Raw genomic sequence first — 71,600 nt, 5'->3', positions numbered from 1 at the left:
TATTGTTACTATGCTTATTTAACCTGGTTGTTTTCTCTCTGTCCTCACAAGATAAGCCCTATGAGGGCAGAGCCAGACCTGTTCTCCTAGGCACAGCTTTGAGTTCAGAGAAGTGCTCAGTAAATCCTTGTTAAATGCTTAAGTTTAACAGATTGGAAACTCAAGGCTTTGAGGGGACAGGACTTACATGGTCAAGGGAACACAGCATATCCAGGATGGAATCACCTAGAATTCATGGCTCTAGTCTCCTGGGCCAATATTATAACTTGACCAATGATACTCAAATTGCTCTCCCTATCTCTTTCTCTCCATCACTCTTTCCCCTATTTTCTCCTTCCTTTTCTCTTTCCTTCCTTCAAGTAGCAGAATGCTTTGCTTTCAAACAATTTTTTTTTTCACTTGGATATGGAAACAGAGGGCTTCCCAGGTGGCGCTTGTGGTGAAGAACCCACCTGGCAGTGTAGGAGACATAAGAGACATGGATTCAATCCCTAGGTTGGGAAGATCCCCTGGAGGAGGGCATGGCAACCCACTCCAGTATTCTTGCCTGGAGAATCCCATGAACAGAGGAGTCTGGCAGGCTACAGTCCATGGGGTCACAAAGAGTTGAACATGACTAAAGCAACTTAGCACACACATAGAAGCAAAAACTGCAGTTATAAATATATTATAAATATTTTATAAATTCAATGTTACAGGATTTATTATATCAGTCACTGACAATGATGACAGTTGTTGTGATGGACATAGAAATTAAGCATCAACTGTCTAGATGATAGTGGCTGTCATATGACAGGCCTGCCATCCAATTTATTAAAGAATTTTGTTTTGAATGCCCAGTATTGAGAAAATCCAGATGAATCCTAAGAAGTGTATTAGCTAAAAATAGTAACAGGTGTTAAATAGCGTGCCAGCAATCTTAGGATGCTTAAACTCAACTGATTCTGAAACATAAAAGAGGATTAGGAAAGGAAGTCTTTATTTTAAATTTGAATCACTAACAACATTTGTTAACTTCCATGCCATGTTGTTAATACAAAAATCTGACAAGAAGCCTTTAGCCTGCTGCAATCCTTTATACTATGATAATACTTTCATAATGCAACATTTTATGTGTACGTTTGTCATTGCAAACTGACTATTAAGCAGAAAGTGAGAACAAGCAATGATGATATGACTGTCTTGTCTTGCATTTCTTTGGGCCCAATACATGTGTTCCATGATCCTCCTCTTATTTGTACAATTTTGTGTGAGTGAACCCACACAGGCTTGAAATAAAATGATGAGTGGAGACCTATAACTTCTCTAATCAGTGATATATGTCCATAAAGCTCAAACCCATAATAGAGGTGATAGGAAGAGTTATATTCTGAGATCTGCCCTCAAAACTGTTCTATACTACATATGGAAATATATCTATGGCTTTTAGTGTTCTCAAACATGGTACATTTGAGTGAGCTTATTATGTTTACTATAGGAAATTCCATGGACAGAGGAGCCTGGTGGGCTACAGTCCATGGGGTCGCAGAAGAGTCAGACCCAGCATAGGTTAACAAAGAATTTAGGTGTGGTTTTCTAAAATTAAATTTAATCCAAAATATTTGTACCCTTGAAGCACTTCAAAGTAGTCCAAGGGTTCTATAAAACTAAACCAGGCCCTATAGCACTATGCTTCCCCCTAAGCTACCTCCAATGTAGGTGGGATGACTTTGTGGTGGGGTAGGCAGCTATGGCCTGGCCAGCCTTGGCAATGAGGTATTGTAGGAATTTTCCTCCAGTGTTCCAGACATGGATGTGCATTTGCCAACCATCTCATGCACAGCCCCTGGGAAAAAAGCAATAGTCTTTTGCTTTCCAGTTTAAATGCATTGCTCTGTTCATCAAAATTTAGTTGGAGAACTGAGGGAATATTTGAATTTTTATAGTGTTGTTAATATTCTTTGCCTTTCTAGTTAGCCTATCATCAATCTATAAGGAGAGATTCTGGAATGTCGATTTGAAGGCTATGTGATTAAAGTAGGTCATTTGGTTTCATTAACTTAATAACTGAATAAATAATTTCTCAGAAATATCTGTCACCAATGCTTATTTGTCTTTATATCAATATTTTTCAATGAAATCGAGTGTTTTTTATGCTCATGTAAACGTACCCTTGTAAAAAGTTTACAAGAAAAGGACATTATCCTTCCCCTATTTTGTGGGGGAGGATAAATGTGTGAGAGAGACAGATGAGGGAGTTGGACTCTGATTAGGTGGTTTGCCTTTTCCAGCCTTAACAGATCTGAGGTAGAAGATTCCTCTTAGTCATGACAGTTCACAGTGCAGTAATTCTCAAAGTCAGTGTGGGAATGGAGCCATATCAAATTCTTAAGGGCCTTGTGTATAGCTTGAACATCTGGGAACATTAATATAAGTGCTTTCTCATAGCTTCTCAGCCTACTTAAATCCTACTGAGCTTTTGGGCGTGCCTCCATAATATATCTCAGACCTTTCTTACTTCTTATTCATCAACCATTCATCCTTTCTCTGAACTTCTACAGAAGTTATAGGGCCCATACTACTTAACCTAGCCTAATAAATAGACCAAAAGGTATGACTCAGAAAAATGTACTTCATCAGAAGTTCAAAGACATAGATTTTGGTTTGTGCCCATGTGCCCCATTGGGCAAGTAACTCACTTATTTTGATTCCTGTCTATTAAAGGGGTATAGTAGTAATAATTCTACCTTCCTCGTAGGGCTGTTTTGAGGGTCAAATAAGATGATTCTTGTTCAGTTGCTAAGTTGTATCTGACTCTTCGTGATCCCCACAGGACTGTAGCCTGGCAGGCTCCTCTTCCACAGGATTTCCAGGGCAAGAATACAGGAGTGGGTTGCCATTTCCTTCTCCAGGGGATCTTCCTGACCCAGGGACTGAACCCATGTCTCTTGCATTGGCAGGCAGATTCTTTACTACTGAGCCACGTGGGAAGCCCAAATAAGATGTGCCAGGGTCCAGCCTCGGCTGATCCAGGGAGTTCGAAGCGGGGACGGCGTCGGCGAGGATCAGGATACAATAGCTTCAATTAGATATTAATTAAAGATGTAAAGAGTAATAGAATGAGGATAGCTCAGTAGGAAAATTCAGTGGAGAAAAGAGGCTGAGTAGCTTGGTTTACGCGGGAGACCAATAAAACTTGAAGACAAGAAGCTTGCACCACTTACGTAGGCCACAGGTGTCCTTCCATTCTCCCGAAGGAGAGGAGACACTGAGACCTCCCCGGTCGGATCTTAGAAGCCCAGGCAAAATTAGTAAGCTTGGTGGGTTCCGCGCTCCAGATGGAGACTCAGCCAGAGTGAGAGAGAGAGCGACATGGGGAGACCAGTATTTTGAGAAACTGATCCCAAGTCTTTATTTTCCATAGTCTACTTTTATACACTGAGATGTTATGCAAAAAGTCACGCAGGGTCAGCAGTCCTGACTTTTATCAAAGTCAGGTGCTTCATACAAATGTATACAGAGGTCTTAGGGGTGTTACATCATCTTCTGGCCAGGGGGCCTGCTGACAATTTATGACCCTCTCCTTGTGACAGCGGTCAGTCAACCAGGACACTTATTTCTCCAGGGGTGATTATTCTTAAAACAGACGCCATCCAAATAAAGTTACATTCCTATAGGGTGAGGGTGTAGTGGGTTTTAGTTAAGGAAAGAATTTACTTAGCCTAAGGTCTAACGTGATTAATATCAAAGGTTAATACTTATTTCTTCTATATATTCATTAACGTGTGTAAGGGCAGGGGATGTGGAGACTTAGCAACAAACATTGGCTCAACAAATGAAAAACCCTTCACCAATACAATTTCTAATCAGCCCATTATACTTATACTAATAGTTTTCTAACTTTTCTAAGGAACCTGTTTTTAGAAGGTTTAAAGCATCTCGTGCCTCTCATGGTTGGGAGGCTGTGAGCAATCACATGTGGCCGGACAAGCCTGTCAGGCAGGCTAGAGAACCTTCAGAGGAGTTTGTAGGTTAAAACACTCTTGTCACGCCCAGGAGTTTTTATTAACTGGAGCTCTAGGTTAACTCCTTCTCTGAAAGAGGTGGTGGGGGACAGCCCCCCATAAAGTCAGAGGTGTAGGTGGGGGCACAAAGTAGTAAAGCAGGCAGGCTCTGGTTATGGGGCTAGATGCTCGAGGATTTCCAGGGGGACTCCTGAGGCCCGATCCTGCCTTTGCGTATGTCAAGCCTCCTTCCTCATGACTTTTGCCACGGGCAGAGTGCCTCACTCTGGCCCCCAACAAAGATGATTCTTAACAAATGTTTTTTTTGAAACTCAAAGTGTTGAACAACTACATGCTCGTATTGAAGTTTAGTTGTTTCATTGACATTATCAGTTTTGTCTCCCTCATATGGTCATAAGCACCTTGAGGATACAGATCAAATTTGAAGTTTTTTTATTTCCTTAGAGTGCTGCATATATAATAAATATTTAGAGCAGTTATTGTTTTTGTAATTATCATTTACAGTTACATAGTGTTTCGTTGTGGCTAAAGCATTTTCACATACATTATATCCATTTTTATATGCCAGCAGACTGAGATTCTGGGAGACACAGTGACTTTTCCAAGGCCACCAGTTAGTGTATTACACAAGTCTGCATGCTTGCAGTCTGTGGCTTTTTTCACTCTGTGATTAGATCTTTTGCAGTCTGGGCACTATAAAAAAGGTACTTTGGTCTATCAGTTCATGCAGTTCTGGTTATTGAAGAGATTTGACTTTGTAAACCACAGAAGTCTTCTGGGAGTGACATTATTGATTCTCTACAGCTGACTGCACCTGTGCCTTTGACTGCTTTATTTTCTCAGTATACCAGCGAGTGTAGTTAGAGTATGGCATGTACCCAGAGTGATGCCTGGTTTGGGATGTCTCCATTTCAATGAAGCCAGTTCTTAATTTTTGAGATGGTGAATTTTCCAGGGTCTCTGTTGGGCTGGTCTTTTCCCTATCTGCTAAGGCCCACTTTTTGTACATGTCACTGTGAGCTAGAATTCTGATCAGAAGGTTAGCAAGCAAGGAGAAGTGAAGGTGACCAATTTCAGTCCTAAAATGTGATCCTTTTTCACCACTCTGCACAAAATGTTTTAGAGAAGAGGTTGAAGTTATTGGATAATCACTCATTTAAAAATTATCTGGGTATTTTCCCCCTCCTGGTCCTAATTTAGTATTGATCGGTCCTAATTTAGTACTGACTGTGTCATCCAAATTAATCCCAAACAAATGTGAACAGTCAATGAAAAAACATTGTATGCTGATTATTATAATTAAAACCTGAATTTAAGTCAAAATGTGCTGTTTAAATGACCCTAGAGTTTGACTAGGAATGATGATAATGGGGATTCAGTGGGCTACTGACAAGACCTTCACAAAATTCTCATCAATTTCTATAATGTTTTTGACATTTCATCAAAGCTCAGGAGGAAGTGGAGCAATTATTTATTTGACTTTAAAAATCACAGGGTGTCAGAATGCACTCAAGTGACTTCAAATAAAATGCTTTGAAAAAGAAGAACTGCAGTGGCTGCATCACAACTGAAATTAGAGCAAGTGTCAATATGTCAGCTGCAAAGTGACAGGTCTTGCACAAGGCACTTAAGGTTAATGAGAGATGTTTAATTTGGCCAGAGTTACCAGAAAACTTCCAAGATGTGACCTCATCTTAGAAAAGGGCAACTTATGGCAGGGATCTAGAGGAAGGAGATGTAGCTTTTAAGCAGCAAATTTCTATCATAACAGTACTATTGTATTAGTGTAAGTGTTAGTAATAATAATAATACAGCTGCCATTTGTTTGATGTGTACTATGTGCCAGGCCCTGCACACTAAAGCATGGACCCATGTGACCTGATTTGTCCTCACTCAACCTTATGTTGCTCCATTTACTTCTGAGCAAGCAAAGGCTTAGGGAGTGAAAAGCTGGGATTTGAACCTGTGTCTGTCACAGTGTGGAGCCCAGTTTTCTAATCCTTTATCTATGACATGGGTCTTGTGTCAGATCTAACATTTACTGTACTGTTGTGTGACCTTAGAGAAGGTACTTTCCCTCTCTGGAAATATCTCCATCTGTAAAATGAGGGAACTTAACTGTGGGTTTTCCTATCTCTAGTCTTTTAAGAATGAATGGGTACGTGACCTTTGGATAGGGTGAAGTGTTGTGGAGGAGTAGCAGGCAGGAACTGGTATGGAAAAGGTATGCAGGTGAAACAGGAACTGAGAGCTTGGATGGGCACTCTTGCTCTGTGATATGAGCCCCCACTCAGCTGCAGGCTAATTTGTACTTTTATCAACAGCCTTTGTTATTCTGGGCTTCAGACAGGCCTAGAGGGAGGGAGAAGAGTAACTGGACATGTGGAAAGAAGGTTCTTGTTTGGTGTTTCCTCTTATTATCACACTAGTCTTTGGAGGTGAGCACATCCCAATGGTCTGAGTCTGAACACATGGAAACAAAATGAAAGCCCTACACTGAAAGTCAAGAAAGTGGCAGTTGCAAAATGCTGATGGGGAGGCAAAAAAAGTTTTTTTTGTTTCTTTTTTTCCAGCCATTAACAACTTCTTAATATAAGTAATTCAAATGTAATATATAATGTTTTTAATATTTAATTTTGTAGAAAATTAGATATATGTATACATAAAAAATGAAATTTAAAAGTATCCACAATCCTACTGCTTAGAGAACAGCTCTTGATATTTTCATCTATATTGTGACAGACTCCAGATTAAAAAAAACAAAACAACTAGGCTATTACCAGAGTGTTTCATAATCTGCTTTCCATATGTGTTCCACTCCATCCAAAAGTTTCCATACTTTTATAATCATCTTTATAACTGTTTTCTAGGGCCTTGAGTACCATAAAAATACATACTACTACTATACCTTATGTTCTTAGTATTACAGTCTGTAATACTTGTTACCTACACAAATATCTTTTACTACAGGATATTTTTGTATGGTGGATTCCAAAGAAATGTACATGACATGTTCTAAGGCATTTTCCTTTCTCATTCAAATATTTCCAGAAAGTTTCTCTATTTCTCATCACCTTTGGGCAGGAGTGGGATGGGGTGGGGGAACCAATCCTGTTATTTAGATTGCTTTTTTTTTTTTTTAAAGGTGATTATTTGATATTAGTAACCTAGACTGAGAATGGAAAAGATAATATGGGTAATTCTGTACTATCATTCCCTGACTCATGACTGGTAGCACATTGTTTAGTCACCAATTGTCTTTGCTGATAATACTTTTAATCAGTTACTGGCTGATTATGTAGTTTTATTTTTCACTATATTTGTAAAAAGAAAAATTTTCAAGAACCAACTCCAAATTATACTATTTTTTCCCTTTATCTCAATTTGCCTTTTATCCTGAGAGATTTTTAGAAGAGTAATTTGGTGTTATTTTGTGTAACCATTTGTTCTCTGAGGTGGATCTCTTTAATTTTTAAGGATGATTTTGGTCTTCTCAAGGTCAGGCCAATTTTAAAATAGAATTTTCCTGAATATTATATTTTAGTGTTCTGAGAGAGGCAGTTTTCACACTCCTGAGGGACAAAGATTTCTGAAAACCTTTTTGATGGAAACTATGGTTCATAATGATCAAAGTCTCCTCCCAACCTGTTACTTTCTTTGAAAAGCTTAAAAGTACGTTGTTCCTCCCCTGAGTATATCCCCTAGCGAAATTCTTGCACATCTGCACAGAAGACATGTACCAGAATACTCGTTATGAGTCATAGCAAAAATTGTATCTTAACTGTTCTATCAATGGGAGAACAGATAAATATTATAGATTTTTATATGCTACCTGCATTAGCATGAGTGAATTTCAAAATACCCCAATATAAAATGTTTTTGGTGTTAAAAAATAAAATTAAAAAAATTGTCAAGGAAAACTCTGCTGTATGATAAATATGGCAAAATATAATTTATACAAAGTTTAAAACTATGTAAAACATTTCTGTTTAGACAAGCTAAATTATACTACTTTAACAAACACTCTGAAATCTCAGTGACTTAGATCCATGATACGTCCAGCTCCGATTATCTGGGGCCTCTGTTTATGAGTAATTCAGAGTCTCAGGCTGATATAAACTTCATTTTGTCACATGCTTCACTGATCACTTTACCAGTGGGAAGCAGATAAAGTGACTTGCATGGTAGTTCTTAAAGCTTCTCCCTGAAAGAGGAACATTTCTTTTTCACTTATATTTCATTGTCTAAAGAAAGTTACATAGTCACACTGAACTTTAAAGGACTAGGAAGTATAATCTTACTATGTGAGTGTAAGATCACCCCAAGTATTTGGTTGTTGTTGTTTAATTGTTAAGTCGTGTCTGACTCTTTGCAACACCATGAATTGCAGCACACCAGGCTTCCCTGTCCTTCACTATCTCCCAGAGTTTGCTAAATTCATGTCTATTGAGTTGGTGATGCCCTCCATCCATCTCATCCTCTGTCACCCCTTCTCTTCCTGCCCTCAATCTTTCCCAGTATCAGAGTCTTTTCTAATGAGTCAGCTGTTCGTATCAACTGGCCAAAGTATTGGAATTTCAGCTTCAGTATCAGTCATTCCAGAGAATATTCAGTGTTGATTTCCTTTAGGATTGTGTTTGGTGGATAACTCTAGCAACTACCAGACTAAACAGTACTCTGTAGTGCAGATGGACATATGCAAGTATGGTAAAAGTACACAGTTCTGAATGGAAATACTGAACACTAAATTCAGATTAGTGATACCACTGTGGATGAGAGGAAGAAGAGAGTGGGATGGGATGAGAAAGCTGAATAACTGATATCTGCCTCTTCAGTTAACTCTGTTCTCCACTCTGCTCTCTGCCAGGGGAGGCTGACCTGTATCAACTGCATAAACTGGTTCTCCATGTTCTGTGGCTTCAGGAAGGATTTGGACAATGGGGAAGCCAGTAGGAATTCAGAAAGAGGGTAGAGAGTATTCTTCTGTCTCCTTCTCTGTGAAGTCCCCTCAGACTGCCTATGTTTGACCAGAGGTCTCTGCTACACTCAAAGAGGCCAATTCTACATGATATTCTTTGGATTCCAGGCATATCTCTTTTTCTTATCCCTTTGGGCCTAAGGATGGTAACAGCTTTTTTGCTAATACTCCCAAATTTCTGCACTGTTTTTTGTAGCTCTCTCATACCCACACCTTGGTAAATAGTCATTTTTCTATCAAAATCTCTTGGAATGATCTCATATTGAGTGTGTCACTATGTTTCTTGTTGGGACCCAGATGGATACATAGACAAGAGGTTTTATTTATATCTCTAATGTTTATTTCATATGCTGAGTTGTTGGCACATAGGTGTTCATTATAATAGTCTCTATGCTTTTGGGTTAAAGACCTAAATGTAAGACTGGATACTATAAAGCTCCTAGAGAAAAACATAGAACACCCTTTGACATAAATTGTGGCAATATTTTTTGGAACTATCTCCTATGCTATGCTATGCTAAGTCACTTCAGTCGTGTCCGACTCTGTGTGACCCCATAGATGACAGCTACCAGGCTCCCCCGTCCCTGGGATTCTCCAGGCAACAACACTGGAGTGGGTTGCCATTTCCTTCTCCAATGCATGAAAGTGAAAAGTGAAAGGGAAGTCGCTCTGTCGTGTCCAACTCTTAGCGACCCCATGGACTGCAGCCTACCAGGCTCCTCGGTCCATGGGATTTTCCAGGCAAGAGTACTGGAGTGGGGTGCCATTGCCTTCTCTGAACTGTCTCCTAGAGTAATGGAAATAAAAACAAAAATAAACAAATGGGGCCTAATTAAACTCAAAAGCTTTTGCACAGCAAAGGAAACTATAAACAAAATGAAAAGATAATCTACAGAATAGAAGGAAATATTTGCAAATGGTGCAAGTGACAAGGAATTACTTTCAAAAATATGCAAACAGCTCAATATAAAAAATAAGGAGACAACCCAATCAAAAACTGGGCAGAGGATCTAAATAGAAATTTATCCAAAGAAGACATGCAGATGGCCAGCAGGCACATGAAAAGATGCTCAACATTGCTAATTATTAGAAAAATACAAATCAAAACTACAATGAGGTTATTACCTCATTCCTGTCAAAATAGCCATCATCAAGAAGTCTATATAAAATATTTCATAATTAAAGAACAAACTGCAAAATTTCTGTCAAAGCACACCACAAACATCACACACAATACCCACCCCCTCAAAAACCTTTAAAATTCTATTCTTTAAACCTATTCTATTGACAGTTTCTAAACATAGAATGGTGATTAAAGTTGTTCTTTGTTCCTTTTCCCTTTGTGATTTTGTTTCATAAAAATAAAGCAAAATAAATAAACAATAAACAATAGAAGTTCTGTTAGCTGACCTCTGAGTGGTTTCTGGATCCTCTATAATACATGTAATACTTGTAGCACATGTAAAGCTCATGGCTAGTAGGCATCTCCTTGTGTGCTTATGTGGTCCTTTTCCTACTGGTTGAGGAGTATGTTTATCAAGAATCATTTGCATATTTGCAAATGTTTTATATGCTAATTAAACTTGGTATAATAACAATTCAATTAAATGTCAAAGAAACCAATGTGATATAACTATAAAAATAAAGCTTTTTTTTCATGCAGGAATGCTCAGATAAAAGCCTTGGGAAAACACAATAAAGGTGAACTCTAAAATAAATCTGTATTAATCTGGAGTGAGCAAGAAAATAAAAAATTTGTAAAAATATTATAAAAATTAGAAGACCTCTCTCAGATTGTTTGTTGCTTTTTAAGTTATTGCTCCAATGCAAATAAAATGTAACTGGAAATAATAATAACAGAAATGTAACTAGAAATAAAATGTAACTAGTATTCACTGTTAGTATGCATTTCATAAGGATGAGGAACAGGACTCTGGATACATCACAAGAGAAGACCTTGGCTTCACCTTACAGGACTAGTTAAGGAATATACACTTTCATGTTTTATGTTAAAAATATGGAAAAGAACTACAAAACTCTAATAAAAGTAATCAAAGCTCTAAGTAAATGGAGATGTTCCATATGCATGGATAGGAAGAATCAGTATTGTCAAGATGTCACTTCTTTCCAATTTATTTTTTATATTCAATTTAGTCCCAATTAAAATCCCAGGAAAGCCCTTTTGGCTCTGAGTGGCACCATGGCGGTCGGCAAGAACAAGCATCTTATGAAAGCAGGCAAAAAGGGAGCCAAGAAGAAAGTGGTTGACCCATTTTCTAAAAAGGATTGGTATGATGTGAAAGCGTCAGCTATGTTCAATATAAGGAATATTGGGAAAACATTGGTCATGAGAACTCAAGAAACCAAAATCGCATCTGATGGCCTCAAAGGTCATGTTTTTGAAGTGAGTCTTGCTGATCTGCAGAATGATGAAGTAGCATTTAGAAAATTCAAGCTAATTACTGAGGATGTTCAGGACAAAAACTGCCTGACTAATCTTCATGGTATGGATCTTACCCGTGACAAAATGTGCTCCATGGTCAAAAAGTGGCAGATCATGATTGAAACTCACGTTGGTATCAAGACTACCAATGGTTACTCTGTGTGGGTTTTAATAAAGAAAAAAAAAATGCAACAATCAGATTCGGAAGACCTCTTATGCCCAGCACCAGCAGGTGCGCCACATCCACGAGAAGATGATGGAAATCATGACCTGAGAGGTGCAGACAAATGACTTGAAGGAGGTGGTCAATAAATTGATTCCAGATAGCATTGGAAAAGACATAAAAAAGGCTTGCCAATTTATTTATCCACTCCATGATGTCTTTGTTAGTAAAAATGCTGAAGAAGCCCAAATTTGAATTGGGAAAACTCATGGAGCTACATGGTGAAGTTAGTAGCTCTGGAAAAGCTACTGGGGACAAGACAGGTGCTAAAGTTGAATGAGCTGATGGATATGAGCCACCAGTCCAAGAATCTGTTTAAAATGTAGACTTTTAATGGTGACAAATAAAAGATCTTATTTGTGGTAAAAAAAAATCCCTGGAAATTATTTTGTGGACATTGACAAACTGATTCTACAGTTTTTAAGTAAAAGCAATAACCATGGATAGCTAACATAACACAATCCTGAAGGAGAAGACAAAGTTGGATTGACACTACCCAAGACTTACAATAAAGCCACAGTAATTAAGAAAGTATGGTTTTAGTGAAAGAATAGAAAAATTATCAATGGAATAGAATAGAGAGCACAGAAATAGACCCAATTAACAAAGGAACAAAGACAATACAATGAAGAGAAAATAGTCTTTTCAATGAAAAGTGATAAAATGACTGGACATTGACATCCAAAAAAAAAAAAGAATCTAGACACAGATCGTTCTCAAAAATTAACTCAAAATAGATCACCTACCTAAGCAAAACATGCAGGATTACAAAATTAATAGAATATAACATAGAAAATGTAGATGACCTTGGGTATAACAATGACTTTTTAGATACTGTTCCAAAGGCATGATCTATGATAGAAATAATTGATAACTTAAACTTCATTAAAATTATAAACTTCTGTTCTGCAAAAGATACTGTCAAGAGAATGAGAAGACAAAGCACAGACTGGCAGAAGATATTTGCAAAAGACATCTGACAAAGGACTGTAGCTCAAAATATATAAAGAGCTCTTGAAACTTAACAGTAAGAAAACAACCCAATTAAAAAATGGACAAGAGACCCGAAGAGGACCTCATGAAAGAAGATATATACATGATGAATGAACATATGAAAAGATGCTCAACAACATATATCATTAGGGAATTGCAAATTAAAACCACAATGAGATATTGCTACACAAGTATTGTTGTTGTTGTTCAGTTGCTAAGTCATTTCCAACTCTTTGCCACCCTGTGGACTGCAGCACAACAGGCTCTCTGTCCTCTACTATCTCTCAAAGTTTGCTCAAAATCATGCCTGTTGAGTCAGGGATGCTGTTTAACCATCTCATCCTCTGCTTCTCCCTTCTCCTTTTGCCTTCAATCTTTCCCAGTATCAGGGTCTTTTCCAATGAGTCAGCTGTTTGCATCAGGTGGCCAAAGTATTGGAGCTTCAGCTTCAGCATCAATCCTTCTAATGAATATTCAGGGTTGATTTCCTTTCAGATTGACTGGTTTCATCTCCTTGCAGTCCAAGGGACTCTGAAGAGTCTTCTCCAGCTCCTCAGTTTGAAGATAACAATTCTTCAGTGCTCAGCCTATTTTATTGTCCAACTCTCACATCCATACATGACCACTGGAAAAACATAGCTTTGGCTATATGGACCTTTGTTGGCAAAGTAATGTATCTGCTTTTCAATATGCTGTCTAGGTTGGTCATAGCTTTTCTTCCAAGGAGCAAGCGTCTTTTAATTTCATGGCTGCAGTCACCATCTGCAGTGATTTTGAATCCCAAGAAAATAAAATCTGTCACTGCTTCCACATTTCCCCCTTCTATTTGCCATAAAGTGATAGAGATAAATGCCATGATCTTGGTTTTTTGGTTTTTTTTTAACTGTGGAAGGCAAATTTTTATTATCTGTTGTTATTTAAAGTGTGCATATACTTTGATGCAGTGATTACATTTTTAAGAATTCTTTCTTATTAATAGACCAAAAAAGATGTATATACTAGGACAATTGCAACGTTCTTTATAATAGAAATAATATGTGTTCAACAAATGAAGACTTTGAATAAATAACAGTACATCATACAATAGAATACTTTGCAGACATTATTAGTGTGTAATACTAAATTTAGTTCAGTTCAGTCACACAGTCCTGTCCGACTCTTTTCGACCCCGTGGACTGCAGCACACCAGACTTCCCTGTTCTTCACCAACTCCCGGAGCTCTCTCAAATTCATGCCCATTGAGTCGGTGATGCCATCCAACCATCTCATCCTCTGTTGTCCCCTTCTCCTCCTGCCTTCAATCTTTCCCAGCATCAGGGTCTTTTCCAAGGAGTCAGTCTTCCCATCAGGTGGCCAAAGTATTGGAGTTTCAGCTTCAACATCAGTCCTTCCAATGAGTATTCAGGACTGATTTCCTTTAGGATTGACTGGTTGGATCTCCTTGCAGTCCGAGGGACTCTCAAGAGTCTTCTCCAGCACCACAGTTCAAAAGCATCAATTCTTCGGTGCTCAGCTTTGTTTATGGTCCAAGTTTCACATCCACACATGACCACTGGAAAAACCATAGCCTTGACTAGACAGACCTTTGTTGGCAAAGTAATGTCTCTACTTTTTAATATGCTGTCTAGGTTGGTCATAACTTTTCTTCCAAGGAGCAAGCGTCTTTCAATTTCATGGCCACAGTAACCACCTGCAGTGATTTTGGAGCCCAAGAAAATAAAGTCTATCATTGTTTCCGTTATTTCCCCATCTATATGCCATGAAGTGATGGGACCAGATGCCATGATCTTAGTTTTTTGAATGTTGAGTTTTAAGCCAACTTTTTCACTCTTTTAACTTTTTCACTCTTTCATTTTCATCAAGAGGCTCTTTACTTCTTCTTTGCTTTCTGCCATAAGGGTGGTGTCATCTGCATGTCTGAGGTTATTGATATTTCTCCCAGCAATCTTGATTCCAGCTTGTGCTTCATCCAGTCCAGCATTTCACATGATGTACTCTGTATAGAAGTTAAATAAGCAGGGTGACAATATACGGGCTTGACATACTCCTTTCCCAATTTGGAACCAGTCTGTTGTTCCATGTCTGGTTCTAACTGTTTCTTCTTGACCTGTATACAGATTTCTCAGGAGGCAGGTAAGGTGGTCTGGTATTCCTATCTCTTGAAGAATTTTCCACAGTTTATTGTATTATCAAAAAAGCAAGAGAGTTCCAGAAAAGAATCTACTGTTGCTTTATTGACTATGCCAAAGTCTTTGACTGCGTGGATCACAATAAACTGATCTTGGTTTTTTGAATGTTGAGTTGCAAGCCAGCTTTTTCACTCTTCTCTTTCATCCTCATCCGGAAGCTCTAGGTCTGCTTCACTTTCTGCCATTAGAGTGGTATCATTTGCATATCTGAGGTTGTTGGTATTTCTCCTGGCAATCTTGATTCTAGCTTGTGCTTCATACAGCCTGGCATTTTGCACGATGCACTCTGCATATAAGTTAAATGAGCAGGGTGACAGTATACAGCCTTGTGATACTCCTTTCCCAATTTTGAACCAGTTTGTTGTTCCATTTCCAGTTCTAATTTGCTTCTTGACTTGCATACAGGTCTTAGCGGAGAGATAAGGTGGTCTGGAATTCCCATCTTCTTAAGAATTTTCCAGTTTGTTGTTATCCACACAGTCAAGGTTTAAATGTATTCAATCAAACAGAAGTAGATGTTTTTCTGGAATTCCCTTGCTTTCTCCATGATCCAACAGGTATTGGCAATTTGATCTCTGGCTCCTCTGCCTTTTCTAAACCCAGCTTGTACATCTGGAAGTTCCAGGTTCATGTACTGTTGAAGCCTAGCTTGAAGGATTTTGAGCATTACCTGTTGGCTTGTGAAATGAGTACAATTGTCTGGTAGTTTGAACATTCTTTGGTACTGCCCTTCTTTGGGATTTAAATGAAAAGTGACATTTTCCAGTCCTGTGGCCTCTGCTGAGTTTTCCAAGTTGGCTGGCATATTGAGTGCAACACTTTAACAGCATCATCTTTTAGGATTTTAAATTACTCAGCTGGAGTTCCATCACCTCCACTAGCTTTGTTCATAGTTATGCTTTCTAAGGCCTACTTGATTTCACACTCCAGGATGTCTGGCTCTAGGTGAGTGATCACACCATCATGGTTATCTGGGTCATTAAGACCTTTTTTGTATAGTTCTTCTGTGTATTCTTGCCACCTCTTCTTAATCTCTTCTGCTTCTGTTAGGTCCTTACAATTTCTGTCCTTTATTGTGCCCATCCTTGCATGAAATGTTCCTTTGATATCTCTAATTTTCTTGAAGAGACCTATAGTCTTTCCCATTCTATTGTTTTCCTCAATTCCTTTGCTCTGTTCCCTTAAGAAGGATCTCTTATCTCCTTGCTAGTCTCTGGAACTCTGTGTTCAGGGCATATCTTTCCCTTTCTCCCTTGCCTTTTGCTTCTCTTCTTTCCTCAGCTATTTGTAAAGCCTCCCCAGACAACCCCTTTGCCTTCTTGCATTTCTTTTTCTTTGGGATGGTTTTGGTCACTGCCTCCTATACAGTGTTATGAACCTCCGTCCATAGTTCTCCAGGCACTCTGTCCACCAGATCAAATCCCTTGAGTCTATTTGTCACCTTCACTGTATAATTACAAGGGATTTGATTTAGGTCATACTTGAGTGGTCTAGTGCTTTCCCCTACTTTCTTCAATTTAAGTCTGAATTTTGCATTAAGGAACTGATGATCTGAGCCACAGTCAGCTCAGGTCTTGTTTTTGCTGACCGTTTAGAGCTTCTCCTTCTTTGATTATGCAAAGAACATAATCAATCTGATTATGTTTTGGTGTTAACCATTTGGTGATGTCCATGTGTAGAGTCATCTTTTGTGTTGTTGGAAAATGGTGTTTGCTATGGCCAGCATGTTCTTTTGAAAAAACTCTGTTAGCCTTTGCCCTACTTCATTTTGTATTCCAGGGTCAAGTTTGCCTGTTTCTTCTGGTATCTTTTTTTAAAAATTTATTTATTTTTTAATTGAAGCATGATTGGTTTACAGAATTTTGTTGTTTTCTGTCAAAACCTCAACATGAATCAGCCATAGGTATATATATATCCCCTCCCTCTTGAACCTCCCTCCCATCTTCCTCCCCATCCCACCCCTCTAGGTTGATACAGAGCCCCAATTTGAGTTTCCTGAGCCATACAGCAAATTCCTGTTGGCTATCTGTTTTACTTATGATAATGCAAGATTCCATGTTACTCTTTCCATACATCTCACCCTCTTCTCCCCTCTCCCCATGTCTGTAAGTCTGTTCTCTGTGTCTATTTCTCCACTGTTGGCCTGCAAATAAATTCTTCAGTACCATCTTTCTTGATTCCATATATATGCATTAGTATACAATATTTATCTTTCTCTTTTGGAGTTACTTCACTCTGTAATAGGCTCTAGGCTCATCCACCTCATTAGAACTGACCCAAATGTGTTCCTTTTTATGGCTTAGTAATATTCCATTGTGTATATGTACCACAGCTTCTTTATCCATGCATCTGTCAATGGAAATGTAGGTTTCTTCCATGCTCTAGCTACTGTAAATAGTGCTGCAATGAACACTGGGGTACATGTGTCTTTTTTAATTTTGGTTTCTTTTGGGTATATGCCTAGGAGTGGGATTTCTGGGTCATATGGTGATTTTATTCCTAGTTTTTTAAGCAATCTCCAGACCTTCTTCCATAGTGGCTGTATCAGTTTACATTCCCACCAAAGGTGCAAGAGTGTCCCTTTACTCCACATCCTCTTCAGCATTTATTGTTTGTAGAATTTTTGATGATGGCCATTCTGACTGGTGTGAGGTGATATCTCACTGTAGTTTTGATTTGCATTTCCCTAATAATGAGCAACTGCAGCCATGAAATTAAAAGACGCTTACTCCTTGGAAGGAAAGTTATGACCAACTTAGATAGCATATTAAAAAGCAGAAACATTACTTTGTCAACAAAGGTCCGTCTAGTCAAGGTTATGGTTTTTCCAGTGATCATGTATGGATGTGAGAATTGGACTGTGAAGAAAGCTGAGTGCCGAAGAATTGATGCTTTTGAACTGTGGTGTTGGAGAAGACTCTTGAGAGTCCCTTGGACTGCAAGGAGATCCAACCAGTCCATTCTGAAGGAGATCAGCCCTGAGATTTCTTTGGAAGGAATGATGCTAAAGCTGAAACTTCAATCCTTTGGCCACCTGATGTGAAGAGTTGACTCATTGGAAAAGACCCTGATGCTGGGAGGGATTGGGGGCAGGAGGAGAAGGGGATGACAGAGGATGAGATGGCTGGATGGCATCACCGACTCAATAGATGCAAGTTTGAGTAGACTCCGGGAGTTGGTGATGGGCAGGGAGGCCTGGCATGCTGCAATTCATGGGGTCACAAAGAGTCGGACATGACTGAGTGACTGAACAGAACTGAATAATGAGCAATATTGAACATCTTCTCATGTGTTTGTTAGCCATCTGTATGTATTCTTTGAAAAAATGTTTGTTTAGGTCTTTTCCCCACTTTCTGATTGGGTTGTTTGTTTTTCTGGTATTGAGTTGTATGAGCTGCTTATATATTTGGGAGATTAATATTTCCTCAGTTGTTTCATTTGCTATTATTTTCTCCCATTCTGAGGGTTGTCTTTTCACTTCACTTATAGTTTTCTTTGCTGTGCATAAGCTTTTAAGTTTAACTAGGTCCCACTTGTTTACTTTTGTTTTTATTTCCGTTACTCTAGGAGGTGGTTCATAGCGGATCTTGCTTCGATTTATGTCATCAAGTATTCTGCCTATGTTTTCCTTGAAGAGTTTTATAGTTTCTGGTCTTACATCTAGGTCTTTAATCCATTTTGAGTTTATCTTGGTGTATGGTGTTAAGAAGTGTTCTAATTTCATTCTTTTACATGTAGCTGTCCAGTTTTCCCAGCACCACTTATCAATGTGGGAGACCTGGGTTCGATCCCTTTGCTGGGAAGATCCCCTGGAGAAGGGAACAGCTACCCACTCCAATATTCTGGCCTGGAGAATTCCATGGACTGTATAGTCCATGGGGTGACAAAGAGTCAGACACGACTGGCAACTTTCACTTCCACTTTCTCCTACAATGATGAGGACACTTTTCGGGGGTGTTAGTTCTAGAAGGTGTTTTAGGTCTTCATGGAACTGGTCAACTTCAGCTTCTTTGGCATCAATGGTTGGGGCATAGACTTGGATTACTATGATGTTGAATGGTTTGCCTTGGAAACAAGTTGAGATCATTCTGTCATTTTTGAGATTGCACCAAAGTACTGCATTTCAGACTCTTTTGTTGACTCTGAGGACTATTCCATTTCTTCTAAGGAATTCTTGCCCACAGTAGTAGATATAGTAATCTTCTGAATTAAATTTACCCATTCCTGTATATTCCTAAGATGTCGATGTTCAATCATGCTATATCCTTCTTGACCACATCGATTTACCTTGATTCATGGACCTAATAGTTCAGGATCCTATGCAGTATGGTTCTTTACAGTGTTGGAATTTACCTTCACCACCAGACACATCCACAAGTGAGCATCATTTCTGCTTTGTCCCAGCTGCTTCATTCTCTCTGGAGCTATTTGTAACTGCTCTCTGCTCTTCCGCAGTAACATATTGAACACCTACTGACCTGGGGCGGGGGTGGGGTGGGGAGCTCATTTTCCACTGTCATATCTTTTTGCCTTTTTGTACTGTTCATGGGATTCTTGAGGCAAATCATGGAGTGGTTTGCCATTTCCTCCTCCAGTGGACCACATTTTGTCAGAACTGTTCACTATGTCCTGTCCATCTTGGGTGGCCCTGCGTGGAATTAGCTCGTGGCTTCATTGAGTTATGCAAGCCCCTTTGCCACGACAAGGCTGTGATCCATGAAGGGAACACAAGTATTAGAATAGTCAAAATTCAGAGCCCTGAGAATGCCAAATGCTGATGAGGATGTGGAGTAATAGGAACTGTCATTCACTGCTGGTGGGAAAACTACATGGTACAGCTATTTTGTAAGACTGGCAGTTTCTTACAAAAGTAAACATTCTCTAATATTATCCAGTAATCATATTCCTTAGTATTTTCCAAAAGAATTGTAAACTGATGTCCATGCAAACGGAGAAGGCAGTGGCACCCCACTCCAGTACTCTTGCCTGGAGAATCCCATGGACAGAGGAGCCTGGTAGGCTGTAGTCCATGGGGTCGCTAGGAGTCGGACACGACTGAGCGACTTCACTTTTGCTTTTCACTTTCATGCACTGGAGAAGGAAATGGCAACCCACTCCAGTGTTCTTGCCTGGAGAATCCCCGGGACGGGGGAGCCTGGTGGGCTGCCGTCTATGGGGTCACACAGAGTTGGACACGACTGAAGCGACTTAGCAGCAGCAGCAGCAGTCCATGCAAGAACCTGTACCTGGGTATGTATAGTGGCTCAATTCATAATTGCCCAAACCTGCAGTCAAATGATGTCCTTCAGTAAGTGATTGAATAAACAAACTGTGGTACTTTCAGACAGTAGAATATTATTCAGAGCTAAAAAGAAATGACCTATCCAGCCATGAAAAGAGATGGTGGAATCTTACTGGAAGTGCACATTACTAAGTGAGAGAAGCCAATTTGAAAAGACTCTGTATGCTCTAAAGAGTAATCTATTAAAAATATTTAGCATAATTTTTAATTCTTATTTCAACTGACTTTTTAGACTGCTTACAATAAATAAGAAGTCTTCTATATTTGCATTAAAAAAGACAGAATAAATACAGATGCCCCTTGAACAACATGAGTATTAGTGGGACTGACCCCACACGCAGTTGAAATTCTGCTTTTAACTGTATAGTTCACCCTCCATACCTGTATGTGCACATCTGTAGATTCAACCAACTGTGGATTATTTGTTCTATACACATTTGTTGAAAAAAAAATCCACATATAAATTACCCATGCAGTTCAACTCATTTTCAAGGTTTCAACTGTATGTCAATATTTTAAAATCCCTCATCCCTGGGTGGTATATCACAGATGGATTTTTAAATTTTTTCTTTACATTTTTTTCATTTTTCATATTCTTTTATAATAAATGTTTACAATTTAAAGGTTATCTTTAAAATATCAAAGATAATGTGGAAAAGTAAAAATAGCCTGGACTGTAGGGTAATTCTTTAGTATTTACCTCAAGAATCCTTCTAGTATTCTGACAGTTGTAACATTTAAAAACTATATTTGAAACTAATGTCCTATCCTGGTGTGACTACTTTGATATTGCAGCATGTTTTTTGTTTGTTGCTTTGTCCTTTTGCCATGAGCAGTTAAATGTCTGAAGTTCCTTTCTGTTGCCCATATGATGTGTTATGGATTCTAGAAAATTTTATGTCTTCTTGGCAGTATGGCAAAAATTGCCTGTTTGTTGTAAATATCAGTTTGTTGGGAGATATTCATAATGTTGGGTTTATGCACTGTCTGTAAATCCACTCCTTCCTCTTTTGCCCAAAGATATACTTGGAAATAGAGTGTTTCATCACTTAAGTAATTTTCCACAAAATATCAGAAATAAATTAGAGGAGAAAGGAGTACACTCAAGTGAAATATATTGAATATAATTATGTATATGTACTACAGAAACTGAACTTGAGAGAGAAAAGAGCATATTTTTCACAAGATGCTCCAAGGGGAAAAGAAAATGCCATACTTTAGTAGAGAGAGAAATTTAGGAATGAAGTGTTCAAAAGCTGAAACAACCAGTGGATATAACTTTCAAGAACCAACTTGTTTCTAATAAAATACCAGTCAGTGACAGAGCCAGTGTATGGTCATCCTCAAGTTGTCTTGTTCTCAGTTGGCCTGCCATAGTCAGTCACCTTTGGCTACCAGTGTGCGGTCCAGGCTTCTAGTATTATGATTCCAATGGGTAGGAGGGGCATGGGTATTCTTATGCTGAAGGCAATCTTTGATGCCACCGTATCAGTTTATTTCTACTCCTGAGTACTTATCATGTGTCAATATGTGCACTTAATTCTGGAATGTACAGTCTAGAAGGGAAGACTCTTCTGCATAAAACCTGTCAAGCCCAGGCAAATGGTAGTTGTCAGTAGAAAGGCAAAGTACTGCCAGTATGTGTGGGTAAAGAGGGAAAACAGTTTGGCGAATGGAGAGGAAGGTAGTGGCTTCTCAGCTGATACTTGCAGGACCAAATGCACTCAGGGTCCAGTGGGAAGCTTGCTTTGTTTGACATTTGGAATGCAAAAGTAGGAAGTCAAGAAACACCTGGAGTAACAGGCAAATTTGGCCTTGGATTACAGAATGAAGCAGGGCAAAGGCTAATAAGAGTTCTGCCAGGAGAACGCACTGGTCATAACAAACACCCTCTTCCAACAAGACAAGAGAAGACTCTTCACACGGACATCACCAGATGGTAGACACTGAAATCAGATTGATTATATTATTTGCAGCCAAAGATGGAGAAGCTCTATACAGTCAGCAAAAACAAGACCGGGAGCAAACTGGCTCAGAACGTGAACTCCTTATTGCCAAATTCAGACTGAAATTGAAGAAAGTGGAGAAAACCACTAGACTATTCAGGTATGACCTAAATCAAATCCCTTATGACTATACAGTTGCTGCTAAGTCACTTCAGTCCTGTCCGACTCTGTGCGACCTCGTAGATGGCAGCCTACCAGGCTCCTCCATTCTTGGGATTCTCCAGGCAAGAATGTTGGAGTGGATTGCCATTTCCTTCTTCAATGCATGAAAGTGAAAAGTGAAAGTGAAGTCGCTCAGTTGTATCTGACTCTTCACGAACCCATGGACTGCAGCCTACCAGGCTCCTCCATCCATGGGAGTTTCCAGGCAAGAGTACTGGAGTGGGTTGCCATTGCCTTCTCCGATGACTATACAGTGGAAGTGAAAAATAGATTTAAAGGACTAGATCTGATAGACAGAGTGCTTGATAAACTATGGATGGAGGTTTGTGACATTGTACAGGAGACAGGAATCAAGATCATCTCCAAGAAAAAGAAATGCAAAAAAGCAAAATGGCTGTCTGAAGAGGCCTTACAAATGTCTGTGAAAAGAAGGGAAGCGAGAAAACAAAGGAGAAAAGGAAAGATATATCCATCTGAATGCAGAGTTCCAAAGAATAGCAAGGAGAGATAAGAAAGCCTTCCTCAGCAATCTATGCAAAGAAACAGAGGAAAACAATAGAATGGGAAAGACTAGAGATCTCTTCAAGAAAATTAGAGATACCAAGGGAATATTTCATGCAAAGATGGGCTCAATAAAGAACAGAAATGGTATGGACCTAACAGGAGCAGAAGATATTAAGAAGAGGTGGCAAGAATACACAGAAGAACTGTACAAAAAAGATCTTCACCACCCAGATAATCACGATGGTGTGATCACTCACCTACAGCCAGACATCCTGGAATGTGAAGTCAAATGGGCCTTAGGAAGCATCACTATGAACAAAGCTAGTGGAGGTGATGGAATTCCTGTTGAGCTATTTCAAATCCTGAGAGAGGATGCTGTGAAAGTGCTGCACTCAATATGCCAGCAAATTTGGACAACTCAGCAGTGGCCACAGGACTGGAAAAGGTCAGTTTTCCTTCCAATCCCAAAGAAAGACAATGCCAAAGAATGCTCAAACTACTGCACAATTGCACTCATCTCACACGCTAATAAAGTAATGCTCAAAATTCTCCAAGCCAGGCTTCAGCAATACGTGAACCATGAACTTCCTGATGTTCAAGCTGGTTTTAGAAAAGGCAGAGGAACCGGAGATAAAATTGCCAACATCTGCTGTATCATGGAAAAATCAAAAGAGTTCCAGAAAAACATCTATTTCTGCTTTATTGACTATGCTAAAGCCTTTGACTGTGTGGATCACAATAAACTGTGGAAAATTCTGAATGAGATGGGAATAGCAGACCACCTGACCTGCCTTTTGAGAAACCTGTATGCAGGTCAGGAGGCAACAGTTAGAACCGGACATGGAACAACAGACTGGTTCCAAATAGGAAAAGGAGTACGTCAAGGCTGTATATTGTCACCCTGCTTATTTAACTTATATGCAGAGTACATCATGAGAAACGCTGGGCTGGAGGAAGCACAAGCTGGAATCAAGATTGCTGGGAGAAATATCAATAACCTCAGATATGCAGATGATACCACCCTTATGGCAGAAAGTGAAGAAGAACTAAACAGCTTGTTGATGAAAGCGAAAGAGGAGAGTGAAAAAGTTGGCTTAAAGCTCAACATTCAGAAAACTAAGGTCATGGCATCCAGTCCCATCATTTCATGGCAGATAGATGGGGAAACAGTGAAAACAGTGGCTGACTTTATTTCTCTGGGCTCCAAAATCACTGCAGATGGTGATTACAGCTATGAAATTAAAAGATGCTTGCTCCTTGGAAGAAAAGCTATGACCAACCTAGACAGCATATTGAATAGCAGAGACATTACATTGTCAACAAAGGTCCATCTAGTCAAGGCTATGGTTTTTCCTGTGGTCATGTATGGATGTGAGAGTTGGGCTAGAAAGAAAGCTGAGCGCCAAAGAATTGATGCTTTTGAACTGTGGTGTTGGAGAAGACTCTTGAAAGTCCCTTGGACTGCAAGGATATCCAACCGGTCCATCCTAAAGGAGATCAGACCTGGGTGTTCATTGGAAGGACTGATGTTGAAGCTGAAACTCCAATACTTTGGCCACCTGACGTGAAGAGATGACTCATTTGAAAAGACTCTGATGCTGGGAAAGATTGAGGGCAGGAGGAGAAGGGGATGACAGAGGATGAGATGGTTCGATGGCATCACCGACTCAATGGACATGGGTTTGGGTGGACTCTGGGAGTTGGTGATGGACAGGGAGGTCTGGCGTGCTGGGGTTCTTTGGGTTGCAGAGTCAGACACGACTGAGTGACTGAACTGAACCTATGTCTTCCTGAGGCCTATCACACCAGACCAAGAAGATTGATTTTTGAATTAAGAGTAACTGATAAGAACCAGTTTAAAAAGAGTGCTCTGCTCTTAAGAGTAGGGTGCACTGGGGAAAGGGCTCAACTCGAGAAATCACCTTTTCCTGTTAACCCTCCAACCCTATCATACCCTGCATCCTATTATGCCGCCATTGGCTTACTCTCCAAAGGAATAGAAAAGTTATAGCACTTAACTCTTTTCTATTTAACATCCAATCTTTGATAAGAGGCTCACACTAGGACGTTCTTCAGATTCTCACTTATCTGGATCTTCCTATTGATACAAGAAGAAAAATACAACCATGTCGTGTTAAAAAAAAATTAAGAATATCAAAGTTTCTTGTTCTAGCCTTATGTATAAATATATTAAGAAGGTATAAAGAATTATTGAAAGTGTAATACGGATACATGGGTTTTCTGAGTATGGAGTTTCCAGAGCTTTTTTGCTTGTATTTGGATATATTTTTGGCATCTGTAATTAGCTCTTTATTATTTGATCTAATGGAGGTGAACAAAGGTCGGACAACCCAAAGAGACAGATAATTACACACCTCTGTTATTCTGAGTTCAAGTATCTTTCTTGACACATCCCTTCCTCATATCAGAAGAATGACCCGAGGATAGGAAAAGCCAAGATAAAAATTTGCCTTCTTCCACTTAGGAGAAATAAGGTACTGCCCTCTGTAGCCTCCATTTACATTTATAAAATGTTAGGAAAATCTGTCATTTTTGTGGAGACTATGTCTCTGAAGTTTACATTGTCTGGTTTATTGTCTTAGTGTCTCTTCCCTCGGGAGCATCTCTATCTTCTTGGAAGGAAATTGCTTCTTCCTCTCAATCAAACGAAGTCGTTCTGGTAGAGTATCCAGGTGTCCTTGGTTACAAAGATAGGCATACTGTAGAGAATGGAAACAGCAGAGTGGGTAGCCAGGTGGTAGTTGTCTCAGTTCCAACTGTTTTGAGGACAGACTCACCCTTTGGTTTGGTTATATGAAACATTAACATTACATTTTTGTATAACATTAGAGTTGTTTCTATTACTTAATGGAAGAGTCTCAAAGAAAACACTCTTTCTGTTCACTCTTTTCCATTCCTACCACAACTACTCTAGTTAATATTCTTACGACCTCTTACATCAACTGTTAAAATAGCTTCCTGGCAAGCCTCCCTTTGTTCATGGAGGAAGTGAATATTTAATCGTATTTCATTTTATTGCAGGTGCCAGGTACCACAGGTCCCTAACAGGAAGGTGATGCTGGAATCTTGGCCCAGATTGGGGGCAGTGATGGTGACAGCTAAGGCAGTAATAGTGATGGCATCATCTGTGGATCAGAGGGAGAGGTCGTACTTCACATGGAGGAAGTGCTGGGACCCAAGGTGGGACCTTGTCTTTCTCATCTGTCCCCAGAACCTGTTCCTGTAGTGTTTGTACAAACATTACCTCTTTGGCCTGAATGCCAGGACAAGTGCAGCCTATGCTCAAGCAGTAAATTGGTTAGTAAATTATTATAAAAATAAAAACATATTCTCAGACATTGTACTAACCATTTCAGGGAGTTATTAGAATTCTTCACGGAGTTTAGAATTTCTGATTTTGAAAACTGCTGCAGCATTGCAAAGCAAATATCCATAGGCTTAGAAAGAAAAGTCAGAGTTATAGATTATTACATTGCACAGAAAAGAACATTATTTTCAGATGAAGTCTTGGATCTTAGTGTTTCTGCTTTTCTAATTGAACGTGAGTAATATAATGTTCTATAAGGAGAGTCCAAGAAGTGTACTGCTTCTAGAAGGAGATACCAGATAATGAACGATTAAAAAAAAACAAACCGAGCCTAACTTATAATTCACCATTTATATACCTTTTTTAATCTACAAAAAAGAGAGGTATAGACCAGCACTGAACAATAACAGTACTTTTGTGATAATGATGATGGAAATGCTCTCTATCAGTGTTTTCCAGTTCAATAGCTACCAGCTACGTGTTGTTGTTCAGTTGTTAAATCATGTCCAACTCTTTGTGATAGCATGGACCATAGCACACCAGTCTTCCCTGTCCTTCTCCCATCTCCTGGGGTTTGCTCAACTCATGTCCTTTGAGTTGGTGATGCCATCCAACCATCTCAACCTCTGCCACCCTGAATATCTGAAGCATGGCTATTATGACTAAAGATGCAAATATTTAATTTTAGTTAATTTACCTCTAACTGCAACTGTTTAGTAGACAGCGAAGTTTAGTGTTTAGTAGACACTGTGATATATGGGAATCTCCTGAAAGAAATAAGTATATTATTTTGGACTGGTAAGACTTCAGCCTCCCAGGTGGCGCTAATGGTAAAGAACCTACCTGCCAATGCAGGAGACGTAGATACTGGGTTCAATACCTAAGTTGGGAAGATTCCCTGGAGGAGGGCATGGCAACCCATTCCAGGATTTTTGCCTGGAGAATCCCATGGACAGAGGAGCCTGGTGGGCTCCAGTTCATAGGGTCACACAGAGTCAGACACAACTGAAGTGTCTTAGCATGTATAAGACTTGAGCAGAACATGTTGGCTATTTCAAACATCTGAAGGATTGCCATATGGTTATTTAGAAACGTTTATTGTGATTCCACAAAGCAGAATCAGAACTAATGAATAATCAGTTACACAGGGACCAATTATGGACTTTATGTAAGGAACTTTGTAACAAGTAGTATGTCTAAAACTTTAATGGGTGACTAGACTAAATGTCCTTCAAGGTCCTTTTTCTGTACTGTGAATCTGTGATTGTATGATTTAAATGTTGGTAATGGTATACTACAGAGAGAATTTCTTTCCAGCTAAATAGCCATGTAATACAAAAGTCATTTAAGACACCCAGGCAAGGTGGCTTTGTCTATTTTTTGATTAAATCCTGGATGAAGTATATTCTGTCAATCTCTGAGATTAATTGTTCTGTTTTCTACTCAATATTTTTGAGAAAATTCTGTTACTAATCTGTGGAAAAGAGAAAACTAACTTTTCAAGACCTTTTTCTTGAGGTTATCAACATATAAGTTTCATGATTCTTTCATTTTCCAGCTTTTATAGATTTCTAAGATTATATCTCTAAAATATTGACAGGTAAACTTTGAGAATGATGCAGTTCCTAGGTTAGATAATGGTTGATGCTAATTACTTCAGGTAAGAGTGTAATCTGACTAGATGGAAGCTGTTACCTTAATTTCTGTGTTTACATTTGTGCAATCATGTCTTTTGTGTGATACTCAACCTAGGAAAAATTATAAAGTTAAAATAATTATGTATTTTATTTAAAAATTCAAATGCAATGGCAAATCAAATGATTCAAAAACAAATATTTACAGTGTACACTCTGATCGAAGCAATATACAGACACTGTGGATTCAGTGGGAGACATAGCATAGTCTATGGAGATAGACAAACTGTTAATCACATCTTGGAAATTAATTTGATGATGAGACGAGGAGCATAAAAGGGGTATGGGAACACAGAGAAGAACATTTAATCTAGCCTGGATTTGGGAAGGTGTGGAATGAGGACAAAATACATTATTGATTCTGTATCAATTTAGATATTATCTTTCTCATTTAATCTGTCAACACTGTATGCTTTTCCTGGGCTTAACCGCCCTCAGATTCACCCCTCATTTGTCCTCCTCTCTGCCTTATATTATATATGGGCTGAATCCTACAGTCTGCAACTCTCAGGCTGGCTAACATTTTGCTTCCATCTGAGTTCTGCCAACAGGCAAACCAGCAGGATATTAAACCCAGTAAAAAGAAACAGCCAGTTTTTCTCCTTCCTCTGCATCAAGTGATTTCCCTTTAATAGCTACATATTTCCCATGGTTCCAGCCCTATCAGATTGATCCACCATGGCTTCAGATCCTATCGAAATGAACACTTCTTTATATTGCTAATTATTGGACTCCCCATCTGTCCCCTGTTTAGCTTCTCTGTCATTTTTGTCACCAATTTTCTGCTTTAAATATTTATCATGTTTTCTATTTCCCTGGACAATCTCTGACTATTACATGTGTGGCCAATAATAGTGGCAGATTTTCTAGTTTTAAACTTCATCACATTCCTGGGATAAACCCAATTCTGTCACCAGCAATTAAATAGGTTTAAGTTTCTTCTATAGTTAATAAGGGCTTCCCTGATAGCTCAGTTGGTAAAGAATACCCCTGCAATGCAGGAGATCCCAGTTCAATTCCTGGGTCAGGAAGGTCCCCTGGAGAAGGGAAAGGCTACCCACTTTTATAATTAATAAAAGAAAAAACATAAATACCCCTGGATCCTGAAACCTTCTCTATATGACACTATATATCTCTCATATTGTCCATCTTTTAATCAAAAATTTTTTTGCATTTCTAGTTTTTATATATATTTTGAAAAATTCTAATAATGTAAGTAATCAGATGATATATTTAACTTTAACTGTGTGATGCAACCCAGGTGCTACTCAGAGGGAAATATATAGCCTTAAATAGATGTATTTAAAAAATAAGAAATGTCTGAAACATCCAAGCCATTCAAGAAGCTAGAGAATAAATAGCATGTTAAACCTAAGGAAGTATAAAGTAGGAAATAAAGAAAGTAAATGCAGAAATAAGGAAATGGAAAACAGTAGAGCCAAATAACAAAAGCCCGTTCTTTGAAAATCTTATAAAACAGACAAAATTTTAAAATATGATTACTGAATATAGCTGAGCGTGGAAGAATTGATGCTTTTGAACTGTGGTGTTGGAGAAGACTCTTGAGAGTCCCTTGGACTGCAAGGAGACCCAACCAGTCCATCCTAAAGGAGATCAGTCCTGGGTGTTCATTGGTAGGACTGATGTTGAAGCTGAAACTCCAATACTTTGGCCACCTAATGTGGAGAGCTGACTCATTGGAAAAGACCCTGATGCTGGGAAAGATTGAGGGCAGGAGGAGAAGGGGACGACAGAGGATGAGATGGTTCGATGGCATCATCGACACAATGGACGTGGGTTTGGGTGGACTCCAGGAGTTGGTGATGGCCCGGCGTGCTGTGGTTCATGGGGTCGCAAAGAGTCGGACATGACTGAGTGACTAAACTGAACTGAATATAAAATCAGAAATAAACAATATAACTTAAATAAAATTATACAAAATATTGATGCAGAAGAGATTTAAATGTTATAAGAGAACACAGCAAATATTACACCTTTCCCTCAGGATAAACAAATGATGGACAAAGAATAATTTATACATACAGTATAGGGGTATTTCAGCTAATAAATTAAAATGAAATGAGCAAATAAGAAATTATCATTCTTCAAGTCCTAAGGGATTAATGGATAATTGTCATCAGTGACTGCCAGCATCAGCACAAAGAGAGATAACCAGACATTATGTACCCTCCTCTTGGAAGTACTTGGGCTTTCCTGGTAGCTCACTTGGCAAAGAATTCACCTGCAATGCAGGAGACCCAGGTTTGATCCCTGGGTGGGGAAGATCCCCTGGGAAGGAAATGGCAACCCACTCCAGTATTCTTGTCTGGAAAATCCCATGGACAGGGAGCCTGGCAGGCTATAGTCCATGGGGTCACAAAGAGTCAGACACGACTTGGTGACTAAACCACCATTGGAAGTACACAGCATCACCTATGGAGTAGTCTTGGAAAACAAAAGAAAATAACAAAAAAAATCTGATCAAGTCTCTACCTCTAACTAGCAATGAAAAGAAGTACAGAAGGCTGAAGAACATGTTAAAAGACACTAAAGTGTTGCAATCCACAAAATCCAGACTATGGGAAACAGGATAGAACACAAGATATATGTATGTGTTTCATTAAATAACAAAAATTAATTGCAATGGAAAAATGTTATGTGTGTGAGGGGAAACCTGTAGATTAAAAATAACTTAGGGGACATAATAAGCAATAGCAATGTATAGATCATATTTGGGCACCAACTTGAAGGAAACCAATTAAGAAATATATATATAATAGAAAATTTTAGGGTTTATAATTGCATTGAGTTCATATTTTATGATCATTATCTTTTAAAATGCATACTGAAATATTTAGAGATGAAACAGTATAATATCTTAAATTTGTTTTACATTATTCAAGAAGCAAAGATTGGTGGTGGTAGTAGATGGAGGTATATATAATTAAAACCATGTTGGCCATGCATTAATGATTGTTGATTCTGAGTATCAGGTATATTGGGTTCATTATACTATTCTCTTTACTGTTGTGTATGTTTTAGGATTTCTGTAATAAAATTTTTATTATAAATATCATGTCATTAAATATGAAATCCTAAGTGAAAGCAAAGACTTTTTAGGGAAAGAAAGATCAAATCGCCTCATAAAGAAATAGAAACTTCCAATACAGTATACTAACGCATATATATGGAATTTAGAAAGATGGTAACGACAACCCTGTATGTGAGACAGCAAAAGAGACACAGATGTATAGAACAGTCTTTTGGACTCTGTGGGGGGGGGGTATGATTTGGGAGAATGACATTAAAACATGTATAATATCATATAAGAAACAAATTGCCAGTCCAGGTTCGATGCAGGATACAGGAAGCTTGGGGCTGGTGCACTGGGATGACCCAGAGGGATGGTATGGGGAGGGAGGTGGGAGGGGGGTTCAGGATGGGGAACACGTGTACACCCGTGGTGGATGCAGGTTGATGTATGGCAAAACCAATACAATATTGTAAAGTAAAAAAAAAAATAATAATAATAATTAAAAAAAGGAAAAAAAATAAATAGAAACTTCCAACTGAACAATAAAAACTGAAACTATTTTCAAAGTTTAAGCCATCCTTATATGTTCCAGAACAAGCAGTTTGAAGGCTGATTTTATCAAATGGTCAGAGAGAGCCAAATCACCATGTCATGTAATCTGTTCTAAAGCATATAAAATGGTGGGCAGTTTTCCAACCATTTTTCCCAGGCTAGCTCTCCTTAATTCAAAAACGAGATGAGGACTCCCCATGAAAATAACATTTGAGCCAAACTCACTCACATGGCAGTAAATACCTTAAATAGATTAATAGCATTTTCAGCACAGCAGTGAATTAAATGAACAAAGGGATAGTGTCTGAGAAATAAAAACATGATTTAACGTTAGGAAATACTTTCAATTATAATTCCCTACATTAACAAATTAAAGGAATGTGTTAGTTTACTAGGACTGCCATACAAAAATACCAGAGACCAGGTGGCTTAAACAATAGAAATTTATTTCCTTATAATTCCGGAGGCTACAAGTCTACAATCCATATGTTGGCAGGATTGGTTTCTCCTGAAGTCACTTTCTTCGGCTTGTAGATGACTGTCTTCTCTTTCTGTCTTCATATGATCTTTATGTGTATCTGTTTCCCCATCCCTTCTTCTTATAAGAACTCCAGTCATATTGGATTAGGCCCCATCCTTATGACCTCATTTTACCTCAGTTATCTCTTTAAAGGCCCTGTCTCCAAATTCAGTCACCTTCTGAATTGCTGAGGTTTAGGATTGCTGAATTGCTGAATTGCTGTCATCTCTGGGGTCGCACAGAATCGGACATGACTGAAGCGACTTAGCAGCAGCAGCAGCAGCAGGACTTCAATGTATGAATTCTGGAGTACACAATTCAGCCCATAACAAAAGAAAACCATTTCATTTCTTCAATGGGTACATTTAAAAGAATCTTAGAAAATTTCAATACTAGTTCATAGGAATTCTTTTAGCAAACTAAGGTTAAGGGGGCTTCCATCCCCCCAGATCTACAACAAACATGCTTTAATGTGAAATAGTAGAAGCATTTCCATTAAAGTCAGGGAAAATAAATAGATACATGCTATCATCTTTATCATTTAAAATGATACTGGAACACAAAGTCAGAACTGTGGATATCAAAATAAATAAGAGGTATGAATATTGAAAAGAAAGTTATACTATTTGGTGATATTACCTGTGTAGAAAATTCTAAAGAATAAGCATGTTGAATATTCAAATAAACAAGAAACCTCAGAAAGTATAAATTCACTATAGCAAAAGCCAGAGGCCTGTCACATAAAAGCAGTAACTGATTAGAACATGTAATCGAAAATATCCCATTCACAACAGCAATAAAATCCAAAAAGTTCCTTAAAAGAATCATCACAAAAACACTTTAGATCTTTATTGAGGCAACTATAAAAGTTTACTGATAAATTCAGGTAAAGTAAGTCTCAGATAAATGGGGCAGTATATCATACTTACTGATGGGATATACATCATTGTAAAGATGTCAATTCTCATTTACAGATTTCATGCCTTACTTGTAGCTGCAAAGATGACAATCAAACTTGGCCTGTTGTGTTCTCCCAAAATCAAGCCTGGAAAACCATAGAAGGTAGAATAAAAAGAAATCTCACAACTGTACATAGTAAAATCTAAGCAACAAAACATGAGAAACCCCTGGGGAAGACTGAGGACTGTGTTGAACTTGTGTTTGGGATGAGGAAGTCCTGGGCCTAAGAGAGGTTGGAGAGAGTTTATAGATTATAATAGAAGGAAGATGACAGTATAGGGAGGAGCAAAGTTTAAAAGCTTCTGTTCCTACTTCAATATAGTAATCTGAGGCTGCACCTCAGACCCCAGATGCCAGTATCCTTGAGGACAGCAGGACAGCAGGAAAAATGAGTTGATTTACCCAGTATGACTTGAGTCTGCTAATAATCAGTTGAAACCCCTTTAGTGGGTAAAGACTGGTCTTTTTTTAAAAAAATGTACTATTTTAGCAGACTATAAAAAATGTACTAAAAATAGAATAGTATCACAATGAATCACCCACAGTAAGGGTAGATATTCATGAAATACACACAAACACACACACATATATTCTACATATATATTTGGTAGAGATACACAATGTACAATATATTTCTAAGAATGAGGGTTACATAAAAGAAAATTACTTCATTGGACAATGCAGAGTTAGATAAGCTCAAAGGAGGCAGGATATCCCATAATCACAACTGTTCAGCTTCTTCCATGTAGAAAATACATTTTTTAGAACAAAAGTTTCTGAAATCTAAGTCTGGCTAGTGAAGAGCCCCCTTAGGAAGTTGGGCTTCATCTCTCTCATGGATGCTGCTACTCTCTTACACAGCATCTAGCCTGGAACCTAAAACCATTCTCTGTAGGAGATGCACCTGAGCAAATGGCCAGAGATGGCAGGAAGGGATAATTTCCCATTTTGTATTTAGTTGAACCCAGGGTACAAGATGAGGACTCTCAGAGAGGACTGAGGGGTGCACCCATACCAGAACAGAGGGTACCCCACAGAATCCTGCTTCACTGCTGATATCAGTCCTTGGAGACTTCAGGCATAGATCTCAGGCTGAGCAGCCCCCTTCATTTCCAGCTTGGAGGGTCTCAGGAGGGTAGAGGCCTTGGTCTGGAGGTGGCAGACATAGGTCAGCAAGGGGAGAAGCCTAGATCTTGCTAGTTGTCAAGGTGGGGACTTAAAAGAGGATTTGAGGGTCTGAAGAACTGGGCCCTAGCCCTGCCCTCTTTCTGTGGTCAGCCCTGGGAAACCGCAGGGTGTGGTCACTGGATGTGGTCAGAAGGGAAAGACAGGTAACACTGTCGTCATCCAGTCACCAACAGACATCAAGGTGAGGACCCTGAGGGAGGAGCAATTAGAAGCCTGCGCCAGACAGAGGAGGTACTACAGAATCCAGCCCTTTATTTACTTTCAACTCTGCTACTGCTACTGCTAAGTCACTTCAGTCATGTCCGACTCTGTGCGACCCCATAGATGGCAGCCCACCAGGCTCCCCCGTCCCTGGGATTCTCCAGGCAAGAACTCCAGTGGGTTGCCATTTCCTTCTCCAATGCATGAAAGTGAAAAGTGAAAGTGAAGTCTCTCAGTCGTGTCCGACTCTTAGCGACCCCATGGACTGCAGCCTACCAGGCTCCTCCGTCCATGGGATTTTCCAGCTTTCAACTCTAGGAGGTCCTAAAGCATGATGGCTGGGTGTGGGGTTCCCTGACTTCTCACTAAGGCATCAGAAACAGTTGAGGACCTTGCTCTGAGGAACCCTGTTTCATGTCAGGAGAAGGGAGGGGACCCAGGCCTTGCCAGGCATCCAGAGGAAGATCTTGAGGAAGGACTGTGTTGAGCCCCTTCCCAGACAGCGGGAGACCCACAAAAAGCTGCCCATATAGTCAGCATGGGATGTCCTGAGTAGTCCAGTCAGATAGAGTGCCCCTCCCCCATGCCCTCTTTGGAGAGGTGCTTAGGGAAATGGCGACTTTGGACCAAAGGATGCATTATCAGGTCAGCAAAAAGGAGGGCATACAAGCCTTGTCAGGAGTAAATATAAATACTATTTTGGACAAGTCTGAGGGTATGCCTGCAATCTCAGGGCGAGCCAGTAGCTTGCCCTGCCTCTGCTGTCAACCTTCCATAGCCCTGTCACGCATGCCTTGATGTTCTCAAGGAGTAGGGGCTTGTTCTGGAGATCGTGAGGGAAGCAGCCCAGGCAGAGCCCAGAGTCAAGGTGAGGACTCTGAGCTAGGACTGCATGGCTTTTCCACACCAGAGCTGGAATCCTGTCAGTGCCCTGCAGAAAGAGTAGGAACCCTGGCTCTGCCTCATAGATGGGGCAAGGAAACCCGGCCACGTCTCCTAGTAGAGCTGGAAACCCCGCCCTGCCACACAGACAGCGCCATGAAACTGGGCCCTGCCCCGCATAAAGAGCGGGAACCCTGGCTGTGTCTCACAGATGGGACAGAGAAACCTGGCCATGTCTCCTAAGGTAGAGGTGCAAATCCGGCCCTGCCTCTCAGAAAGAGTGGGAACCCTGGCTTCGCCTTACAGATGGGGTGGAGAAACCTGGCTACTTCTCATAGTAAAGCTGGAAACCCCACCCTGCCGCACAGATAGCCATGAAACGAACCCTGGTTGCGTCTTATAAGGTAGAGCTGGAAATCCAGCCCTGCCCGACAGAATGAGTGGGAACGCTGGCTGTGTCTGACAGGTAGAGCCGAAAATCCACCCCGTGGATGGGGCGGGGAAACCTGGCCCCGCCTTAGCCCTGCAGTCATCCCTGGGAGACCATACATAGGACTCCTAGAGGTGGTGTGTCCGGACCATTTCTTCTGGAGTCTGAGGGACACGAGGCTTCTCTGAGAGGCCGGGGAAGAAGGAGTCCAGCTGTTGTCTATCAGGTGAGGACCCAGAAGTGGGAGAAGCCCACTGCAGGTCAGGTGGAGGGAGCCCCACCGTGTGCTTGCTTTCAGCTTTAAGAACCCACAGTAGGCTTCCTGGACATGTGGTGAGGCTTGTTAGAGGAGGCTGGACTTGGGGCACCAAGGAACGAGCCCAGGCCCTACTGGCCTTTGAGGCGAGGACCCAGAGCAGGGGAGAGCAGCCTCCTTAGCCCCCGTGGACGGGACCCTCTGGCATGCTATGCCTCGGCCATCCTTCCCAGGAGGTCTCAGGCAGGGGTCCCGAATGTGATGTGTCCTGACTTGCACCCAGGGGACTGGGGCACTCTGAGGCGTCGGTGGAGGACTCAGGGTGGGAGACGTGGAGGTGAGAATGCAGAGGAAGGCTCCCTCTCCACTCTGGGTCCCTGGGGACCCAGAGGCCCATGACGCCCTCCCCGCCTGCTCTCAGCCCTGAGGCGACCTGAGGGGAGCTAGGGGGCGCTGCGCCCCTCTTTGTCTTCTGACTTCTGTCTGGCTCCTCATGGCGATGGTGGGTGCAGGGTGAGGGAACGGCCTCAGGTCAAAAGAAGCAGGGGAGGCGGGCCTGTGGGGGGTGAATGTGAAACTCGGGGTTGGGGGCACTTTCTGCAGCCGAGGAGCCCCACCAATTCCGCTCCGCTGCCCCAGTCACCTGGAGGACTCGGCCGCGGGACTCGGGAGTGGTGGCCCTCGCTCCCTCAGGACGTGGTGGGGCTGGTCTCCGGGGAGAGAGGCCTTTGCCTGCGGGGTGGTGGGAATATCCTAAGCGGGGCCAGAGCTCCCTGCTGCAGAAGATATGCTGGTCAGCCCCTACTGTCAGCCCTCAGAGGTGCTGGGCGGAGGGGTGGGGAGGGGAGTGGAATGGGAAAGGGTGGGGGGTGGGGGAGGGAGGGTGTGGCCTCTTTTAACGTTTCTCTGGTTGTTCTCAAGGGAGTGAGGACCAAGTCTGAAGGAGCAGGGACAGTTTGGTAGAGAGAGAAATTGCAGGCCTTCCCCAGGGTCAGATATAAGACTGAGGGCACCCCCTACACCAGAACACATTGGACCCAGCAGTTCTCTGCCCTTGCCATTAACACAGGAGAGCCAAGGATGCTTACTGGATTTGGGCCCTGACTACTTTTTTTCTGGGGGCTTCCCAGGATGGAAGACCTGGGTCTGGTAGATGTGCCTGAGTTCAGCAGAGGGAGGAGAGCCACATGCTGTCAGGCATCAAGATAAGTACTCTGAGGGAAAATCTACAGGACCTCCCAACCTATGAAGAGGGGTCTCCCAGAAACCTGCCCCTGCTGTCAGCCCTGTGAGGCCATGTAGCAGGGATGCCAAATGTGGCTTTATTGACTTCCACTCTGGGAGTCTCAGGGAGGTGAGACTTTTTCTGAAGGGTAGACCTCTGGATAACAGAGAGAACTGTGAGGGAGGATGGAGAGGACCTCCCTCACCAGGTAGATTGGGCCTTGCCCTGAAAATATCTGTCTTAAAGAGAAAGGGCCCCAGCCCAGCTGTTCCTCTTGTCAGCCCCAGGAGACCACAGGCAGGGTTGGACAGATGTGGCATTTCCTAACTTTTGCTGGGGAATGGGGGTCTCAGAGAGGTGAGGGCATCCCTTTGAAGGGGAGACACATCAGAACAGGGAGGAGTTTCAGGCTCGGTCAGGAATCAAGGTAAGGGCCATTGAGAGTCCTGAAAACCCCCCTTCCCTGAAAAGAAGGATGCCACAGAATCTCAGCCCTGGGAGGATCCAAGAAGGGGTGAACAGAGGGGAGGAACTCTCACTTGTGCCACAAACTCTACCAGGAGTTCAGGGGATAGAGTGTCTCAGGGAGGTGAGGTCTGGGTTGGAGCAGAAAACTTCAGGTCAGCGGAGGGTAGGACAAGCCTTGCCAGGGGTACAGATGAATACTTTGAGTGAGGATTGAGTACATTCCCTATGCCAGAACAGCCCCCAGGCAGGGGTGGCTGGACTTTGTGTCTTTTTACTTTGTATGGGGTGTCCCAGGGAGATGAACACTTTGGTCTGAGCTGATGACATCAGCCAAAGGGGCAGTTCCAGAATCTGAGGAGTCAAGGTAAGATAAAGGTCTTGAAGGAGGGGACTAAGGTTACTCCTTAACACAGACAGAAGGGGTCACACAGAAACTCCACACTGTCCCCACTATCCACCCTGGAAGGATCTAGGCAGTAATGGTCAGATGTGGTATACCCTCACTCCCTGCAAGGGGTATGTGGAGCTGTCCCTGGGAGATAAAACCTTGGTCTGAGAAGGATGATTTTAGGTCACCACCTAAATTGGGCAAGGCCCTCCAGGAGTAAAGAGTACATTGAGGGAAGACAGAGAGAATTACCTATCTCAGAAGAGGAAGCCCAGCCCCTGCTGCCAGCCATGGGAGACCCCCAACCAGAGGTGGTTGGATGTAATGTCTCTTTACTTTTGTCTTGAGGGTGTTTAGGCCTTGAGGTGAAGGCCTTGGTGTGAATGAGAAGACAGGTCAGCTGAAGGAGTCACATCAGATCAGAAGAGGGAAAAGTCCCAGACTCTACCAGAGTCAAGGTAAGGACACTTGGTGAGGACCAAAGGCACTTTCAATCCCAGAATGAAGAGACCCCATGGAGTCTAGCTATCTCTTGTCTTCAGGCCTGGAAGAATTCAGGCAGGGTTGGTTGTATATGATATGCCCCCACTTTATCCAAGGGTGAGAAAATTGTCTCAGAAAGGTGAGGTCATGGTCTGAGGCAGTAATGTCCAGTCAGCAGGGGGTGGTCTAGGCCCTGTCGAGGTAAAAATGGATACCATGAGGGAAGACTGAAGATAGCCCTACCAGAGGACACATGGGGCCCAGCACTTGCTTTTAGCACTGGAAGGACCTAGCAAGGGTGGTAAGATGTAGTGCCTCATTTTTGTCCATGGGTTTTTCAGGAAGGTGAAGTCCTCGTTCTGAGGAAGTGGCAGTCTGTGGGGAAGCCACATCAGCTCAGCAGAGGGAAGAGTCCTGGATTCTGCCAGAGTTTAAGGTAGGGACCCTGAATGAGGACTGAGGGCACACCCTCACCTGAGGACCCAAGGCATACCCAGCTCTGCCCTGCCCCTGTGGTCAGCCCTGGGGGGCCCTGGGCACAGTGGTCAGGTGGTGTACCCTTACTTCCTTCTTGGTGGTCTCAGGCAGGTGAGGGCTTGTTCTGAAGGGGCCAGACTCAGGACAGCAGAGGGAGTCCCAGAACCAATCAGCAGTGTGAGGAATGAGGGTAACCCTCAGCTAGGAGACAGGGGGAACCCACAAACTTCGTTCAGCTCCTGCTGTCACTCTGGGAGGCCCTGGGCAGGTGTGGCCGAAAGTGTTGCCCCTTCACTTCTCATCTGTCTCAGGAATGTAAGCTCTTGTCTTAAGCTAGTGCAGGCAGGGAAAGAGGGGGCACAAGCCTTGTTAGAGCAAAGGTAAGAACCTTAGCATGGAGGGAATCATCCACTCCAGAACAGTAATGACCTCACAGAACTCAACCCCTCCTCACCTGTCAGAGGCTCCAGGAACTATGAGGTAAGGGCCTTGGTGTGAGGCACATGTCCTCAGGTCAGCAGAGCCCAGGCAGTGCTTGGAAGTCAAGGTGAGGTGGATACTCTGAATGTCTACCAAGGACCCCACCTATTCCAGAACAGAAGGGATCTCACAGTTCCTGACCCCACCTGCCATAGTCATCCCTGGAAGCCTTGGGCTGTGCTGGTTGGCTGCACTCTGAGGAGCTTTCTAACATCCTCTTATAGGTTCCCAGGGAAAAACTGTCCAGGGAGACAGGAGCCCTGTGAGGCCCTAGAGAACTCCCTAAAGAAGAGATCTGTAAGTCAGCCTTTGTCAGAGCTGCCAAGGGTACATTTCTCTGATGAGGTTGCTAACCCACTTTCTCTCTCTTTCAGGCCCGTGGGATCCCATCTTCTACCATCCTGCTAACACTTCCACCTACTCCCTTCAACAAGACTTATCATGCCTTACTTTCCAAAGTGTCTACGCCTCACATTTGAGCCAGGGTTTCATACCCTAAGTGAGATACAAGACTTGCTGATGGTTCAGGATTCCATAACTGAGGAGAAGAAGGAGACCTTCTCAATTTCTTCTTGCTCTTTCACCTTCTCCTACCCCTCTCCTTCCCCCCCACCCTTCCTCTCCACTGATATTGGGCACACCAGAGGAGAAGCAGGAGGAGGAGAAGGAACAGCAGGAGGAGAAGGAACAACAGCAGCAGGAGGAGAAGGAGCAAGAGGAGGAGAAGGAGCAAGAGGAAGAGAAGGAGCAGAGGGAGAAGAAGGAGGAGGAGAAGGAGCAGGAGGAGCAGCAGGAGGAGAAAGAGCAGCAGGAGCAGGAGGAGGAGGAGAAGGATCAGCAGGAGAAGGAGCAGGAGGAGGAGAAGGAGCAGAAGGAAGAGAAAGAGCAGCAGGAAGAGATGGAGCAGGAGGAGGAGGAGCAGAAGAAGGAGAAAGAGGAGCAGGAGGAGAAGGAGCAAGAGGAGCAGGAGGAGGAGAAGAAGGAGAAAGAGCAGGAGGAGGAGAAGGAGCAGGAGGAGGAGGAGAAGAAGGATCAGCAGGAGGAGAAGGAGCAGCAGGAGGAGAAGGAGCAGAAGGAGGAGAAAGAGCAGGAGGAGGAGAAGGAGGAGGAGGAGAAGAAAGAGGACCAGGAGGGGGAGCAGGAGCAGAAGGAGGAGAAGAAGGATCAGCAGGAGGAGAAGGAGCAGGAGGAGGAGGAGAAGGATCAGCAGGAGGAGAAGGAGCAGGAGCAGGAGGAGAAGGATCAGCAGGAGAAGGAGCAGGAGGAGGAGGAGGAGAAGGATCAGCAGGAGGAGAAGGAGCAGGAGGAGGAGAAGGGGCAGAAGGAGGAGAAAGAGGAGCAGGAGGAGAAGGAGCAGGAGGAGGAGAAAGAGCAGCAGGAGGAGAAGGAGCAGGAGGAGGAGAAAGAGGAGCAGGAGGAGAAAGAGGAGCAGGAGGGGGAGCAGGAGCAGAAGGAGGAGAAGAAGGATCAGCAGGAGGAGAAGGAGCAGAAGGAGGAGAAGGAGCAGAAAGAGGAGAAAGAGGAGGAGGAGGAGGAGCAGGAGGAGAAGGATCCACAGGAGGAGAAGGAGCAGGAGGAGGAGAAAGAGGAGCAGGAGGAGAAGGAGCAGGAGGAGGAGAAGAAGCAGAAGGAGGGGAAAGAGGAACAGGAGGAAAAGGAGCAGGAGGAGGTGGAGAAGGATCAGCAGGAGGAGAAGGAGCAGGAGGAGGAGAAGGAGCAGAAGGAGGAGAAAGAGGAGCAGGAGGAGAAGGAGCAGGAGGAGGAGAAAGAGGAGCAGGAGGAGAAAGAGGAGCAGGAGGGGGAGCAGGAGCAGAAGGAGGAGAAGAAGGATCAGCAGGAGGACAAGGAGCAGGAGGAGGAGGAGAAGGATCAGCAGGAGGAGAAGGAGCAGGAGCAGGAGGAGAAGGATCAGCAGGAGAAGGAGCAGGAGGAGAAGGAGCAGGAGGAGGAGGAGGAGAAGGATCAGCAGGAGCAGAAGGAGCAGGAGGAGGAGAAGCGGCAGGAGGAGGAGAAAGAGGAGCAGGAGGAGAAGGAGCAGGAGGAGGAGAAAGAGGAGCAGGAGGAGAAAGAGGAGCAGGAGGAGGAGAAGGAGCAGAAGGAGGAGAAAGAGGAGCAGGAGGAGGAGAAAGAGCAGCAGGAGGAGAAGGAGCAGGAGGAGGAGAAGGAGCAGAAGGAGGAGAAAGAGGAGCAGGAGGAGGAGGAGGAGGAGAAGGAGCAGGAGCAGAAGGAGGAGAAAGAGGAGCAGAAGGAGAAGGAGCAGGAGGAGGAGAAGGAGCAGGAGGAGGAGAAAGAGGAGCAGGAGGAGAAGGAGCAGGAGGAGAAGGAGCAGGAGGAGGAGGAGGAGAAGGATCAGCAGGAGCAGAAGGAGCAGGAGGAGGAGAAGCGGCAGGAGGAGGAGAAAGAGGAGCAGGAGGAGAAGGAGCAGGAGGAGGAGAAAGAGGAGCAGGAGGAGAAAGAGGAGCAGGAGGAGGAGAAGGAGCAGAAGGAGGAGAAAGAGGAGCAGGAGGAGGAGAAAGAGGAGCAGGAGGAGAAGGAGCAGGAGGAGGAGAAAGAGGAGCAGGAGGAGAAAGAGGAGCAGGAGGAGGAGAAGGAGCAGAAGGAGGAGAAAGAGGAGCAGGAGGAGGAGAAAGAGCAGCAGGAGGAGAAGGAGCAGGAGGAGGAGAAGGAGCAGAAGGAGGAGAAAGAGGAGCAGGAGGAGGAGGAGGAGGAGAAGGAGCAGGAGCAGAAGGAGGAGAAAGAGGAGCAGAAGGAGAAGGAGCAGGAGGAGGAGAAGGAGCAGGAGGAGGAGAAAGAGGAGCAGGAGGAGAAGGAGCAGGAGGAGGAGAAGGAGCAGGAGGAGGAGAAAGAGGAGCAGAAGGAGAAGGAGCAGGAGGAGCAGGAGGAGGAGAAAGAGCAGCAGGAGGAGAAGGAGCAGGAGCAGGAGAAGGAACAGCAGGAGGAGAAGGAACAACAGCAGCAGGAGGAGAAGGAGCAAGAGGAGGAGAAGAAGCAAGAGAAAGAGAAGGAGCAGAGGGAGAAGAAGGAGGAGGAGAAGGAGCAGGAGGAGCAGGAGGAGGAGAAAGAGCAGCAGGAGGAGAAGGAGCAGGAGGAGGAGGAGAAGAAGAAGGATCAGCAGGAGAAGGAGCAGGAGGAGGAGAAGGAGCAGAAGGAGGAGAAAGAGCAGCAGGAAGAGATGGAGCAGGAGGAGGAGGAGCAGAAGAAGGAGAAAGAGGAGCAGGAGGAGAAGGAGCAAGAGGAGCAGGAGGAGGAGAAGGAGGAGAAAGAGCAGGAGGAGGAGAAGGAGCAGGAGGAGGAGAAGAAGGATCAGCAGGAGGAGAAGGAGCAGGAGGAGGAGAAGGAGCAGGTGGAGGAGAAGGAGCAGAAGAAGGAGAAAGAGCAGGAGGAGGAGAAGGAGGAGGAGGAGAAGAAAGAGGAGCAGGAGGGGGAGCAGGAGCAGAAGGAGGAGAAGAAGGATCAGCAGGAGGAGAAGGAGCAGGAGGAGGAGGAGGAGAAGGATCAGCAGGAGAAGGAGCAGGAGCAGGAGGAGAAGGATCAGCAAGAGAAGGAGGAGGAGGAGAAGAAGGATCAGCAGGAGGAGAAGGAGCAGGAGGAGGAGGAGGAGAAGGATCAGCAGGAGAAGGAGCAGGAGCAGAAGGAGGAGAAGAAGGATCAGCAGGAGGAGCAGGAGCAGGAGGAGCAGGAGGAGGAGAAAGAGGAGCAGGAGGGGAAAGAGGAGCAGGAGGAGAAAGAGGAGCAGGAGGGGAAGCAGGAGCAGAAGGAGGAGAAGAAGGATCAGCGGGAGGAGAAGGAGCAGGAGGAGGAGGAGAAGGACCAGCAGGGGGAGGAGAAAGAGCAGCAGGAGGAGAAGGAGCAGGAGGAGGAGAAAGAGGAGCAGGAGGAGAAGGAGCAGGAGGAGAAGGAGCAGGAGGAGAAGGAGCAGGAGGAGAAAGAGCAGCAGGAGGAGAAGGAGCAGGAGGAGGAGAAGAAGGATCAGCAGGAGAAAGAGCAGGAGGAGGAGAAGGAGCAGAAGGAGGAGAAAGAGCAGCAGGAGGAGAAGGAGCAGAAGGAGGAGAAAGAGGAGGAGGAGGAGGAGGAGCAGGAGGAGAAGGATCCGCAGGAGGAGAAGGAGCAGGAGGAGGAGAAAGAGGAACAGGAGGAGAAGAAGCAGGAGGAGAAAGAGCAGCAGGAGGAGAAGGAGCAGGAGGAGGAGAAGAAGGATCAGCAGGAGAAAGAGCAGGAGGAGGAGAAGGAGGAGAAAGAGCAGGAGGAGGAGAAGGAGCAGGAAGAGGAGGAGAAGAAGGATCAGCAGGAGGAGAAGGAGCAGGAGGAGGAGAAGGAGCAGGTGGAGGAGAAGGAGCAGAAGGAGGAGAAAGAGCAGGAGGAGGAGAAAGAGCAGCAGGAGGAGAAGGAGCAGAAGGAGAAGGAGAAGAAGGATCAGCAGGAGGAGAAGGAGGAGGAGAAGGAGCAGAAGGAGGAGAAAGAGGAGGAGGAGGAGGAGCAGGAGGAGAAGGATCCGCAGGAGGAGAAGGAGCAGGAGGAGGAGAAAGAGGAGCAGGAGGAGGAGAAGGAGCAGGAGGAGGAGAAGAAGCAGAAGGAGGGGAAAGAGGAGCAGGAGGAGAAGGAGCAGCAGGAGGTGGAGAAGGATCAGCAAGAGGAGAAGGAGCAGGAGGAGGAGGAGGAGCAGAAGGAGGAGAAAGAGGAGCAGCAGGAGGAGGAGGAGAAGGAGCAGGAGGAGGAGAAGAAGCAGAAGGAGGGGAAAGAGGAGCAGGAGGAGAAGGAGCAGGAGGAGGTGGAGAAGGATCAGCAAGAGGAGAAGGAGCAGGAGGAGGAGAAGGAGCAGAAGGAGGAGAAAGAGGAGCAGGAGGAGAAGGAGGAGGAGGAGGAGAAGGAGCAGGAGGAGGAGAAAGAGGAGCAGGAGGAGAAGGAGCAGGAGAAGCAGGAGGAAGAGAAAGAGCAGCAGGAGGAGAAGGAGCAGGAGGAGGAGAAAGAGGAGCAGGAGGAGAAGGAGCAGGAGGAGCAGGAGGAAGAGAAAGAGCAGCAGGAGGAGCAGGAGCAGGATCAGGAGAAGAAGGATCAGCAGGAGAAAGAGCAGGAGGAGAAGGAGCAGGAGGAGGAGAAAGAGGAGCAGGAGGGGGAGCAGGAGCAGAAGAAGGAGAAGAAGGATCCACAGGAGGAGAAGGAGCAGGAGGAGGAGGAGAAGAAGGATCAGCAGGAGGAGAAGGAGCAGGAGGAGGAGAAGGAGCAGGAGGAGGAGAAGGAGCAGGAGGAAGAGAAGAAGGATCAGCAGGAGAAGGAGCAGGAGGAGGAGAAGGAAGAGAAAGAGCAGGAGGAGGAGAAGGAGCAGGAGGAAGATGAGAAGAAGGATCAGCAGAAGGAGCAGGAGGAGGAGAAGGAGCAGAAGGAGGGGAAAGAGGAGCAGGAGGAGAAGGAGCAGGTGGAGGTGAAGGAGCAGAAGGAGGGGAAAGAGGAGCAGGAGGAGAAGGAGCAGGAGGAGGTGAAGGATCAGCAGGAAGAGAAGGAGCAGGAGGAGGTGAAGGAGCAGGAGGAGGAGAAGGAGCAGGAGGAGAAGGAGCAGCAGGAGCAGGAGGAGGAGAAAGAGCAGCAGGAGGAGAAGGAGCAGGAGAAGAAGAAGGATCAGCAGGAGAAAGAGCAGGAGGAGGAGAAAGAGGAGCAGGAGGAGAAGGAGGAAGAGGAGGAGAAGGAGCAGGAGGAGGAAGAGATGGAGCAGGAGCAGGAGGAGGAGAAGGAGCAGGAGGGGGAGCAGGAGCAGAAGGAGGAGAAAGAGGACGAGGAGGAGCAGGAGGAGAAGGAGCAGCAGGAGCAGGAGGAGGAGAAAGAGCAGCAGGAGGAGAAGGAGCAGGAGAAGAAGAAGGATCAGCAGGAGAAAGAGCAGGAGGAGGAGAAGGAGCAGAAGGAGGAGAAAGAGCAGCAGGAGGAGAAGGAGCAGGAGGAGAAGGAGAAGAAGGATCCACAGGAGGAGAAGGAGCAGGAGGAGGAGGAGAAGAAGGATCAGCAGGAGGAGAAGGAGCAGGAGGAGGAGATGGAGCAGAAGGAGGAGAAAGAGGAGCAGGAGGAGAAGGAAGAAGAGGAGGAGAAGGAGCAGGAGGAGGAAGAGATGGAGCAGGAGCAGGAGGAGGAGAAGGAGCAGGAGGGGGAGCAGGAGCAGAAGGAGGAGAAAGAGGACGAGGAGGAGCAGCAGGAGAAGTAGCAGCAGGAGGAGAAGGAGCAGGAGGAGCAGGAGGAGGAGAAAGAGCAGCAGGAGGAGAAGGAGCAGGAGGAGAAGGAGCAGGAGGAGAAAGAGGAGCAGGAGGAGAAGGAGGAGGAGGAGGAGAAGGAGCAGGAGGAGGAAGAGATTGAGCAGGAGCAGGTGGAGGAGAAGGAGCAGGAGGGGGAGCAGGAGCAGAAGGAGGAGAAAGAGGAGCAGGAGGAGAAGGAGCAGGAAGAGGAGGAGGAGCAGCAGGAGGAGGAGGAGATGGAGCAGCAGGAGAAGGAGCAGGAGCCTCCGGGGAGTCCCGGGAGCTTCTTCTCTTCCACGACATGGAGTGCATCAGATGAAGACTCCAGCAGCCAAGAAGAGGAGGGCACAGGCTCTCTCCACACCTCAGAAGACACCACATCCTTGCCCAAAGACCTGCTAAATGAGAAGGTGGCTAATTTGGTGCATTTAATGAACCTCAAATATTACAGAAGGAGCCCATCACAAAGGTAGAAATGCTAAAAGTTTCATCGAAAGGGATAACAAACAATTCCCTGTGATCTTTGAGAAAGCTTCTAAGTGCCTAGAGGTGATCTCTGGCATCGATCTGAGGGAAGTGGACCCTAAGACCCACTCCTACGTACTTGTCAACTCTAGGCCTCACCCATGATAAGATAGTGATGATCAGAGCATGCCTGCAAATGGCCTTCTGATAATCGTCCTGGGTGTGATATTCATAGAGGGCAACTGTGTCCCTGAAGAAAACATCTGGGATTTCTTGAATATGATAGGCATCCATGCTGGGAGGAAGCACTTCATTTATGGGAAGCCTAGAAAGCTCATCACCAGAAACTGGGTGTAGGAGAATTATCTAGAGTACTGGATGTTGCCTAATAGTGATCCTTCACGGTACAAATTCCTGTGGGGTCCAAGGGCCTATGCTGAAACCAGCAAGCTGAAAGTTTTGGAATTTTTGACCAAGATCAAAGGGATTGACCCCATTTCCTTCTCAGATTGGTATGAGGAGGCTTTAAGAGATGAAGAAGAGAGAGCTGGGACCAGAAATAACTCTATGGATAGTAATACCGCCATGTTTATTGTGCAGCATTTGCCAGTAATTCCTGACCCAACTGAAGAATGTACTGTGTTTGAAGAGGGCAGTCAGGTTTCAAAGTAGAGGAGAGTCGGGGTCAGGCTGGGGAGAACACTCTGTGCAACAACTTTGTTTTCCTGTTCTGTATGGGTGACTTGAAAGTTTATCTTTTTTTCTTCCCTTTCAATATTTTTTTTTTCAAATACTCTTCCTTTTAATAGGCTTATTGACTTTAGAATCTGTTTATGAATGATGTTGATCACATTTATTGCTAAACATTTATCAGATTTAAGAATAAGGGTTTTGATATTTTGCAAAGCAATTTGGGGAACCTTCCATTGTATTTTGTGACATGGAACAAGATAACATGATATTGGGGTTTTCTTGGAAATGTGGAAAAACTCAGCAGGCAATAGAGAAAAAAATGGAAAACATGGTTCATTTTTGGATTCCCATACCACTTTAGTCTGTTGTTCTGTAAAATTTAAGATATGTATACTTGGATTTGTATGGCTTATTCAAGAAAGTAAACGTAATCTAAACAAACCCTACTTTTTGGATTCTCTTAACCACTTTAGTGTACTATTCTGTAATATTAAAATATATACCTGTACTTGCTTGGCTTATTCAAGAAAATAGGCATAATCTTAACAAATCTTAATTTTTGGATTCCCTTTAGCTATTTTAGTCTCAGTCAGTTCAGTTCAGTTCAGTCGCTCAGTCGTGTCCAGCTCTTTGCGACCCCATGAATCACAGCACGCCAGGCCTCCCTGTCCATCACCAACACCCGGAGTTCACTCAAACTCATGTCCATTGAGTCAGTGATGCCATCCAGCCATCTCATCCTCTGTCATCCCCTTCTCCTCCTGCCCCCAATCCTTCCCAGCATCAGAGTCTTTTCCAATGAGTCAACTCTTCACATGAGGTAGCCAAAGTATTGGAGTTTCAGCTTTAGCACCAGTCCTTCCAATGAACACCCAGGACTAATCTCCTTTAGGATGGACTGGTTGGGTCTCCTTGCAGTCCAAGGGGCTCTCAAGAGTCTTCTTCAACACCACAGTTCAAAAGCATGAATTCTTTGGTGCTCAGCTTTCTTCACAGTCCAACTCTCACATCCATACATGACTACTGAAAAAACCATAGCCTTGACTAGAAGGACCTTTGTTGGCAAAGTAATGTCTCTGCTTTTGAATATGCTATCTAGGTTGGTCATAACTTTGCTTCCAAGGAGTAAGCATCTTTTAATTTCATGGCTGCAGTCACCATCTGCAGTGATTCTGGAGCCCCAAAAAATAAAGTCTGACACTGTTTCCACTGTTTCCCTTTCTATCTGCCATGAAGTGATGGGACCAGATGCCGTGATCTTCGTTTTCTGAATGTTGAGCTTTAAGCCAACTTTTTCACTCTCCTCTTTCACTTTCATTAAGAGGCTTTTTAGCTCCTCTTCACTTTCTGCCATAAGGGTGGTGTCATCTGCATATCTGAGGTTATTGATATTTCTCCCAGCAATCTTGATTCCAGCTTGTGCTTCTTCCAGCCCAGCATTTCTGTGATGTACTCTGCATATAAGTTAAATAAGCATGGTGACAATATACAGCCTTGACGTACTCCTTTTCCTATTTGGAACGAGTCTGTTGTTCCATGTCCAGTTCTAACTGTTGCTTCCTGACCTGCATATAAGTTTCTCAAGAGGCAGATCAGGTGGTCTGGTATTCCCATCTCTTGAAGAATTTTTCACAGTTTATTGTGATCCACACAGTCAAAGGCTTTGGCATAGTCAATAAAGCAGAAATAGATGTTTTTCTGGAACTCTCTTGCTTTTTTGATGATCCAGCAGATGTTGGCAATTTGATCTCTGGTTCCTCTGCCTTTTCTTAAACCAGCTTGAACATCAGGAAGTTCATGGTTCACGTATTGCTGAAGCCTGGCTTGGAGAATTTTGAGCATTACTTTACTAGCATGTGAGATGAGTGCAATTGTGCGGTAGTTTGAGCATTCTTTGGCATTGCCTTTCTTTGGGATTGGAATGAAAACTGACCTTTTCCAGTCCTGTGGCCACTGCTGAGTTGTCCAAATTTGCTGGCATATTGAGTGCAACACTTTCACAGCATCATCTTTCAGGATTTGAAACAGCTCAACTGGAATTCCATCACCTCCACTAGCTTTGTTCATAGTGATGCTTTCTAAGGCCTGCTTGACTTCACATTCCAGGATGTCTGGTTCTAGGTGAGTGATCACACCATCGTGATTATCTGGGTCGTGAAGATCTTTTTTGTACAGTTCTTCTGTGTATTCTTGCCATCTCTTCTTAATATCTTCTGCTTCCGTTAGGTCCATACCATCTCTGTCCTTTATCGAGCCCATCTTTGCATGAAATGTTCCCTTGGTATCTCTAATTTTCTTGAAGAGATCTCTAGTCTTTCCTATTCTGTTGTTTTCCTCTATTTCTTTGCATTGATAGCTGAGGAAGGCTTTCTTATCTCTTCTTGTTATTCTTTGAAACTCTGCATTCAGATGCTTGTATCTTTGCTTTTCTCCTTTGCTTTTTGCTTCTCTTCTTTTCACAGCTATTTGTAAGGCCTCCTCAGACAGCCATTTTGCTTTTTTGCATTTCTTTTCCACGGGGATGGTCTTGATCCCTGTCTCCTGTACAATGTCACAAACCTCCAACCATAGTTCATCAGGCACTCTGTCTATCAGATCTAGTCCCTTAAATCTATTTCTCACTTCCACTGTATAATCATAAGGGATTTGATTTTATTTTCTTCAGTAAAATTAAAAGATATATACTTGAATTTGCTTGGCTTATTCGGAAAAGAGTGATCTTAATCTTAGTAAATAAAAAACTACTCACTGACTCATTTATTCATCAAACATTAACTGGATATATTTTCTTTAGAAAGCACTGTGATAACAGTGGAAATCTGAGGATAAGCAAGACATACTCCAGCCCAGAGAAAGGAAGAGGTTAGGAGAAGCAATAATATCAGGAAGAAAGTAAGATGTCCTCCATTACCTAAACAACAGTTGAAAAAAAGAGTAAGGAAGTAGGACTCCAGATGGGAGCAGTCAAGTGGAAATGCCCTGAGCTAGGGCAGTTTGGGGCTTTGGGAAAACTGCATTTCCTTCTAGGAGAGCTAATTATTAGTTAAGCTATGGGTGATGGCAGAGGCCAGACTCTTAGACTGCGTGTTATAGAGGTGAGAGAAAAGCATGTAATGGAAAATTGCTTAGTAGTTACTTTTGGATCAGGGATAAACCAGAGGGAAATCCCTATCTGGGGCAGGTATGAGAGGTACCCTGAACTCTTGTTCCAGGGCAGTGAATACAGTGCTTGAAGGTGTTCTATATATATATATCATCTGCAGTGATTTCTTGAGAATAGGGTGATACTCTCTTGAGGTGATACCCAGAAGCCACTAGGCTGGCATTCCTGTCCCTGGCCTAAGACAGTCGGAGCCAACTCTGTTAAGATCCCGTTAAAGATAGGTTATCTTGAGTTTGCATGCATACTAAGTCGTTTCAGTCGTGTCTGACTCCTTCTGACCCTATGGACTGCAGCCTGCCAGGCCCCTCTGTCCATGGGATTCTCCAGGCAAGAATACTGGAGTGGGTTGCCATGCCCTCCTCCAGGGGATCTTCATGACCCAGGGATCGAACCCAGGTCTCCCACATTGCAAGCAGATTCCACCCGTGTCTCTTACATCTCCTCCATTGGCAGGTAGGTTCTTTACCACTAGCCCCACCTGGGAAGCTTGAGTGTGAAAGTGTTAGCCCCTCAGTCGTGTTCAACTCTCTGTGGCCCCATGGACTATAACCTGCTAGGCTCCTCAGTCCATGAAATTCACCAGACAAGAATACCGGAGTGGGTAACCATTCCTTCTCCAGGGGATCTTCCAGACCCAGGGATCAAACCCAGGTTTCCCACATTGCAGGCAGATTCTTTAACGTCTGAGCCAGGAGGGAAGTCCATCCCATCTTGTGTGTAATTAGGCCAAATCTAAGCAAGGTCTAGACTTTGGTGGCAGTGAAATGAATGAAAATAGTATTTTGGATGGATGAGTAGCTGGGAGAGAAGGAAAGAATTTGACTTAAATTCTAGGAGCTTTGAGTTATATTAGCTGGGGCAATTTACTCATACCCCAAATTAATAATCCTCTAAAACTCAAAAATTTAGTGAGTTTTGTGAAGCTGCATTTTTGCCTGATTTGATTATCTGTATATTATTTGGGACACCCTGGATAGAAACAAAATCCCAGAAGAGAGGGTCGTAAGGTCTGGGGACAAAATAATACTAGAAATAATTGCCATTCATTAAAGACCTAATAAATGCCATTGTGCTAGATGTTTTTCTTATTTTCCATACATTCCAGCAGTCCTATAAGAGGGCTTATCAAAACCATTTTATAGAAGATGCATCCAAGGCTCATAGTGTTGGTAATTTCCCCAAGATTATATTGCTAGTAAGTGATAGGGCTGAGACTAGACTATGGTCTGAATTCATCTAGGGCCCATAACCTCCTAGCTTATGGCAGGTCTATCTTTTATTCCATTCTCTTCTGAGTACTGTGTAACCTCTCAGGTGACAAAAAGAAGGATCACGTGACAAGGTACTAAAAAAAAAAAAATGAAGAGAAAATGAGAATAAGACATAATTTGGGGATTGTCTGAGCTTTGTTTATCTAGGATCCTCTTGCTTAGAGACCTAGGATACCTTCATAGTTAACTCTACCCAGGTGCTGGCATTTGTGTCCAGTCCTAGCAATATCCTGAATTACAGCACACTTCCCCTTATCTTCCCCAGTGTGCCCTCTTGTCCAGTTCTGGAACCTAGTCTGCTGGACAGCTCCTCACTGTCTCCTCATCTGAAAGCTGTACCCTATTCCCAGTGGACGACCCAGCACCACCGCTGCCTTCCCCCTAACAGAGAACATTCCTACTCCCTGCAAAAGTACTCTGACTGTTTTCATCTTCACTCTGGAGCCCTGATAGCAACAGCCCCTTCAACTTTGAAATCCAGTTTGGAAAGTTCAAATAGACAGTGTAGATTATACTGATCTGTAGTGAGTTAAGTGACCCCCAAAAGATATGTATTTAAGATATAGATAGATAGATAGATATATCCAAGTCCTAATTTCCAGTATCTGTGTATGTGACCTTATTTGGAAATGGTCTTTGCAGATGTAATTATGTTAGGAATCTTGAGATTATCTTGGATTTAGGGTAGGCCATAAATACAATGAATGGTGCATAAGTAAGAAAAAGAAAGGGAGATATGACACACACAGAATCACAGAGAAGAAGGTGATATGAAGGTTGGAGGCAGAGATTGGAGTGATGCATTTATAATGCAAGAAATACCAAGGATTGCTGGTGATAACCAGAAGGCAGAAGAGGACCATGAGATGGAATTCTCATTAAGATTTACAGATAGACCTGGGAAGCTACTACATGTTCATTCCCCCAGGTGTATTTAACAGAATATCAAAGTGTTTTCCAAAGGTGCTTGTTAGTAGAGTGTGCTGCTGCTGCTGCTAAGTCGCTTCAGTCGTGTCCAACTCTGTGCGACCCCAGAGACGGCAGCCCACCCGTCCCTGTGATTCTCCAGGCAAGAACACTGGAGTGGGTTGCCATTTTCTTCTCCAATGCATGAAAGTGAAAAGTGAAAGTAAAGTCACGCAGTCATGTCCAACTCTTAGCAACCGCATCAATGCAGCCTACCAGGCTCCTCCGTCCATGGGATTTTCCAGGCAGGAGTACTGGAGTGGGGTGCCATTGACTTCTCCAAGTAGAGTGTGATTCCGAATAGAATCTACTGGCTATTGGAATATAACTCTGAAGTTAGATACACCATTTTTGAAACCACCATAATACTTGCAGTAGGACTTTAATGGGATGTCTTTTTGAAATTGACCACTGAACACATACATAGATGGATGTGCTTATCTAGCTGGTTAAAAACCAAAGCCTTCATCATAAATAATAGATAAGGAAAGACCATAGAAATCTCTGTGTAATCAAATGTCTACAGAGGCTAAATTCTTAAAATCTCTGTAGTCCTTCTGGGCAATGAAAATGGTTCCTTAGCAGACATGCTAGCTCTGTTAAAAACAAACAAAAAAATCTTTATAGTGAACTGTATAACTGTATGTTTATGTTGCCCACAAATTCATATATTGAAAACATAACCCCCATTGTGGTAGTATTAGGAAGTGGAGCATTTGGCAGGTAATTAGGTTTTGATGAGGTCATGATGGTGGAACCTCTATGATGAGAGTAGTGCCTTTATAAGAAGAGAAAAATAGGCTAGAGATTTCTCTTGGCCATGTAACAATAGAATAAGAAGATAACTGTCTTCAAGTCAAAAAGAAGGTCCTCTCCAGACACCAAGTCCATCAGCAGCCTGATCTTGGACTTCACGGACCCCCAGAAGATACATACATTTCTGTTGTTTAAACCACTAAGTTGATAGTATGTTATTTAGTCAGCCTGAGCTGACTAAAACAACCATCCTTCTACTGCCCCTTGTCTGTGTACCTGTTGTACAGGAAAGTCCTGGTTTGCAGCATGCCAAAAGACACCTACCTGTACAGGAATGTTCAGTCATGTAGAACGTAGCAGAGGCTCATAAAAGATTCTGGCCACGTATCACAAGGAAGGAGAAAATTCTCAGTATGCTGAAATTAGAAACATTATTGCAAAGAGTAGTGAACTAAAGTGTTATTGGGTGAAGAAGGGTGAGTTCTCCCTGCCGAGATTATAGAATCCTTTGACAACTAGGTGTGGTCTTATATTAGAAAGCACCTGTCAGATAGTAGGTTCCTGAAAAGTTGGTGAATCTTAAGGTAAATTGGGTTTTCTCAGAAACTGCCTTCAAGAAATGAAGAGAACTGTTATAACAAATTACAATCTCTGCTTTTTATTGAGCACCTACTAGGTGACAGCTCATGGGAGAGAGAGTATTCGAAGGCTTATGGAATAGACTACAAGAACTCATCCACATTTTGCTTCCTCACCTTCTGGGTGCTCCACTGGTAGTTAGGTAGGAGCCAGTATGCCCTTTCCATGCTTCCTCTGCCATTCAGCAGCAAACATGGAGACCCGCATGTTGGAATAGTGGTGCTACAAGATGGAAGCAGCCTGTAGCCTTGAGTCACCTGAAAGCAGAAAGTCCCTGCCAACCCAAATCAGAGTTTATGTGAACAACAATAACAATTGTGTTAAGTCACTCATATGTCAGGTTTTGTCTACTGCGTCAGCAAGCAGTTAATTTACTGATTAACACACAGCACCTATTTCTGATTTTAGGCCTACCTAAATATTTTACTTAGAAAGCTGCTGCTAAGTCGCTTCAGTCGTGTCTGACTCTGTGCAACCCCATAGACAGCAGCCAACCAGGCTCCCCTGTCCCTGGGATTCTCCAGGCAAGAACAATGGAGTGGGTTGCCAGTTCCTTCTCCAATGCATGAAAGTGAAAGTGAAGTTGCTCAGTCTTGTCCGACTCTTAGCGACCCCATGGACTGCAGCCCAACAGGCTCCTCCGTCCATGGGATTTTCCAGGCAAGAGTACTGGAGTGGGGTGCCATTGCCTTCTCCATACTTAGAAAGCTAGTAGTTCATATATTCTTGTAAAAAAATTCTAAAAACAAAAATCAATCACAATTTTCCCCTTTACAAAGTTCATTCAAAATCCATACCCCTTCTCAGTTGTTGTTCAGTCACCAAGTTGTGTCTGACTCTTGGAGACCCCATGACTGCAGCACACCAGGCTCCCCTGTCCCTCACCATCTCCCGGAGTTTGCCCAAGTTCATGTCCATTGAATTGGTGATGCCATCCAACCATCTCATCCTCTGTCACCCTCTTCTCCTTATACCTTCAATCTTTCCCAGCATCAGGGTCTTTTCCAATGAATCAGCTGTTTGCATCAGGTGGCCAAAGTATTGGAGCTTCAGCTTCAGCATCAGTCCTTCCAATGAATAATCAGGACTGATTTCCTTTAGGACTGACTGGTTTGATCTCCTTGCTGTCCAAAGGACTCTCAAGAGTCTTTTCCAGAACCACAGTTCAAAAGCATCAATTCTTCAGTGCTCAGCCTTCTTTACGGTCCAACTCTCACATCCATACATGACTACTGGAAAAATCATAGCTTTGACTATATGAACCTTTGTTGGCTAAGTGATATCTTTGTTTTTTAACACACTGTCTGGGTTTGTCATAGCTTTCCTGCCAAGAAGCAATCATCTTCTAATTTCATGGCTTCAGTCACCATCTGCAGTGCTTTTAGAGCCCAAGAAGAGGAAATCTGTCACTGCTTCCACATTTTCCCCTTCTATTTGCCATGAAGTGATAGGACTGAATGCCATGATCTTACTTTTTTTAATATTGAGATTTAAACCATTTTTTTTTCACTTTCCTCCTTCACCCTCATCAGGAGGCTCTTTAGTTCCTCTTCACTTTCTGCCATTAGAATGGTATCATCTGCATATCTGAGGTCATCTGCATATCTGAGGTTTCTGCTATTTCTCCCCACAGTCTTGATTCCAGCTTGTAACTCTTCCAGCCAGGCACTTTGCATGATGTGCTTCGTGTATAAGTTAAACAAACAGGGTGACAATAAACAAACTTGTTGTACTCCTTTTTCAATCCTGAACCAGTCAGTTGCTCCAGACAGAGTTCTAACTGTTGCTTCTTGACCCACATATAGGTTTCTCAGGAGACAGGCAAGATGGTCTGGCATTCCCATCTCTTTAAGAGTTTTCCACAGTTTGTTATGATCCACACAGTCAAAAGGCTTGAACATAGTTCATGAAACAAGAGTTAGATGTTTTTCCGGAATTCTCTTGCTTTCTTTATGATCCAATGAAATTTTGCAATTTGGTCTCTGGTTCCCCTGCCTTTTCTAAGCCCAGCTTGAACATCTGCAAGTTCACATAATGCTGAAGCCTAGCCTGGAGGATTTTGAGCATAACCTTACTAGCATGGGAGATGAGTGCAATTGTCCAGTGGTTTGAACATTCTTTAGTACTGCCCTTTTTGGGAATTGGGATGAGCGTTGACCTTTTCCAGTCCTGTGGCCACTGCTGGGTTTTCTAAATTTGCTGACCTATTGAGTGCAGCACTATAACAGCATCATCCTCAGAGGTAACTACAATTAAAAATCTGCTGTGTATTATTTTAAAGGTTATTCTATGTTGTTCCATAAATACATGTATTAAAAAATATATTGTTTTTCTTTTAACATACTTGGTAATTATGTATATATTAACCTTCCACTTACCTTTGCCATTTAATAAAAAAATGCAAGTTCTTTCCTAGACAAAGACCAGGAAAAGTTTGGCCTAAGAAGAGAAAATCTTTTAGCAATACTTGCCTCATGCTAGCCAAACACTAACAGACAAACTACAACATCCACACACCATCGGCACACTAAAAGGTTATTAGGAAGGAGTGGGGAACTGATCTTACATTTCTAAGGCTGAAGGTGGTAGTGCCAGAATTCTCCTAGCAGGGTAATAATGTTGGCAAGGCTTAGCAAGGTATTGGCCTTCATATTCCCTGCCTGGCAGAAACACACAACATCCTTATTCCCCTCCAAGGTGGTGTGTGTGTGTTGGGGGCAGAACAGAAAGCTGGTCTTCCAAGTCTTCCAGATGGCACAGTAGGAGGTGCTCTGACTCCCCCTCAAAGATAATGTGATCAGGATCCAGCCTCTTTCCCCTCATAACATTGGGCCATGCAGAGCTATGACATAGCTCTGAAGCAGAGCTATATGGCATACCTCCTCTCCACTTTCCTAGTATCACAGTGACACTGGGCCAGTGGTGAGCTAACAATCTACCCTGCCCTATAGGTTAGGTACCAAGAACTAAAAAGATCTCAAACGGATGAGAAAGGCAATGCACAGAGGCTAAGAAGAGGATAATAGAAGCAGTCTGAGTCATCCCTCTTTCCCACTCATACTGGTGAGTAACCATGTTACTTGGCAGAAAGACAAGTTTACATTGTGGCTGGGAGGTACCCAGGAAGTATGAGTTAGTTCTTTATGTTTGCCAGGACAGTGTCACTTCAGTCAAAGAGGGAGCTGAGCTTCCACTCTGTCTATAATAATGCTATGTGAGTCAGCACCTTGCTTTTGCTGAGAAGATGTTGGTGGGGACCAGAGGAAAGTTGAACGTGGACCCATCATGTATCTCAACAGGGGAACTGTCTGCTAAAAAGGAAAAAAAAAAAAAAAAAAGGAATAGGATCTAGAATTCATAATATAATGTCCAAAATGTGCAGGATACAATTGAAAAACAGCTTTCATACCCAGAATCAAGTAAAGCACAATTTGAGAGAGCAAAGACAATCAGCTGATGCCAACACTAAGGTGAATAAAATGTTGGAATTATCTAAAAAGAATTTAAAGCAGCCATTAGAAAGCAGGTTCAACAAGTAACTACAAATTCTCTATAAAGAAAAGAAAAAGAAAAAATTGTCAAAAATGAGATAGAAATTATAAAAAAATAAACAGAAGATATAAAAGTGAAAAATACTGTAGCTGATATAAAAATCTTGTTGGATGGGCTCAATAGTAGACTGGAGATGACAGAGGATAGAGTCAGTGAACTTGAAAAGAGAACAATAGAAATTACTGATCTGAAAAGTAGAGGGAAAATACTCTGACCTTATCTAATCATCAAAATCTAGTCTGAAGACTTTTACTTTGGAAAACATGGAATATATATGTATTTTCTTATTATTCCTGCTGTGAACAACTAAAAATCCTAGACATTATATTCAAAACAAATATAAAAGGACTCTGAAAGGTGAAAAGAATCAACCAGACTTGCTAAGGGCCTAGGAGTCTGAGGAATGGCAAAGAGGTGAGTTCCCTGAGTTTCTTCTTGCTTCGTAAGTCCCAGTCGTGGAGCTGAAGAAACCAGCAACCAGGAAATGCCAATAGATGCAGACAAAAAGAAAAGTCCCGGCAAAATCCTGCTTTCTCTAGCCTAAGGACAAAGAAAGGGGCAGCTTAGTAGGACAGAAACCTTTTAGACAGTAACTGCTCTATTCCAGCCAAACGCGGCACAAGTAACTGTGGTGTCATCCCTGCACACAACAGCCAAGGCTGAGTGGGGAGCATAGCCTTCTATCTTCACAGGCCTGTAACAAAGCAGCCCCAACTCCCTTGCCAGGGTGATGTCAGAGAAGGGCTAAAGGAAACTGGGGACTGTCATCACCACTGGACAGCAAGAGACCACTTATGGGCCTGGAATTTTACCCCATTCAGGGTAGAGAATCTGAGGGAAACTCCAATGCTCAGATGTCAATGGAAGCCAAATTGGGAATCTGAACTTGTTACCTGTCAGTAACAAGGTGGTGTCACTCCTCCTTCCTGTGCCAGAGTCAGAGAAAGCCAGATAAAACAAAACTTTAAACAAGATTCAGGGTCTCATAACACACAAAATGTCCAAGTTTCAACTGAAAATCATCATACCAAGAACTAAAAAGATCTCAAACTGAATGAGAAACGCAATGCACGGAGGCTAACAACTAGGTAGTACAAATGTTAGAACTCTCTGCTGCTGCTAAGTCGCTTCAGTCGTGTCCGACTCTGTGCGACCCCAGAGACGGCAGCCCACCAAGCTTCCCAGTCCCTGGGATTCTCCAGGCAAGAACACTGGAGTGGGTTGCCATTTCCTTCTCAAATGCATGAAAGTGAAAAGTGAAAGTGAAGTTGCTCAGTCGTGTCCGACTCTAGCGATCCCATGGACTGTAGCCCACCAGGCTCCTCCGTCCATGGGATTTTCCAGGCAAGAGTACTGGAGTGGGGTGCCATTGCCTTCTTCGTAGAACTATCTAATAGACTTCAAAGCAGTCATCATAAAAATGTTTCAGTGAGCAATTATGGACATGATTAAAACAAATGAAAAAATATCTGCAGAAAAGATATATAAAGTTTTAGCAAAGAAATAGATGATATAAAAAAGACTCAAAATCAGGGGACAATTTAGATATTCTAGATTAGTTAACGGAGAAGGCAATGGCAACCAACTCCAGTACTCTTGTCTGGAAAATCCCATGGACAGAGGAGCCTGGTGGGCTGCAGTCTATGGTATCGCTGAGGCTCGGACATGACTGAGCGACTTCACTTTCACTTTTCACTTTCATGCATTGGAGAAGGAAATGGCAACCCACTCCAGTGTTCTTGCCTGGAGAATCCCAGGGACTGGGGAGCCTAGTGGGCTGCCGTCTCTGGGGTCGCACATAGTCAGACATGACTGAAGTGACTTAACAGCAGCAGCAGATTAGTTAAACAAACTGCCATATATCTGTACCATGGAACACTACAAAGCAATATAAAAGAATGAACTATTGATAAACAAGAACTTGGATAGTTCATGGGGTCACAAAGAATCAGACATGATTGAGCAACTAAACTGAACTGAACTGAAAGGAGCAGAATTATTTAAGAATCATACATAGGATTTATATCATGAAGTGGCAAAGATCAAGCTGGTTTCTATAAAAGTCAATTCATGGAAATAGAGAAAAATAGAATCTATTCTAAGCAAGAATCCCCTTTCTGGAATGCCCTGGTGGTCCACTGGTTAGGACTCCACACTTTCACTGATGAAGACCCAGGTTCAATCCCTAATTGGGAAACTAAACTAAAATCCTACAACCTGTGCATTTTGGCCCAAAACAAAACAAAAACAGCCTTCTCCCAAAAGACTCCTTTTCCCAATAATTGCACCAAGAAGCCAAACACTTTCCATTATGGAGAGTGCACTCTTCCCTGAACAGCAGCAGTAGCAGAAGTGGTTTGTGTTCCTTGATGAACACAACCTTTCCTTTAGCTTTCCTCCAAGTATCTATCCCTTTTCCTCAATTCACTGATGTGGACAAATGATGTTTTCACAATCTTATATAAATTGCTCTGCCAATGTAGCTTCCAATCCAGTCCTTTAGGATCCACTTGTGACTAGAGTGCCATCTCTAAATCTCTCCTAGATGAAAATTGTGAAACTGTCATTATTCTTGAGAAAGCATACTAGGCCTCAGTCCAGTTCAGACACTGAGCCAAAGTTAACTTCACTCTTAACTCTGCCCCTAGACCCAGTTTTCTACCCATATCAGAATTACTGGGAACAAAAAGGATGATATTCCTGTCGCCAAAGCTCCTGAAATACCTAAAGCTAAACTTTCATATATGTTTCAAAGAAGAATTTTAAAAGTGTCCCTGAGGGGCATGCCAGAAATGGTATGTTTAGCCATGGGTCACATAATTATTGCCTAATTAATTTAAGGTTGGGCCACAGTTCTTGTAACCATCTCCAACAAAAAGGAAGCTCCCAAGGCAGTTGGGAGGAGCATCTGGAACAATGAGGTTAATGACAGAAACTTCTGGGGAAGCCATCTATCATGGCAGGAAAGTCCAAAACACAATGCTTCAGGGGCCGGATTTATGTTAACAACACAAATCACACAGTTGTAACCAACTCTCCAAACATGTTAGAGAGGGTAAAGTGAAGCTCCTCAGAGGACTACTAAGGTAGTGGTTTGAAGATAATATATGACCATGACAAAAAAACTCAGGAGTCTCCTGGAGAAAACAACCATCAGTTCAGGGCCACAGCAAAGATATAAATATTTTATATCATGCTGTGTCTAAAAAAATTTTCTTGGATTTGCAGCAACCAGCACCCCTTCTTATGTAACTTCCTCCAAATAAATGTTCAGAAATTTTATAAATGGCTGAGGCATTCGAAACAGACAGCAAGAGAAACTGAAAGCCAGGACCCCATGAACACCCCCACATGAGGCAAAAGGTGGTCTAAATCTTTCATTTTTACCTATGCAAAACTGCCTGTGATGATGTTGCTGCTGCTAAGTCACTTCAGTCGTGTCCAACTATGTGCAACCCCAGAGACAGCAGCCCGCCAGGCTCCCCAGTCCCTGGGATTCTCCAGGCAAGAACACTGGAGTGGGTTGCCATTTCCTTCTCCAATGCATGAAAGTGAAAAGTGAAAGTGAAGTCGCTTAGTCATGTCCAACCCTCAGCGACCCCATGGACTGCAGCCTACCAGACTCCTCCATCCATGGGATTTTCCAGGCAAGAATACTGGAGTGGGGTACCATCACCTTCTGCAGTGAGATGTTAGAGAGTACCAAAAAATAAAAACAATTTAAACCAAAAGAACGGAGAAGGCAATGGCATCCCACTCCAGTACTTTTGCTTAGAGAATCCCATGGACGGAGGAGCCTGGTAGGCTGCAGTCCATGAAGTCGCTAGAGTCAGACACGACTGAGCGACTTCACTTTCACTTTTCACTTTCATGCATTGGAGAAGGAAACGGCAACCCACTCCATTGTTCTTGCCTGGAGAATCCTAGGGATGGGGAAGCCTGGTGGGCTGCCATCTATGGGGTCCCACAGAGTTGGATAGGACTGAAGCAACACAGCAGCAGCAGCAGCAAACCAAAAGAAAAAGAAGGAGAAACAAAAATTGTAAAAACATCATCTTGAAACAATCACTGGATTTGCCTTTCTCTTCCTGTGGAAGCAGTCCATGGGGTTGCAGAGTTGGACACTACTGTGCAACTGATACTTTCACTTTTCCTGTGGAAAAGAGTTCCGAGTCAAGAATCTCTTTTACAGATCTAACAGCTCATTTGTTGTCACTAAATTGCAGTTTTTGAAAAGAACCATCTTTTCTTGGTACCAAGACACAGCAATGTGGAAGTCCCAAATGACAATGACCCTATCCTATTAGTAGACCAAAAAAAAAAAAAAATGATTTAAACTTTCATTTCAGGCAAGAATCTCTCTAAATTGAAAATCAGTTCTAGATACTAAGGAGGGCCTAGGCATAAAACAACGTTTTAGAGTAGCTGTAAATTAAATTATTTTTAATGCCTCTTTCTTACACATTTACTGAGCTGCTGCTGCTGCTAAGTCACTTCAGTCGTGTCTGACTCTGTGCGACCCCATAGACAGCAGCCCACCAGGCTCCCCTGTCCCTGGGATTCTCCAGGCAAGAACACTGGAGTGGGTTGCCATTTCCTTCTCCAATAAATGAAAGTGAAAAGTGAAAGTGAAGTCACTCAGTCATGTCCAACTCTTAGTGACTCCATGGACTGCAGCCCACCAGGCTCCTCCATCCATGGGATTTTCCAGGCAAGAGTACTGGAGTGGGGTGCCATTGCCTTCTCCGATTTACTGAGCACCTACCATGAATTAGGCACTAATCATAGCTAAATGTACAGTTACAATTCACAAAAAAAGATGTATAGTCACAAAAAATGTACAGGCATTAAATTTTACAATTCATACCATTAAAGGGTTCACTGTAGAGTAGAAGAGGCAGATATATAAATTAGTTCTCATAGTACACTGAGAGAGTTGTTATTGACTGAAGAAACATAGTGTTATGGGCACAGAAGAGCTAATGTTTGGAGCACTGGGTCACAGAAGAAATGATGCTGTTGCAGAATCTTGACAAATGATTATAAGTTGGACAAGAGAAGTGAGGACATTCTAGACAAAGAAAATAGTAGATTTGTAAAGGGCACAAAAGTCTGAAATAAAATAATGTGTTCAGGAAAAATAACATGGTTTTTCTGGTAGGATGCATAAAATACATAAGAGGAAGGAGCATAAGATTTTTTAAAAGAGAAGACAGTGTAAGGTAGAGCATATTGATGAAGCAAGAGTCAGGCATTCTCAATAGTTCTACTTCTGAGCCCTCACAAGAATAGCTCTTAACAGTCCATTCACTGGCAAGGAAGACTTTTTCTAGCATGCACCTCTAGACTCTTCCATCCTCTGCCCCATTACTCAGTTACAAAGCCGCCTCATTTTTTTTTTTTTTTTTGTTACAGCAGCAATAGCACTTCCAGTACCAATTTTCTATCTTAGTCTGTTCTGTCTGCTATAATAAAATACCACAGACTGGATGGCTTTAAACAACAGAAATTCATCTCTCAAAGTTCTTCTGGAAGCTAGAAGTCTGAGATCAGGTTTCAACAGAATGCCCTTTTCTAAGTTACAGACTTCTCATATCCTCATAAGCTGAAAAAGGGCAAGGAGGCTCTCTTGGGTCTCTTTTATAAGATCATTAATTTCATTCATGAGGGCTCTACTCTTAAAAACTCATCATCTCCAAAAGGCCTCACCTACTAATACCATCACATTAGGCATCAAAATTTCAACATGTGAATTTTGGGAGGATGCAGACATTCAGACCATAACACCCTATTTACAGTATGGAGAACATCTGGAGGGTGGCAGGAGTAAAAATGGGGAGTTTTCAAGGAAATATTTAAACAGTAAAGGGATACAGTATAATAGTTCATAAGAATCTGAACTAAAGTAGTAGTGGGAATGGAAGAGTTGAAATATTAGACTATACTCACCAACACTTAGTTTGGTCACCATATTAATTTCAGTCATTCAGCAAGTATGTAATGGCACATCATTGTAGTTTTTATCTGCCTATTCCAAGTTATTATGTTGGGAATCTTTTCATGTGCTTATTGTCCATTCACATAAACTATTTGCTGAATGTCTGTTAATTTTTTTTTTTTTACTTTTTATTGCATTGTTTTCTTGAGTTTTGAGAATTTTCTATATACACTGGATACAAGCCCTCCATTGAACACATGGTTTTCTAATATTTTCTCTTATCCTTTCATTATCTTAACAATATTTTGGAGAGAAGTTTTGTTCTTATTGAAGCCAACCCTATCCATTTTTAAAAAATTGATTTGGTGTTTTGGTATTATATCTAACAAACTGTTGTCTGGCTTGCCGTGTGCGCTAAGTCGCTTCAGTTGTGTTCGACTCTTTGAGAACCTGTGGACGGTAGCCCACCAGGCTCCTCTGTTCATAGGATTCTCCAGGCAAGAATACTGGAGTGAGTTGCCATGCCCTCCTCCAGGGGATCTTCCCAACCCAGTAATTAAACCTGCGTCTCTTATGTCTCCTGTATTGGCAGGCCAGTTCTTTACCACTAGTGCCACCTGGGGAGCCAATAGTCTGGCCTAGGACCTCCCCCCCCCCCACCCCCCCAGCCCAAATTTCTCTTTCATGCTTCGTTTTAGAAGTTTCATACTTTCAAGGTTTACATTTAGGTCAGTGTTTCATTTTGAATTAAATTTTGTATTGGCAGATTCATGTTGAACTCCGGGAGTTGGTGATGGACAGGGAGGCCTGGAGTGCTGCGATTCATGGGTCGCAAAGAGTCAGACAGGACTGAGCGACTGAACTGAACTGAACTGAAGGCAAAACAATACAATATTGTAAAGTAATTAACCTCCAATTAAAATAAATAAATTTATATTTAAAAATATCCAGAAATAAAGACTTATAGGATAAAAAAATTTTTGTATATGGTATTTTCTACTTTCTTTTCTGGACTCCGTATTTTCTTCCATTGGAGGATTTGTCTATCCTGATGCCAATTTGTTAGGTAACAGCGCAGTGGCCTCGCCCGCCGGCTCGCGAGCTTCCTCCACCCGTGCGGCGCGGGATGGGACGGAGGGAGGGAGACATCCGGAGGCCAGTCCCTCCGCGCGGAGACAGGGTATTCCCGACGGCCGGCTGTCGGGTCCGGTGGTCTTTCCGGTAGGGGAAGGAGAGCGAGAAGGTGGAGGGCGGCGTGAAAAGGGTCTTCGGGCGGGAAGGCGGCTCCTCGCCTCCCGTTTCCCCCGCCCCGTCGCCCTCTCCGCGCCTCCTCCCACCCCGTCCCCGCCACTCGACCCGCACCCCCCGCCCTCCGCAACGCCTGGCCTGCCCAGGTGGACCCCGGCCCCGGGATGTCGTCTCCGGTGGCGTCTCTCTTCCGCCCGACCTCGGCTACATACCTCGAGGCTGGGGGGCCGAGGTTCCCCCGGCTACACACCTTCGCCTCTGGCGGTGGCCAGGACTGTCCCCGGTCGTGACGGCACAGTCCGGAGCGTCCGGTGCATCTCGCAGGCTGCGCGGCGGGGCCGCTCGCCTGCCGGTCGCCGCCGGCCCTGGACCAGTCTTCCCGGCCGGTCGTCGCTTGTCCTTTGCTCTGCTCTCCGCCAGGTCGCCAGGCGCCTCTCCCCGCCCTCCGAGCCTGGGGAGTGCCCTCCGACCGGCCGGCCGGCTCTCTCGCGCCCTTCCTCTGTCGTGCTCCTGCCCGACTGCGCCACGCTTCCCGTCGGAGCGTCCCTCTGCCCTCGGTGGCAGGGGAAAGGGTGCCTGGGACGTGGGTGCGGGGACGGGCCACGGCTGTGGGGGAAGAGGAGGGTGCCGTCTGGGCGCGCGGTGGGGTTCTGCTCCTTTTCGGGGTTGAAATGGGGGTGGGGGGGGGTCGTCGGGGCTGGTGGCGGCGGCTGTAGGGACTCCAGGCGGCTGTTGGCCAGGGCCGGGCAGGCCCCGCGTCACGGGCTGGTAGCGCCCGAGGCCCGCGGGCGGAGGCGGTGGTCAGGGTCTGGGCCGCGGGCCCGTGGGGCACCACGCCCCGCCTCGCCCACCTCCCCCTTTCCAGGTACCTAGCGCGTCCTGGCGCGGAGGTTTCAAGACCCCTGGGTGGGGGCGGGGGGCGTCGCCCGTCTACCTTGGGGTCTGGGAGGTCGGGCTCTCCCTCCGGTCTCCCCCGGACTGCACCGCCCCCAGGGGCATGGTCACCCCTGCCGCGGCCGTAGGGAGTTTTTTCTTTTGGGGGGCGTTTCCCGAGTGGCGCTAGCGGTAGAGAACCCGCCTGCCAATGCAGGAGACCTAAGAGACACTGGTTTGATCCTTGGATCCGGAAGATCCCCTGGAGGAGGGCATGGCAACCCCCTGGAGTATTCTTGCCTGGAGAATTCCCATGGACAGAGGAGCCTGGTGGGCTTCAGTCCATGGGGTCGCAGAGTATGACACAACTGAAGTGACTTAGCACCCAGGCATATGCCAATGCCATGCTTTATTGCTTAATGTAATTTTGTAATAAATCTTAATATCAGGAAATATTTTGCAACTGTATTCTTCTCTTTTAAAGTTATTTTGATTGGCTACTCTAAATCCTTTGCATTTCCACATGAATTTTATAGTCAGTCAGGAGCTACAAAATTTTTACTGGGAGTTTGGGTTTGAATTGAATCTATAGATTAAGTTAGGAAGAATCAACATCTTAACAATATTGAGTCTTCCAACCCCATGAATATGAACTATATTTCTACTTATGGGGTTTGCTTTTAAATTTCTTTCACCAGTGCTTTGTATATTACTACATACAGATCTTGCCTGATTTTGTAGATTTACATATAAACACTTTACTTTTGGGTGGTACTGTAAATGACATTTTTTTAATTTAAAAATTTAATTTCCAGTTTCATTGCTTGTATATAGAAATGCCATGACTTTCCTATATTGTCTTTGCACTAATTTGTATCCCACAATTTTGCCCAAGTATACTGGAGTGGGTAGCCTATCCCTTCTCCAGCCGATCTTCCCAACCGGGGAATTGAACCCTGGTCTCCTGCATTGCAGGTGGATTCTTTACCCACTGAGCTATCAGGGAAGCCACAACTTTGCTAAACTCACTTAGTTCTAGATATATTTTTTCAATTTCCTTGGGATTTTCTGTATAGACAATCAGATTATCTGTGAATAGAGATAGTTTAAATAATTCCTTTCCACCATGTTATGTATTTTATTTCTCTTGCCTGATTGCACTGGCTAGGTCTTACTTTTATTTTTAAGTAAAAATATTAATATTCAGAGTTGTAGGATTAATTTTCAACAATACATTGGCAAGGTTTCTAGATATTACTGAATGATATGAGACTGATTATTGAAAGGGACTCCAACATTTCTTGGAGGGGGTTCCATTGTTGGTTAAGGAACCAGGGTAAATTTGTTGATGTTTCTTAGTGAGACAAGAGTCAATAGTAAAGTCAGCTCTCTGGGTCAGAGAGGAAACTGCCGAATTTTGGGGGAGGTGATATGGTACAGATGTAATATTGCACTTCTAAATGCGTAGGTGATATTGCAAGGCACCCGTTTTCTCATTTGGTGCTTAGGATAGCTTACGGATGTTGGAATTACTAAATTCTTTTACATACGAGGCGAAAATTGGACTTCAGAAAGCAGAATGTTCTACCTAAGCTTACATGGCTTTGTGAGTCCTCATTCAATGCTCTAAGAATCACTCATCTATTTAGAAATCCCAATTTATGAATTGAGGGAGCTCTGGCCTCTTCTCTAATTGCTGGGACAAGTCTATATTATGGGGCAGTTTTACATATTGTCCTGCTAGTGTACAAGCGTTGGAATAGAAGTTTCTGACAAACTATCCTCTTGCTTTTATGTAATCAATTGCACATCAGGGAGTTGTACTTTTTCTGACATTTGACCCTTTAAAAACGACACTATGAGTACTTGATTCTTTGATAGCTAGGCAGATAAATGATTTCCACTAAGTTATTCTCCTGCCCTGTCACTCCATAGTTCTGACTGCGTAGAAAGTTCAAGGACACAGAAGCGCTTCTGATGCGTGAGGCTTTCAAACACACAGTCTAGGGACATCAGAGTTAGACTTCAGCTTGCTAACAGGTATAGAAAATGCCACAGCTAGTGTGTTCCATTTCCATTCTTGAAACCTCCAGATACACTCTGGGTTAGTTTGTGTATGATTGATGTCTTTGCTCCAGTGATATTGGCTTCAAATAGTAGTCCAGGTGTGTCTCTTTTTGGCAAAAGCCTTCATAAATCCCACTTCCTTTGTGTTCTGACCTCTTTTTGCACCTTTAGGACAGCACTTCTCACTGCACTGTAAAAGAGTTATAGTAGAGATATTTATGTTTCAAAGCTTCTGCCATCCTTTCCCACCAGGCTGTGTGCTTCTTGAGAATAGGATTCCTATATTATTGATCATTGTATCACCTATGTTGAGAGCAGGCCTACCTAGAACAAAATTGGGCACTGAATAAATATTTGGTTAATGGAATTGAAGAATAGTTTTTTTGGTTCTTGATATGAGCAGCAACAAAATATCCTTTCAGGTTATTTCCATTATGAGACTTGCTTTCTGAATAGTTAAGCAGAGGGTAGTATGGAACTTGGATTGTAGATACCTCCAAGCTATGCTTCTAGCTACCCTAAAAGGAAAAGAAAAGTAGGGATTGTTTCTCCAGTTGAGTTGTCTCTGGTTGGGGCATGCTCCTTACACCTCACTGGACCATATAGTCATATGCCCCACAGTATATATTCCACAGAATAACTTAGTGGAAATCATTTATCTGCCTAGCTATCAAAGAATCAAGTACTCACAGTGTCATTTTTAAAGGGTCAAATGTCAGAAAAAGTACAACTCCCTGATGTACAATTGATTACATAAAAGCAAAAGGATAGTTTGTCAGAAACTTCTATTCCAACCCTTGTACACTAGCAGGACAATATGTAAAACTGCCCCATAATATAGACTGGTCCCAGCAATTAGAGAAGAAGCCAGAGCTCCCTCAATTTATAAATTGGGATCTCTAAATAGATGAGTGATTCTTAGAGCATTGAATGAGGACTCCAAAGCCATGTAAGCTTAGATAGTACATATGCTCTACAGTATAAAAGACAAGGCCCCTGTCCTTAAAGAGCTTCTATTCTAGACAGATAATAAGAAAATAACCCAATAAAAAAAAGAGAAAATAACCCAGAAAACAAACAAAACTATAATTACAGGTTGTTTTGATAGGAAAGTAATGAGCAAAACAGTGTGTTAGGGTGTGGTAGGGAAAAGGTTGGTTGCCTTGGAATGACTTCTCAGGAAAGACCTCTCTGAAGACATGATGTTTGTCCTGAGATTGGCATATTCCAAAAAAGGCCAACTACATGAGGAGCTGATAAAAAGTACTCTAGGCAGAGGAATCAGCAAACACACAGATGCTGAAGTGAGAAAGAGGATTGCTTCTTTGAGGAATAGAAAGGAGGCTCCTGCAATTAAGGTGAGAAGACAGGTATAAGATGAGATTAAAACATTGGCAGGGGTCAGATCCTCCGAGGTTGTATAACCTATAAGAAGGACTGGGAATTGTATTCTGAGTGTGGTGGGAAGCCACTGTTGGGATTTAAGCAGGAAAATGACAATCTGCTTTATGTGTGAGAATCAACTGCTGTTTGGAGTTTAGTAGACTCTGAGCTATAAAGGGCAAGACTGAAAGCAGAAATACCAATTAGCCAGCTGATGAGAGGTAATTGTGATTTGGTTAATCCTGACTGCAGTAAGGATGGAAAGAGGTGCATGGATTTGGGGATATATTTTGAAGGTAAGTTAACAAAGCATGTGTTGGATTGAATATAAATGATGAGAGAGTGGGAAGAATGATGGCCTCTTGATTTTTGGTCTGAGCAACTGGGTGAATGATAATGCTATTTACTGGGACAGGAAAGACTGGGGAGTGAGCCGGCCTTGGTTGTGAAATCTGGATGCTGGGTCATATTAAGTTTGAACTTTAATAGAGAACTATATGAAGATGTTGAGAATATAACAATTTGAAGTTCACAGAAGAGGTTAAAGCTGAAACTATAAACTTGGCATATAAGTGATAGTTCAAAGTATATCCCAGCGTGAGATTTTTTTGACAGACAAACTATTTTTAGAGAAGAGTGCCCCTCAATATGGGGACTCTTCAACAATGAAAGGCCAAGAAAAGGAAGATGATACAGCAAAGACGACTGAGAATGATTGACCAATTGTGTGTGCAGACAGTCAGGAGAGTGTAACACCCTGAGTACCTAGAGATGGGAGTGTTTAAAGAGAGAGTGTTTAAGACAGGAGCTGAGAGGGGTCCACTGGATTTGCAAACATGGGGGATCATTGGTTATCCTTTGAAGAAGATTAGAGAATTCAAGTCAGTTGCTTCTAATTTCTCAAAAGGAATGTGCTAAGTCCATCTGCTAAGAGTATGTGAGTGAGGCTATGGCATATTTGAAGAAAGATGGAAAAGTTACAAAATGGTAAAAGCAAATTTATCAGGAGAATGTAGGATTTCCTGGTACTATAGAGTACCTATGTGAGGTTTGTGACTATGGATTTAAATAGGACTTTTCCTCGAGTAATATTCAACTGCTAAGTTTTACATGTGAGAAAATTATATACTTGGGTTCAACCAAGGTTGAGATGTTACTCCTTGCTCAGAGAGATAGAAGGGTTAGTGTATAAGAAAGAGAATGATTGCAATAATGGATAATGGGATCTAATTTGGGTAAAGAAGTTGGGGACACGGAAATGGTGATGGGGTTAATGGATTGGAGGTGACAAGTTTGCTGAAAGATTGTTTGAGTGGGAGTAAGAGAAAGAATGAAAGGATGGAATCAAGATTTCAGAAGTGATACAGTTACTGGTAATGTTAAACTTGAGTGCATGCACATGGGAGTGAGTGACTTAGATGAGGCTGCTGCTGCTGCTAAGTCGCTTCAGTTGTGTCCGACTCTGTGTGACCCCATAGACGGCAGCCCACCAGGCTTCCCTGTCCCTGGGATTCTCCAGGCAAGAACACTGGAGTGGGTTGCCATTTCCTTTTCCAATGCATGAAAGTGAAAAGTGAAAGTGAAGTCGCTCAGTTGTGTCCAACTCTAGGGACCCCATGGACTCCAGCCTACCAGGCTCCTCCGTCCATGGGATTTTCCAGGCAAAAGTACTGGAGTGGGGTGCCATTGCCTTCTCCTTAGATGAGGCAGAGGGAGAGAAAACTGGAAGAAGTTAAAAAGCTGTGGTTCTAGAGTATTAGGCATTCCATGCATGTGATTATTGACATCCCTAAACATTATGACCTGAACAGAAATGGAAATGATGTCAGAGAGCCATGGCCAAAGCCTTTAATGAATGAAGAAGAGGCACTGGGAGGTCGGTGCTGGGTTCATGCTAAGTGGCGTCTAATTCTTTGTGACCCTATGGGCCATGGCCTGCCAGGCTCCTCTATCCATGGGATTATCCAGGCAAGAATATTGGAGTGATTGCCATGCCCTCCTCCAGGGGATCTTCCTAACCCAGGGATTGAACTCGTGTCTCTTCCATCTCCTGCACTGGCAGGCAGGTTCTTTACTACTAGTGCCACCTGGGAGGTTGGTTGTTGGTAGCAACTAGGAGAGGTAGCGTTGTTTTATGCATAATGGTATGAGTTTTATAGGGTCTTGAGATGTTTTTGAATAAAAGAAATGATTTTGAAGTAGTGGTGAGGAATAAGGCTGCCTCTGGCTCTGAGATTCAAAGATTAAGAGAGAAAAATATCCACCTTTGACAGCTTCATGTCCTCATGGGACAGGCAGGTCTTGATTAAGGTGAGGAGATGGAAGGAGCCTGAAGTGGTTGAAGATATAGGAGAATAGACTGAATAGGGAACATGTTCCGAAGAATTTAAAGGAATTAGTTGGTGAGTTAAATTGAGAAATATAGAGAGCAGTACAGGTGAGTGAGGCAAAGAGTATGTATGGTTAGGTGGGGAATGCATTCAAATTATAGACCCAAATACCATATTTAATTCAATGATTTGTTCGTTGTGCATATGAATGGCAAGAAGCTGGGGGTTTAGGTGTGTTCTCAACAAGAATTTGATGAGATCTGATCGCCTTGTGGCTTGTGAGTAAGTAGGTAGGCTTGCAGCTTACCATGTAATAGTTATGCAGGGCAGGTGGCCATGTGATGGACACCATCTCCCCCTAATGAAATATTGGAACCTTTAAAAGAACCAGGAGTGGAGCAGATTTCCCTTTGTGCTTATGAGTCTAGAGAAATGGTGGTATTTAATTTACTGCCACTGAGCTCTGCATAATGTGCAGCTTCTGACCACTTGGAATGTGTTTTCTGCTGAGGAATATATTATCCATCCTAAGCCAAAGAGATACCAGGCAAATGTTCTGTTTTCAGCACTGACCCTAATCCTTCAGAAATAGAGCCAAACCCTGCTCAGGTAGAGTTTTGATTGCTGGTTTTGAAGTATACTGCAAGGACACATAAGTGTTGCTTAGATTT

At 43.0% G+C, this 71,600-nt stretch overlaps 2 protein-coding genes and 1 pseudogene across 2 annotated transcripts; 1 reads left to right on the top strand and 2 right to left on the bottom strand.

Moving 5' to 3' along the window:
- The first annotated feature begins 11,182 nt into the window (after positions 1 to 11,182).
- LOC113887161 lies at positions 11,183 to 11,967 on the top strand (annotated as a pseudogene).
- A 20,900-nt stretch (positions 11,968 to 32,867) lies between these two features.
- LOC113888174 (splicing factor, proline- and glutamine-rich-like) lies at positions 32,868 to 65,275 on the bottom strand. The gene is made up of 6 exons (XM_027535465.1): positions 65,211 to 65,275; positions 65,039 to 65,145; positions 64,489 to 64,986; positions 53,655 to 53,812; positions 53,224 to 53,315; positions 32,868 to 32,977 (listed from the first exon to the last, which is right to left on the bottom strand). The coding sequence occupies exons 1-5, from the start codon at positions 65,273 to 65,275 to the stop codon at positions 53,238 to 53,240; spliced, it is 906 nt and encodes a 301-aa protein (XP_027391266.1). The 3' UTR covers positions 32,868 to 32,977; positions 53,224 to 53,237.
- On the bottom strand, positions 40,900 to 46,344 carry LOC113888175 (basic proline-rich protein-like; the record flags this gene model as incomplete). The annotated part of the gene is made up of 3 exons (XM_027535466.1): positions 46,210 to 46,344; positions 42,827 to 43,596; positions 40,900 to 41,332 (listed from the first exon to the last, which is right to left on the bottom strand). Coding segments are annotated over exons 1-3 (1,338 nt in total), but the record flags the coding sequence as incomplete, so codon positions are not given.
- Positions 65,276 to 71,600: the final 6,325 nt, after the last annotated feature.

The sequence above is a fragment of the Bos indicus x Bos taurus genome, chromosome X (assembly GCF_003369695.1).
Source record: "Bos indicus x Bos taurus breed Angus x Brahman F1 hybrid chromosome X, Bos_hybrid_MaternalHap_v2.0, whole genome shotgun sequence".
Lineage (NCBI taxonomy): Eukaryota > Metazoa > Chordata > Mammalia > Artiodactyla > Bovidae > Bos > Bos indicus x Bos taurus.
Note: the sequence above shows the minus strand (reverse complement) of the source record. Positions and strands in the feature narration are given on the sequence as shown.

Excerpts from the sequence above, each read along its gene's own strand:
- LOC113888174 (XM_027535465.1), bottom strand. The coding sequence starts at position 65,275 with ATGCCCCTGGGGGCGGTGCAGTCCGGGGGAGACCGGAGGGAGAGCCCG. Across the intron at positions 64,987-65,038 it reads GCCTCGGGCGCTACCAGCCC|CCGCCGCCACCAGCCCCGAC; the intron begins GTGACGCGGGGC and ends GAGTCCCTACAG. Across the intron at positions 53,813-64,488 it reads CTCGGCCCCCCAGCCTCGAG|GGACTTTCTGCTTTCAGGTG; the intron begins GTATGTAGCCGA and ends TTGGGTTGGCAG.